Below are 51,417 nucleotides of genomic sequence, written 5' to 3' on the forward strand. Positions count from 1 at the left end.
GGGTGTTTGCGTTGCTCCCCGGCTCAGCTGAGGCTCCAGGCAGCGCTGCACCGCACAAGTGTTTGGCAGCGGTGTAATTGCTCAGGAGGGGAAGGCAGTGCTTTGTGGAGCAGGTGAACTCTCACTGATGCTTCATATTTGAAAGTACAAGGCCACACAATGTTTTATTAAACGAGCTTATTCATCACTTCATCAATCTGAAAATCTGCAATAGTTCTATAAGAAAGAATATTTTAAAAAACCCAAAACATCTGTTTTGACAAACCCAGAAGGAGCCAGGTGTAGTTACAGAAGTGTACTGTACTGCACAGCTCCTCTGATTCCCATTTCAGACTGGGCAGCTTGGAGTTACAGTAACAGCATGAGGAAATAGGGGTGTGAAGACTTGCTTTGCATGTATATCAGCATGTTTATTATGTGCTTTCCCACCAACAGTTATCTAAAAGTTAAAACTTAACTAATAGTTGTAACCATAAAAACTCACACAACTTTCCCATCCAGTAACCAAAGTGAGGTGAGCTCTGTAGTAGTGCTTACATGCCATGATTTGACGGAATCGTGATCCTCAGCTCTGTGTAAGCACAGAAGTATGGTATGGCTCTGGTATTGTTCAACTGGCGCGAGGCAATCGCTGCCATTGGGAAGCATGTGGACCTGCACTCAGAGCAGCAGAACAGGATCAGACAATCCAGCCCAGTTTCCTGTTTCTGACAGTCACCAGCAGTGGATATCTGCTGAGGGGACTTCCTGAGCCAGATGTGTGTTCTTTGTATTGAAGAACCTTCCACGGATTTTCTTCCATTATCTTGCCTGGTTGTTGTTTGAACCCATGCACATTTCAGGTAACTACAGCAAGGGATTTCACAGCTGAACTCTGTGCGGTGTGAAGAACCACTTGCTTTTCTTTTGAACCTGCCATTTCCTATCTTTGTGATGCCCGCTCACTTTTATAGTAGAAGAGATAGCAAACATATCATCCCCTATTCACTTTCTCTGTGTCACTAATGAATTTATACCACTCTGCCAGAGACCACCTTTCACTCCTACTCTAGTTAGTCATTCCTTGAAACTGATGACTTGTAACTTCAGCACCACACTGCTATCTGTAACTGTCATTTGTTTTGGAGTTCCATCATGCATTGTTTAACACCACATTTTGCTGAGCACTTTTATTACCTGTTTTCCATCCTGTAATCTTCTACCACCCATTTTCCATTGAAAGCTGTCCTGAGCTGCCCAGCTGTACTGAAGCTTGCCAGCCAAGTCGCAGTTGGCCTTGTAGAACTTCATTAAGACACAGATGATGCATGATTCCATCCATTTGTGTGTGTGTGTATGTTATTTGTCACACTAGTGGAAATGTGTAGAGCATTTCAGTTGTGGCTATGCAGCAGCATCCATCTTGTCTGTTCTTCATTCATGCCAATGAGATCTGGCTTCCAGCATCACTGCAATTTCTGTTTTTAATCCTGAACTATCATCTTTGCATATAATAACCATCATGAGCAAACTGGTCTAGTGGGAGGTGTCCCTGCCCATAGCAAGGGGGTTGGAACATTCAACATTCTCCTTGTTTAGGACAATGCCACTTGCCACAAGCTTAATTAGGAGACCCCATGACCCCCCAGTGGAAAAGTCATGTTCTGCCACTGGTAAGACCCCATTACTCCAACCAATGAATCAGTGAGGAATCACTGCTTTCAAGGCCTGCTGTGTAGAAGAGACCTTCTCCAAGCTTATCCAGGAGACCACAGGTAAGGAAAATTCAGGGAATCCAATTGGGGTAATATTCAGTTAATAATACTAGTATTTTAAATTTCAATTTCACAGCAAAGTTGTCATACAATATTTTTATTTAGTGCTTTTCTTGAAAAAAGTCCAGCTGAAGCAAGCAAAAAGGATTGTTTCTAATATTCCTGAACTTTCCAGCAATGGGGAGTCTATGGGCTTCCAGCAAAATTAAATTACTACTTTCATTTGATTGTCTGCAAAGCTTTTTAGGTCATTGCCAACTGGGTATGAAAGGGGTCATATTTTAAAAGTATCTGCATGATGGAGGGTCCAGCAAGAGGGAGAGGAATGAGAACTTCTGCACTGAGAATGAAGCAGAACCTTTGTCTCTTCAGCAAACAAAAAAAATACTTGTGGAAAAAAAACATCATCCAGCCAGTTGCCAGAAGTGATTTACATGCTAATCCAGAATACAGAAGACTACAAATTCAAGTAGCTGTTTAACCTGATGAAGCTGGAACTTGGCTTCATGTTCAAAGCTGACATAGTATCACAAGATACTCAGGTCAAGTAGCAGCTTGGAGTGAAACTTAAAAGGACAATTAGTCAGTTTGTGCCAGCTGTAATGTTAATTGTCAAAATCCTTCTAAAAATGTCCTAAATTTCTCATGGAAAAAAAATCAAGAAAATGCCACATAAATTAGATATCCTTTTGTAAATCCTACCGTGCATCTCTCTATTTCATGCCTTTAAATTCTGTTAGGTAGTCCTGAAAACTGGGCTTATGCTCCTAAGAACCATTGGTATTTCTTTACTTTTTAACCTGGAATCTAATTATTAGGCTCATATTCATGCCAAGCTGCTGTCTTTTGACAACTATTATATCTTCTGGAAGACAAAAAGTAATCTTACAATTTATAGTAATTTTTTTTGAAGTGCTTATTTTTTAAATGACAAATTATCCCTCAATGTGTTCTATAAATTTCCAGAAATGTGTCATTTTCCTATTACTTCAAAAATAGAAATTATTTGGTATCTCAGATGACTAAGAACCTGGCATGATATACTGTCATGACCCCTCTTTTACTTTTTACTGATTTGTGTGAAGAAACCTCACTAAACATCTCTGTGTAAAAGCATCCTTTTTTTTTATTATTTTTTTATTTTTTTAATAAGTTCTATGTCTCTCAGAAATTCAGGGTTGAACTTCTTTGCCTGGGTTACAGTCCTGTAACTAGACCTGAACTGGTCTAATTTTACATCTAGTCCGAAAACTAAGTTCTGACTTTTTTGACATTAAAGCTACTCTATCAGGGAATTACTGGTTCTGGGACAGATGCCAGAATAAGCCATGCTTGTGTTTGCAGCCTGTTCGTGCCTGTGACAGCAGTTACCTCTCTACCACCTTCACTGTATTCCTATGACATCGATAGTAAATAAAATAAAACCCAAGTCTGAAGTTTCAGAAGAAAAACAGGCTGGGATCTTAAAATGAGATTCTGTGTATGGAAATAAATTGCCAACTATTCACTGAGCCAGAAGTACACGTGTTTATAAATAATAAATTAGTGTGAAGCAGCTGTAATCAAATAATAACGTAGCACTATATTGAGATGTCTGCATCGCCCTGTCAAGATGTCTGTAACAACTTTTATGCAAAGCTCCTCTCACACTGCGGGCAGAATACAAATATTGTATCAGCAGTTATAACTTAAACATCAATTACCCACACGAACCTAAATGCATTGTGATCAGTAGGTCAAATAAAACTCCCAGGCAAACTTTGAAAACAGAAAGAATAAAATAACATCAAAGGGAACAATGGCTGGGGATGAAAGAAATCTTTGTTACAGTGAGACAATCAAGGACTGTTCTCTCATGTCAGCAGTCAGCTTTTGGAAAGTTGGTCAGAACAAATACATTTTGATATCACAGACTGCTGCATGTGACAGGAAGTCTAGCAGGTAATGATTAGTATCAATGTGTAATTTATACACAGGCATGACAAGCACCCAGGTTACAGCAAGGAAATGAGCAGAAATACAAATGCAAAGAGTGATTTGGGGAAGAGCCAAGACAAAGCATGAATAATATCTAAGTCACTACACGTGCAAAAACATTGGCAAAAATTTAATTTTAATTTGAGAACAGCAGATGAAGCTTGCAAGGATTTCAGTGCAATGTCACACAGTCTGTGTAGCCAGTGATATCTGTACTCCTGACTGTAAACATGTAAATAAAGTTGTGCTTTCCATAGTAAACAAGCGAGAACTATAATACTGTCCCTTTTGTGCCTGTTTGGAGAGCTTAATGCTTATTAAGCATATTGTGATCTCTTGCAAATGTGACTCCTTGGAAAATACTCTTTATGTGAAGTTACAGCATCTCACTTGGAGTAGATGACATTACAACCCATTGCCCCTGAGTCAGTTTCACTGGTTTGCATTACAGGCTGATGTCTGCTGATTTCCTGTTGCTTATTCTACCTTGCATCTCTAACACTGTTCTCACATTAAAAGAAAAAAAAATACAGTATCACATTAGCAGAATTTAGATTCTTCCTGGGTGATAAAGTTCTCCCTTAGCACCATCTGTAAGTGAGGCATTGCCTGGTAAGGCGCATGACAGTTATAGAAACTTTCTGCGTGCTCTGCCAAGGAACGTAGCTGGGCTTGCAGACATCAGTCCCAAGAAAAATGCAGCTGTGACTGAATGCTCCTGCCTATATCCCCAGCTGCATTAAAGCTGTATTGTAATATCAGTATTCCTTTCCAGGCTTAATGGTACCAGGTGAAGGTCCCAGTCTGTATGTAATGGACTGAGACAAGCCTACCTGAAAGATAACTTAAAGATTTTAGGTCAGGTTTGTGCAAAACATATGCACAGATATAGGCTAGAATGGTAACATAATATTTTTTTCCAAACATGGGAAAAAAATGGAAAAGATATTACTGAATATAATGAATGGATATGACACATCCTGTGCATTGAGTGAGCCTAGCATGTGTTAATGCTTGTTATAATTTTCTTTTTAGTTATATACTCTTAAATGTATTAATAATCTTTTTATAGCCCCCCACACATTTACACCTTAACATCATTATTGTCTGTGATGGCAAGTGAAAGTATATTTTACTTAATCAAAAGTCCATAAACAGAATTGTAAGATGGTTCAAAGGCCAAAATTCAGATTGGAAGCGTCTAGAGTTTTGACAATTTTCCGGTCCATTTTTGACAAAAGCTGTGCCATGTCTCAGATTATTAAATAGCAAATCTTTCCTCATATTTCACAAAACTGTTGGTTGCACTGTACCTTTTAGAGACTCTTTTCTTCTTGTAAGAAACATTGCACCAAGCATGGCAAAGCTGGATACTTAAGAAGCAGAAAGTGTTTTGCTTGGTATGTTTATTACCATCTTTTTATAATCTCAGCTGTGGTGTCTGTGGCCAAGTGGTGTAAAAAGATACATATAAGAGAAAAGATGTTACTAGAAGTTGTAACTTGGATCTACAGACAAAGTTCAAAAAATGGACACCATTTTGCACACATGAGCCCTTTTTCAGGTCTCAACTAGAGGGCAGCAGTAATTTGGAAAAACCCCAATCACTTTGTTCTGCTAGCTTTACACAGATTCTGACTTTTGCAGTTACTTGTTAAAGTCACAATTATCAATATAGGGTTTTCTATATTGTAGACCTTTTGGTGTCTGGAAATGTTAATCCAAAACTATAAAAAGATAATATTCTGGGCTACCTTGATTAAAGGGAAAACCCTCACATGGAATGCCTACTACCAACATTCATTCCGTTGTACCTACTGACACTAAACTGTGTTGCACCTCATGAATGGCACAGAGATTATAGGACGATAAATCACAGTTCTATAATTGTTTTTAGCCTCATGGCTATCCACCATTTTGGGTCCTCCAGCTACTCCTTGAGGCACATCCTTTCACAGAGCATCAGCAGAGGCAGGCAAAAGTGAACCTTTGTTTCCACTGAATCCCTGTTGAAATATATTTCCTCCACTTTGGATGCCTACATCAAAATTTACTTTCTCAATACCAAAACTAGCTCAGAAATTATCTGTATTCCAGGTATAATCAAGCTCCCATAAATAAAATTCCCTTGCCCCACATTTTCTAGCACTAAGCAGAATCACCAAGCAGATGGGTAAAATTTGAGTACTGCAAATTCAGTGCTTCAATGGACAGCTAAGGATTGTAAGTGCTTTTCTGTTGAAAGTCTTTTTATCCATCTCAGAAGTGCTTTAGCACACTAGTAAAGAAAGAGAAAAAAAAAAATATAAACTACATTTCAAATAATATACATTTATGCAAATCCTTAGAAGGGAGAAGGAACTGAAGCAGAGATAAATATTCATTGCCACTGCTCCTCCCCCTTCTTTTTTAAAATCAAGGAGCCATGGCTTTCTACTCCACTCCTCACAGTAAACAGTTTCAGATATACTGACATAATTTTCTCTGTTGTAAAAGCTATCAGAAAAAAATGTGACAACCTAAGTGAGAAATCTCACTCATTAGTGTCCTTTTCTGAATGCCTAAAATGGAAAAGATTTCTCTGAAGAAAGAGAGATATCAAATTCATTTGAACAACAAAATAAATAATTTCCACTCAATGTATCATCATAAAAGGATTTCCTGGCTATTTATAAGAAGGTTACAAATCCTTCCATAAGAATAAACTTTTTGTTCTACCTGCAAACTTCAAGCAGCTGGAAAAAGTTGACCTTTAATAAAAAATCCCTTCACCTGATTATAAAAGGAAGTACTTGATTGTCTTTAAATTACTTGTAATGCTATAAAAGGTGGGGGGTTTAGCCTGAGGATGGTAAAAAAAAGTGTTGTTTTTTTTAAAGTAGGTGTTCTATGGGAGTTTAAGTATAAATTGAATTGTATGTAGGCATTTTTTTTCCCTTCTAAAAGCTGAAGGTTTTTACAAGCATAGATTTATTGCTTCCATATCAATATGTGTTACCTAAATTCTTAAGGCTTGGTTGGCTGTCTTAGGGGTCTTATTTATTAAAGGGTTATTAATCCCAGTAGATAAGAGAAGATATAAGGAATTTAATTTCATTTTCAAAACAAAAACAGGGAAAGCTCATTCCCTATTCTGAAGTTTGTTAATACAAACTGTCAATGTTTTTGGTTTGGGGTCATTGATAGGTAAAAGCTTTCTGTGACATGTGTGACTCAGAAATCCCTAATTTGGGGATGTTATTAGCTGTGTGGGGCAGAAAGTAAATCCTGGTGACCTAGATAATAAAGAAAGGAAATTATTAATCTTCTAAGTGGTAAGTGCTAATTATATATTTTTTTTTTTTGAGCTGATTAAATTGTTTTAGGAGGTTTCTTTTTCTCTAATTTATTTTTTTTTTTTTTTTGAGCTGATGAAATTGTTTTAGGAGGTTTCTTTTTCTCTAATACTTGGAGCCCTATGGTCCATGTTGTGGCTGAACCAGAACAGGGAAGCCTGTCACAGCCTTCTTGCCTGCTGGGATTTGGATGTGAGCCCAAATCGTTTTCTTGGTAGGAGCACGTTGGCTTTTTGGTCCATGGCCAAAAATGTCCTCAAGTGAGTAACAGTGGCTCTTGGGAGCTGCTAAACTTAGGAGAAAGCTTTGTCAGGTGTGTACCGTGTTATGGCTTGTGCTGAGGAATAACAAGTTCAGTAACATCTATTATTAACATTTGGAAATTTTAAGTAAACTTAGCTGTTATTTAGTGAGTTGGGTGAATAGCTTAGGAACTGTTTAAGCAGTGTAACAGCTGGATGTTTTGACTCAGCATTTTCCTGCAGCCTAAAAGGCGACAGCATTTCCGTACAGTGTATTTTTCTTTTCATGTTTTCTGTTTTTCCTTTCTGAACCAGACTGTGGAGCTGGGGTTGTGGGTTTTTTTTGTTGGGTTTTTTTTTTTTTTTTTTTTTCAAGAGCTGGGGGAAGTAAAGCTATCTGGGTTCCAACCAGGCAGATGAAAAGCTGACAGGGCTCCATAAGAAAGCACTTTAACTCTTGAGCTAGCTCTATATGTAGTTACTGTAGAGAGATGACAGTGTGCTAATCAAAAGGAAACATATGGCTAAACCTAGTTCTGTGGAAGTTTTGTGTAAGCCTAGTGATGATATGATAATGCAACCAATATTCATGCATGTTGCTAATCCTGCTAAAATTAATATAATTATTTAGGTAAGTTTGCTAAGTAAACGGTTGTCCCTGTGAGTTCACACTTCAAGCTGAGTAAATTTCACATCTTGGTGCTCAGCTGGTATTTCTCTGTGAAGTTTGTAGTTCAGATTGCATTACACTGCATTTTTTTTTAAGGCGAGTATACTTTAACCACTGTATGAAACAGGAACCAATGGAGACTAATTCAATCAAGAAAGCAGACTCTTGGGTGATTTCAAATTTGTCATACCATCTGTAAATAGTGAAGAATGCTAATTAGAGCAAACCAAAGAGGACCCCTTTATGATAGGGTTCAACAAGTTTTCTAACATTTAGTGGACCTGAGATGAAAGAGATCAGACAGGAGTTTAGTAAAGCAGGTAGGAAGATCCCTTCTTGCATAAATCTGGTATTTGCTAATAGTTATCAGTAAATAGTCCAATGAGTTACATTTCAATGTGCTTACATGTTAAAGTTAGTCCCTTTGCCAGAGGACTGTTCCTTCACAGGTATGTCTCCAGCTGTGATGGAATAAGAGTTATACTGGAAGCTATAACTTGGCCTTGATATTAAAATGTGTTTTTCCTAAAACAAGCTGCTGTAGCGAAAAGTGGTCAGACAAACATGCAGCTGCAGAAGGGCAGACAAACAGGATGATGAAAAGCAATGCCAGAGAGAGACAATTAGAGGAAGTGTCTCATTTCAGCATGCAATGTCCTCCTCGGCCTCCCGGCAGCTTCTTTTAATAATCCTGAAAAGATCAGGGACAAGCCAGCATAAACAGGGCCATCAAGTCTTCATGCGATTTTAATAGTTAAAGAAGTATTCTCAAGCCTATTTTTTCACATAAGGAAACTTGAACAGACAGCACTATTTCTAGTGATTAAAATGTACAACAATGGATACAGTTACTAATATGGAAGCCACTCTGTGCTAACTTAGTGTTTTTCCTGTTTGCTGCAAGATATTGGTCTCTGGAGTTATTTCATGAGAACAGCTGTTCACATCTTCAATAAGGTTATTTGTTTATGTTTCTGTAATGCAGATTGGTACTGTTTTAATCAGACAACAGGAAGTCCAGGGCCAACTTTTGATGTTATTACCCCAGAGGTGAAAACTTTGTTTTCCTTGTTTCCACTTGCTTCTGCTACGTGTCAATAGACATCCCCAAGAATTGAAGTAGTGTGCGTGGTGTGATGAAATACACTTTGGAGTTTAACCATAGAGGACAGCTGAAGAAGCAGGTATTGAAAAGGGAGCTAAGGAGCCTGGAGTTCAGTTGTTGCTATTCTGTTACTTGTTTCCTTAAAGCAAGTTGCATATCTCCTAATTTCACTTCTCTAAAATAAAAATAGGTTGTATTTTTTGAGATTTTAGGGATGCACTAATGAGGGGTAGGTTCTACAATGACTGGGCCATAAAAACAGAGGATGGAAGATCAGTATTCATTGGGAAGAAGTTAGATTTGGCGTAGCTACTGCATAAATTAATCAAACCTGAAGTGGCATGCTTTGTGTACTGCATTATAGAATCATAGAATGTTTGGGTTGGAAGGGACCTTAAAGATCATCAAGTTCCAACCCCCCTGCCATGGGCAGGGACACCTCCCACTAGCCCAGGTTGCTCAAAGCCTCATCCAGCCTGGCCTTGAACACCTCCAGGGATGGGGCATCCACAGCTTCTCTGGGCAACCTGTTCCAGTGCCTCACCACCCTCACTGTAAAAAATTTCTTCCTAATGTCTAATCTATAGTGCAATATCAAATTAATTCCAGTGGGAGGAGAGCCCAGTGGGATGATTGGTTAGCTGTGATTTATACAACTGCTTGAATACCTTCCAACTTCATAATTTCTGGAAAGATGGAGAGTTCCCAAGCATACTGCAGGAACAGATTGGCTGATCAGTGTGAAGCAGTATTTATAATTCATGTTAATGTGGTGTGATGGGATGAAGTAAGGTAAGTGAGAGTATGTTTTGTAATTAATCCTTAGTGTATAAAGTCTAAAAAGACTTCTAAGTGCATGGTCCTTGAAACAGATTAGGAGTCATAACTAAGGTCTTGAAGGCATCTGAAGGGTCTTTTTTTTCTACTCCCCCTGGCAAGAACTGTGGGAGAGCAGCAGTGTTGTGTGGGACAACCCGTCACCTCAAACCACTTTTTCCAGGTGCTGCCCAGTTCAAAAGGCTCTCTCCGACTGTTTGATGTGTCTCGGGACAACACCCACCCTGCCAGCACACACATACAACTGGTCAACGGCCTGATATCTCAAATCTGTGATTTTGCCAACTAGGCATGTACGGTCTTTGGGTCAGACACTGTCTGTTTGTTCTGTTCTCTTGCAATGCCTGCTGCAATGCTGCCCGTACTGATGACATGAAGGGTACCTAGGTGCTCAGCTGTAAGAAGAGTAGCATAATCGTGACTAACTGTATGTGAAAGTTTCAGTATGTTAGGGAGAAAAAGAATACAAAAAAAAAATGTTTCAAAGTGTGGAGGACAAAGCAAGCAGGTTTGAAATAAGTTGGATTATTTTCAGTTTCTCTCATCCTTGCCTTTGTGGGTTGTTTAGGATGTGGCATCTGGATCAGTGATAAAGTCTTGTGACACAGAAGATATGCTTTGCATGTATTCCACAACAGACTTGCTTAACACATAAAACTGATATTTAATGGCTGCATAGTGCGTGATAGCTCTGCAAAACTCTACACTTCTGCAATCTAAAGCCAAGTGTATCAGAGTGAATTCGCTGTCAAACAATTCTTCATCAGGCTTTTTGTAGCTGGAATGATAGCAAGAAATCTAAGTCTGTGATCAAAAGCAAAAGGGAAACAAAGCCTGGTACTGAACAATGCTCACTTAGCACAATGGCCTGGATGTGTCCCATGGAGCCTTTTAACCACTAATACAAAATGCCAACATGAATTATTGCTTTGAAAAGGACTGTGTGAATGAACCTTCCAGCACACTCAATACATTTCTGCTTTGCATAATGAACTTTTTAGTAGCTCAACTCCATGCTCATGAATGTTTCTTTTTAAAAAAGGAAAAAGTTTTTGAATTAACAGTATAGGTTAATAGACAACTTTTTGTACTTGCCACATCCAAGCTGGGCTGTGCAATCAACAGGAAAGATAAGAAGGTCAAACAGGAAGAGCTGTGCTGGAGTCAGTTTTGAGCAGAGCTGAGGAAGGCACGAATCTGTCTGCTCTTTACCAGCATGTTATAGCAAATCAGACTTGGAAAAGGTAGGAGAATGCCTGTGCTCTGCATCTGCTTGTCCATCTTTTGCTATATTTTAGCTGCTCGTGGTATTTAGCTGCAGGTTTATTATCCATGTGTTAGAATTGCAGCCAAAGGGGCATAAATTCAGTAGTGGTGTGTCAAAATGAAACGAGTGGAAAACGTGTGCATGTGATCTGTCACGGTTATGAGAACATGCTGGGAGTTCCTGTGCTGCTCTCTGTTCCCTCTTCTAAGTAGCGTTGTGTGAGCTGAGTTGCTGTTCAGAAACAAAAGCATCCCTCCTACTTTATTCCTCTGCATTAGCTACCACAGGGTGATCTCTGTCAAATCTATCACTCAGAATGAAGTATTGAGATTCACAGATGCCTATTTTTTTAACAGTGGTCTTATTTATTTTTAAAGCACCCCTAAAGTTTATGCTTATTTTTAGTTGGCTATCACATTGTGGATTTTAGTCTACAATTTTCATTATCTAAACTTGGAAATTTTGGATTTATGCTGCTTTCAGAGCTGGATTGAGGGTGGAAAGTATATTTCAGTGCTACTGAGGTATGAAGAAAATGAATCATGAGAGGGTTAAAACTTCTACAGGATTCTATTGCATCTTTGAAGCTTGCCTAGGGATTTTTTTTGTAGACCAACCGTGAACAATGATACTGCTTGCAACACAGTTTACTAAGAATTGCTGACTAACCTAAAGTTACTTCAGTGATAAAAGGAGTCAATCTTCCGTTTTTGGAGAGTACTGAGATTCCGAAGTCTGTTTACCCTGATCACAGATTTGTGTTGCTTTTCTGTGTAATACATAGCAGCAGCAGAGGAAAAAGTGTTAGGTGTTGCCTATACAGTGCATAGTATGTATTTTTTTTAAAAAATTCATGCCTGTGACTTAATTTCATGGAGATCAAGGCTGTGATTTACTCTCTCTGAGGACAAAGCTTATAAAGATCTTGGCTATAAGATGTTTGTAGACTAATACAGAAGATGTGAAATGAATGTGAGTTGAAACTGGGGAGAAGGAATGATAAAATAACTACTCTAGCATCGGTTTGGGGGAAATGACCTAGATTAATTTATGGCAGTACAGGTGCAAAACTGAGGTCTGTATGATGTGGGATGTACAGGCAATAAAGCAGAGCAGAAGATCAAGGGTGTGCACACAGTTAAATGTCCTTTAAATGAAGGCAATGCAGACTTCACCAGCTGTAGTGCCTGGTTTGGAGCCCTGGAAGAATGTAGTGCACCACATGAGACAAGTAAAAATTTGGGGGCTACCAGAGTTCTGTTGTCTCAGGTGCAGCAGCAGTGGTTAGAAGGAGTCTGGAATCTTTAAACTTAGAAGATGTGCTCCTGATCCACCAAGGGCTCAGGTGAGATGAAATGAGGAGAGAGGCAGTAGCTGGTGCTCATTTTCTTTTTAGGAGAGAGGAACTGAGGCACAGAGGAGCAATGGCAGTAACCTTGAACCATCCAGGGGGTTTCAAATATGTATGAATAATCCTTTGGTGTACATCAATTCAACTTAATGTTCACCTCTGGACTCTTTAGCTGTTTCTCCAGTACTTCTATAGCACTTCTATATGACTGCAAATAATTGTTGTCTTGATTTCCACCTCTGTATGACTAGAATAATTATAGTTGCCACTGGTAACTTGAAGCTAGTCATTAGTAAGTTGTTCTGAGCCTTGTAGAGGCAACTAGTTCAAATATCCATTTCTATATACTGGGTCCTATTCTCAGAAATACACATTTAAAGAGAGACAGAACATGTTCAGTGGATGTTATTAGTTTTCTTCTTCAACACCCTTTAATGGGAAGGAGTTGGTGGGTGAGGAAGTGTTCCTGTCACCCACAACTCCTCCTAAAACAACAACAAAAGGTGTGTGTGGGGGGAAACCTCAACCTGCATAGTTAGGGGAATGGAAAATATCAAGCTATATTTTTTTTTCTTCTAGTTAGCTGTGTTTTGAAAACAGAGATACAAGCACTCAATGGAAAGGAAGCAGCAACAGAGGGGAAAAAGCATGATAATGGAATTGTTCTGTTTAACTTCCAGTAGGAAAAAAGTGTCTTATTTCCACCTTGTGTCAACAGCTGTTGAATACAGACCTTTCCAGCCTGCTGTGTCCTGTGAGAAGGCAAGGGGAAGGTGGAGTGACTTTCTGAGCCTCACAAGCCTGGACAGGTGCTACCAACGGTTCTGTGTGGGGCTGCATGTCCAAGGAGCTCAGGTCACAAGGAGGGATGACACCAGTGAACCCTGTAGCACTCCTGTAGGAATTCCTGAGCTGTTCAGCATCTGCCTCCCCTCTCTTGCTGCTCACCTCAATTGACAGTGCCTGCCTTAGCAAGTGAGGCTCCACCAGATCAGGGGGGAGTGCCACCTCTTGCCTGCATGGCTTGTGAATAGAGGTTGGCTCCTGGTATGGAAAAATGGGAAGACCATTAAGCTTTTTGGCCAACACCCTGCACCAAATATAAATTTCTTGGTTAAGCCCGAAAGAGCTTATTGCCTAAATTATAAACAAAATGCTTTGTCAGCGCACATAAAAGTAGGTTGTAAGAACTAGTTACAGGAGGTAAACTTACTTTAAAAGGTGAGTGTTAGAACAAATCTTTAATCCATTTCTTTGTTGCTTTCAACAAATGGCTAGTTGCTAGTAAATAAATAGTATAAGTTGGCATTATGTGTTTATATAAATTCTATAATGATGAGAGTGACTTAAGCACTGAAGCTTAATATTCACCAAATCTGTTTTAGATGGATGGATGTTTTTCTTTGGTTCAGTACCTCTGAATCTGTTTTAAATTGAACTGGAACTGTTTAATAATTGATGAGAAAGCATGAGCATAATAAATATGGTGATTATACTATAGCATTGCTTGTATGTTACAGTTTTGCTCCTTGGGGTACTTAACGATAGTCAAAGGTGAATAGTAAAAGGACAGAGATGCGATGCCAAGTTCTATGGAATCTTTGTCACTTGTGACCAAAGTAGCATCATTTAGGATACATTTGGATGCTAAATAAACATTTAAAATGGCCTAGGTAGACTAGGTGCCTAGCTACAAGAAAGCTATTTACTATCTTGTTCTCCATACTTATACAGAGACACATGGGTTGCCATTTGATAGTTAAGGCAAACATTTAAAATAGGAAAGGAATCTGTAGAGGGGAGCATGACTGTTCAATGTTTATGAAATTTTAATTTTCATTCTATGTATCTCAGAAGAGCCAAGAGAAAATATTGATACAAACGTACCATTTTTGCTTTTCTTTCAATTCTGTGTTGTTTTGGTTTTTTTTTCCCCCCCTTGGCTTTGTGTCCAAGATACTACAACTCAACTTCTTAAATCATATAAATTTTGATTCATTTAGATTTCTTGCTTGCTCTATAGGTTAATTCATAATCTTGTTTATATAAGTCACCCTTACCAACATGCACTGATGCAGAAGACAGGAAGAGTTAATATCTCTTCTCCAACTCAACTGAATTCTAAGAATTCAAGTCACAGTATATTTTTCCTAAACTTTGTTGATGAGCATATCTCTGTGGGTAGGAGCTGATGGAAAATATTAATATTATTGAACACTGAATTTCACTTCTGGGATTAAGGGTAATCCTGATCTAAAAATAACAATTGGCTTTGGAATTCATAGAACAATGTAATTTAAACAACTACCTTTGGAACTTAATTATCCTTAATATCACAATATTTACATCTTTGCCAACAGGAGATACCAGTATTTACAAAATATATACAGAGGAGTGTGTAATTCTTAAGTGTGAAAATTACAATGCATTGCTTATAATCCTGGTACACTACTGAAAAGAATGGTGCTAGCTGCTGTCATTACTTTAAGGAAAAGATCAGCTATATAAATGGAAAAACACATGCATAGCAAAGTGAGTTTGTCTCTGTCAACACAGAATTTTTAATCATTTATAACTAGGTCATCATGTCTAGGCAGTTTTCAGAGAAGTTAGCAAGAGAAACTCATGCTGACTACATGAGTCACCTCCTTTGCAGATGCACTGGCTGATGGTCTGGCTGCGCTTCTCTGAAGGTGAAGTAGCTTGTGCCCAAGAAATGGGATTGCAGGATGTCTCAAGTCAGTGACTCAGAGGGAGCAGTGAAGCTTGCAACTAGTGCTCTACTTCCATTTCTATTCCTTTTTCCTGATGTTCATGCCAATAACAGTCTTGCTGGCAGACTCAGCCTCTAGCTTCTGATAAATCACTCTGCTTTACTGCAAAGAGATCTTTGGATCCTTGCATGCCAGTCTTCCTGCACTGTAGGTTTCTGCTCAGGATTCATTTTCTATCTGGATTTATGAAATCTTCCTGCTTGTTTGAATTCAACATGCAGTAGCTGTTCTGTTCTCGTCACCTTTAGAAAATGTTTTTCCCCTGCATTGCCTCTGTTAATGTGAATGATGCTATCCCTTGGAGGCTCTGCATTAAAGCTGGCCAAGAATGAATAATTAACAGTGGGCAAAAGGACATCTCCCTCCAGGCCCTAGATTGTTACTATTAGTCAACTCTGTTGCTTTCTTGATAAAACAGTGATGCCACCTGATTGCTGGAGCCTTTTCTGGGATGAATTTAGGTGTTACAATTCCTCTCAAAGAAGTCTAAAGCAAATACTTTAACCTATATTGCAATTAAAACTAACGCCTGCAGGAGAGGGACAGTTCTTGAATATATGCATGTATTCTGAGATTTTTAAAAATAAATTATTGATTTTTTCCCCCCCTCAGATTGTTGATAATGTTAATTGCACTACTGTGAAGAATTGCAAATTATGGAGAGTTTGACAGTGGCAGGCAGCGCATCGGTTCTTGGTGCTAACCCCATCACCCTTAGCCTAGAGGGAAAGCAAGGCAGGAACTCGGAGAGGAAAGAAATGGAGGAGAGAAGGTGTGGATCCGGCTGGAAAGGTGCGGAGGCCAATGCTGCCATGAGCACTGTCACCGATGGAGTCCGGATGGATATGTTGCAAGAAGAAATGGGTAAGACCTTGATCAATCTATCCTGGTCACTCTGCTCTTGACGTTTCTTTGCATTTTAATTACTGTGTTCTTTAAACATTGCTTGCTGTGTGCAAGCAGTGAACTGTCGTGTGTTTTTCAGCTGATTTTTTTTTTTTAAATACATGTACAACTGTTAAATGCAACAAAACAAACCGCTGTATTTCCTCTGTGGCAATGCTGTGTAGATTGGACTATTAAATGGTCTATATTGAAATTCGCTTTGGGCAGACAAATGGATTACCTATTAGTTAATATAAACTGAGATTAAAATTATCAGAACCCAAGAGCCAGAATACTGAAACACAAGTACTCTGTCTAGCACTTTTTGCTATAATCTCTAAGATTCAGAAGCAAAGATAAGTTAGACTGCATGTTTCCATCTTAATAAAATATTTAGATTTCTGTTTTTCATTAAAGATGTAAAACTATCTTTATTTTTCTGCAAATGAAAACATGCTTAATTCAGTGAAAACATGCAAGTCAAACACTTTTTGGGTGGAAGGGTGGAGTGGCATAGGTGGCTGTCTCTCAAAACCAGTAGCCTAACTCTTACTTTATAGTAGGCCTGAGAGCTTTCTGAATATGAAAATGCTTCAAGCAATCATGGAAAAACTATTTCATTTTAAAACTACATGTCCAATGGCTTAGGCAATGTCATTTTGTTCACAACTGCAACTCTGCCGACATCAAAGAATACCAGGTACAAGCATCCCAGGGCAGTATAAAGTTTCTCTTTAGCTTGCCAAGAAGTATGCAAGTCATCCCACTAATTAGGAATGGGGCATGGAGTTCATGTTAAGCCTTTGAATCTAATTATAGCACTTTAAATATGTTTTAAACACTGGAACTGTTTATAGTAACTCTTACGCTTTTGCTCAATTTTGATAGCAAACTACTGAACTCCCATGAACAATAAAATGCTTGCTCATAGTTTTTGCTTTCTCCTAAAAGTGATAGAAATTAGGTTTAGTTCTTAAATAAAGTGTTACCCACTGGATATTCATGTCTGGATAAATACCTTTCAAGGAAAGTCCATATGTGGTAATATTGAAATAATAGTGAAGGCAAGATCATATACCAAAAATATATGCAAATTAATTGTCTTTATCAACTCTTAAATGATGATCAAATAATTTTATAACATGTTGTCAAAGTTGTGACAATTGCTGTATTTGTACTTCTGACTAAAACAAGAAAAAGCAGAACTACAACTAAGTATGGTCCCAGAAGTTGTGGGAAACTTAAGTTTTTAATTTTCCTTAAATACTCAGCCTACACTGTAGTGAGCTTACTATCAAATTTCTATTTAAAAACAAATAATTGAATCCAGATTTAAAAAAAAAAAATCAAACAAACACTGTCAAACACGCAACCAAAACCCAATAAAAAACCAGCTGCTTGGGAACTGAAATTTCTAATTCTGCTATACGCTAATAATTGGCCTTGAAGATGATGTTTTTACTGCTTACTGCCTTTTTTCTGAAGTAGGAAAATTCTGTGTTTATGTATCCTTATTTATTTGTATGACTTTGTTCATGTAACACCAACAGATGTACTCCAGGGAAGATGCAGAAGACTTAGAAATTACCACGTCCTAGTATATTGCAAATTTTTTTCTTAAGAACAGAGCTGCAGAGGAAAATATCTTAGGATACATGAAAATTGCCTCAGGAGTTTTCTTTCACAAATTAAAGATCTATTTCTCCCACTTTTATTCTTAGAAATATTAAGCCTTGTCTTCACTGATTTTTTTTTTTATTTTTTTTTTGCCAAGGGAACCTTGAGAAAATGGAATTGGTTGGAGTGGGTGTTTCTTCAGCATGAAAATGTATCATTTCCAAAAGGACTGTAAGAAATTGGGCTGAAAATAAAAAAAAAAGCAGATTTTTATGAAGTATACTTATTTTGTGTTATTTTTCTAAAACTTCAAATCACTTCTTTTTACAAGTATTAAGCTTGTAAGAAATAGAGAAGGATTATTTCTCTCCATGTATTAAATTGGTACAAGGCACTCATATCATTGCCAATTTATACCACTGAAGCTTAAATGGAGGCCATTTTTCAGTATAGGTGCAAAGGAAGAGAAAATGAAGTCTGCCCCTTGCTCCCTCCCAAACAGGACTTCAGCCTCCTGAGAGGCTCCTCCCACCAGTTCATCATCTTGAAGCTTCCAACCAAAATGATAAAATCAAGATTTGACTTCCTCCCCAGTAGGAGAGGAATGATGTTCAGATACTTTTTGTGGTTTTGGGAATTATATAGCAGGAAGGGGAGAAATACAGTTATTTTGCTTTATTAGATATAAAATGCATCAAACACTTTTCAAGTGTGGAGTTTTGTCTGTGGTTTTTTTAGTGTGATTTATATGGACTTAAAAACTGCACTTAACCATTCCTTTCACTTATCATAATAGAGTGTTCTCAAAGTGAAAAATGCACGAATGTCAGTTCAAGGACCCTTCCCAGTCAAGCAGGGAATTTTCCAACTGGTAAGACATTTTCTTCCATCGTATCTTATACATACAATACTTTTCTTACTGCTTATTTTTTTTAATTGACACAGCTATGTCAACAACATTTGCAGTTGTCACTCCTGTGACTTTATAATATACTTTATGGCACCTGTGAAGTGTCCAACAGTTGAGAATTTCTCACAAAAAGAGGGAAGTAACTTACTAATTGGTATAAAAGCCAGAAACAATTTATGGATGATATTGTAATGGCTAATCAAAAAAAAGCAAATAAACATTTCATTGCTTATTTTACATATGGGTTTCAGTTCTTCAAATGTTTTATTTTTTAAGTTTGTGGCCCTTCCAAGTCTCATTTTTTTTTTTTTAATGCTGTATTTTAAATGAAATGGCAATTGAGTGCAATTCTTCAGTAAGCAGGTACAGCAGGATTCCCTTCTGGAGGACTCATGGCCTGCTCTGTGAATTGGGAGTGCAGTCACACTTCCTTTCTCTTACTTGTGGACGAAGAGAAACAACCATTGAAAAACCACCCAGGGATGTGCTCTGTTTTCTGGCTTGACTGATAAGTCACATCAGCAGTAGACAGTCTCCCCCAGGCATATGGTTATTTGTAGTGAAATTATTTGTGCTTACGTACCTGTTAGCCTCATTCCATACAGAATCTGAGTTGTTCTTGACTGAGGGTGTGAATCAGATCTCACAGGAGCAGACAGGAAGATTACCATAGGTGCAATGGGATTTTGGCCCATGTTTCATTTCCATAAGGCATTATTAATAGTCCTTTTGGCAGAAACAGCCATATTACAGTTTTAATTAAATGTAATTATTATTTCAGTAATATTAACTGTATATAAGATTTAAATATGTAGCTTTAGAAACAGAATTTAACTTGAAGTAAATCTGATTATGTAAAACAAAAATTGAAACTTTTAAGTAAATCTTTTGCTCCAATATCTTTTATGGCTTCAGACAAAATGAAAAGGTCAACAATACTGTTACCTAACAGTGGTCTGAGAAACATCCAAAGACTTAGTTTGTGTTCTTTGTACTAACAATTGACTATATGGCCACATCTTAAACAGAGAAGTTTGTAGTTCAGTAACACTGCTTTGTATCTATCTCTGAGCCACCCTTCTTCCTGACATTAAAGTAATGGGTAATTTGGACTTAATCATAAGAATTCTCGAGACATATATATAGAAGGTCCTCCAAAAAGAGATTAAGGTGCAGCATTTTAGACTCTGATGTGAAAAATATCTTTTACCTGATGAAAAGGTGAAACTTGTAGAAGCTGGAATATTAGGATGTACAACGATCCCATGTATTGCTGGAAGCATGACCTATTTACACAATTGCAACTGGAATTCTGAGTGGGTATTATTGGCTTATAAGTGCCCATCTGGCCATCTGAAGGCTTATGAATATGATTTACTGTTATTGAGTTAAATTAACAGACATGTAGAAGGAAAGCAGCTTTACTGAAGATCCTCTTTGAGAGGAGCTAGCTGTAACTATACCCTTAGTTGTTGTACGAGCTTCTCATTTGCAAATGTCAAGATCTGAGTACAGGCATCTAACTTTTCAGATACTCTGGTACTGCTCAACCAGCTCAGCTGAGAAACAGCTTTTTCAATATTCAATGTATAGAAGCCCTCTGAAGTCTTGGAGTGACATGTCGGATAACCATGAACTTCAGATTAGTATAAAGCGTTATAACATGCTGAACTATCTGTCGGGTGGTTTTTTTTATTCTAGTATATGTTTGCCTCAATTTTCCATGGGAGATTTGGAAATCTGGGCATATTCTCAATGTCAGTAGAACTGTCTAATTTGACAGATTACCAATCTGCTTGCTTCTTTCCTCTTCCCTCTTTTCCATCCCCAGTTGTCAGTTGTCTCCCACAATTTTTACAGACTTTCACATTACCCTCCTTTGTATAGCTGAAGCCTTCGTTATGCAACTGAAAAAAATCTTGTATTTCACGTTAGGCTTCCATCTATACTGGATAATAAAAATGAAAAAAAAAAAACAAAACCAAACCAAAAACCAAAGCCAACATGCAGTAGCTCAATTTTTTGTGTGGCTCTCTCTGAAGCTGTAAAAATAGTTCTTAATGTGGCTTCTATGATTTTGAAGGATTTTCTGGTTCCCCAAAGCTGATTCACAAAACTTCTAGGAATGTAAATGGATCTCCTTCTCCAGATATCTCCTTGAAGTTAACGATGGTAAAACGAAAGAGTGGATGTCCTGATCCCAAACTCCAAAGACAGCTCAGAGGGCAGCTCCGTCTTCTGGAAAATGACAGCAGGGAGGTGATGGCAGTTTTCAGTGTAAGTCAATTGCGTTGGAATGGTTTTATTTATTCAGAGAATACACCATGTGCTGCTGAAACAATCTGTGAGATACTTGGGAGCATACACACTCTATGCTTGAGTTTAAGTGAACACTTTCTCATGGCACAAAATTATCTGGAGACATTAGAAATATTGAATCAGGGAAAAAGACTAAAACACCAAAGTGGGATGCAAAATAAACAACTCTAGCTAAATAAGATATTGAAGGCTTTTATTTTAGATACATTCTGCTCTGATTCACATAAAAGTAAATAATGGTTTTTCTGATTTCTTTTAATATGCTCTCATATTGACTCTTCACTTCAGTTTCCAGTCACTTGGAGTCATTTGTGGCATGCAGTTTACCCAGGAAGCCCACTGCTAAGCCAAAGAGGAAGTCTGAAGGAGAACAGCATAAATATGGGACCAGTAGGGCCAGATGGCCATAGCTTTAAATAGCAAATAGGGTTGGCCAATTTTTATTTACTGATTTTAACTTGTTTGCATATAGGAAACCTGTCCTCTACAACCAATGAGGTTTTCTACAAATACATATTAAAGTCTCCATTTTCCTCTTGATGAAAAAGCAGGATGATACCATTTGACCTTTGGTGTCCCTTTTTTGTCTGAGCCACTGGTTCCAGCCTCCTTCGCTAGCAAGCCAAACACTGAAATCTTAATTAGTTATGGCTTTGACTGTCTCGGCTGCATGTGTTTCTACATGGTTTTCCTTTCATGTGTTGTGAACTCTCCATCACCAGGCTATTGATTCTGTGGCTGTGACAACAGTCTGTACTCCTGATGCTCTGCTCTGGCTTTTGTTTAGGGGGAGATGGAGAAAGGAAGAAGGGATCAGAAGGAGAAGGAAAACAGTGTACAAATAGACGAGATTTGTGGCCTTATTAGAAACAGGCTGGGAAAAGGACTTTGAAGGAAGCAAGATTTATAATGATAAGTTTCCTTAGAATGTTGTTTTGATATTCAGCAGTGCATAAAGCCCTTGAGGCTGAGATATTTTCACATGTGTTGGCAATTTATTAATAGATTTCAGGCTCTTGTTAATATTTAATCTAGTGTAGAAAGGGGCATGCAGAAGATCAAAGCGGTGATGAAATATGCCTGTTGAAAAGATTTAAATTGGGCTTCTGTTTTCAAAAAGGAATGACTATTTTAATCTGTTCGTGTTGTGTCAATTGAAAATATGGAAATTAAACAGAATTAATTCAGAGATCTTTTAAAATCATGACATAGCAGTCATAAAAACAGTGGATCAACTCCATCTGAAAAAAATGTTTGAGAGAACTTTTTTCCCAGAGCTAGAATCAGTTTCTTGATCAGTCCTGAAACTGTTTTACGATGTATTTCAAATTTGATGTGATGGGAGCAACGGTATAATACTGGGAAATGATACAGTAGCATTATACCTGTTAGCTTTGCATATGATTTATTTTCTGACATCCTGGTTCAGATACTTGTCTCATAAATTGCCACAGTTCTTTGTATGTCCCTGAAGGATGGTAGCCAGCATCATTGGAGTGCTCTTTTTTTTTTAAGCTATTAACTTCAGTGAAACCAGACTGTGTAGTACCACTTTTTGGAGTCAAATGTATATTTCTTTCACTTATTTGAAGGTTTATGTAGTTCTCCCTTTTAGCATTTCTGAAGTTCCTTATAAAATCCATCATTATTGTTTACAGCAATCATTGTTCATCTTTGTTAAAAGCACAATTTAATGCTACTCTAGCAACTCGAACCAGTACAAATGAGGAGAAAAGGATCTCAGTGCATATTAAAAAAAAAAAAAAAAAACCCCAATATATTTGTTTTAACCATGTGAGAGAAGGAGAAGGTATGAGCCACCAGTGAAAGAGTGAACTAGGGAATGACTATTTGATGTCTTCTCTGGAAAAAGACTGAAAGGTAGCAGGTTCAAGGGTGCATCAAAGGAGCAGTATTTTCACATGTGTACAGAGCTCTGAGGCTAACCTACACCAGGATGTTGGGGATCCTAAAAATTTAGTGCTTCAAGTGACATAGAGAACTCTTAAGTAAAAAAAAAACACAAATGAACAAACAAAGAAACCCTTTCCACTACTTAATATTAATGCCCACATGCCTGGCAAAGGCAGTTCCTAAGCTGTTAATTGCTATGTGCTAGGAGAATATTCTTGGAAGGTACCACTAGATGCTTACCTGGCTTTCACACTCTAAATGGAGAATACTGGCCACTATACACAGACGTGTCTGAACCAGACAGGCCTTTAGCCTCACTGTGGTCATTCCTGAGGTCTTAATTCCTCTGTAAATTAACCTCACTGTAACTGTTGGTATAATTGCTAAGAAAAAAAAAAAATCAGATTAAAGCTTGGCTCACTGTATGTTGTAGCTGTGTGTTAAAGAACAGTGATCTCATATAGGTAAAATCCTGGATTTTTTTTTTTACCTTTATTAATACATAGCATTTTAGCAAGAGTGTTACTTAGTGAGAAATTCTGCTCTTATCTGGTATAATTGTAATTAAAATATTGATTTTGCTTTCTTTTAGGAGCTCTCTGCTAGACTTCTCTCTATTCATAGTGATCAAGATCTAATAGTGGTGACATTTAAAACTTTTGAAGAAATATGGAAGTTTCTAACCTACCACTCACTGGGTAAAGCTGTTTCACCATACATCAGTTCAATGTGCTTTTTTTTCTTTCTCTGCACATAATTTGTGATTGACTGGGCACTTGTTGAAAAGAATTTTGAGTTTCTTTGTGTTAACTTCTTATAGCAGTAAATAGTGTTCCTGAAGTTGTACTGGTGATAGGGCTGGGGAGATGCCCCAGTCCAAGAAGACCCTCCCTGCCTTTGTCCCAAAGTAGAGAACATTTATTGTTCCTGGCAGATGTCTCATCTGAGTTAAATACCCCCGAATCAGATCATATTTTCTTTCTAAGTCTATTTCAATCCAGGTGTTTTTGTCCTAAGTCTAACTTGTGCTGCAACTTAAATGCTTTTATAGCTTTTTCTGCTCACTGCAAATGTAGAGAGCTTATTTCTCTTCCTTTGCACCAAACTCACACCTATTTGAAGACTTCTAACCCTCACTTCCCCTCAGTGTTGTTCTTCTTTAGGAAAATCAACCCTAATTCCTTTAATCCTTATTTACAGAGTGCATTTTCTAGTCCTCTGATCATGCTTCCCACTGGACTCTTCTAGTTGTTCCACATCTTTCCTGAATAGCAGTGAGCAAACTGGACAGAGTTGTAAGGCTTCAGAGGAAATATCAAGTAAAACAAAGAATGCTTCATGTGTTCTGCATGCTTCAGTCCTCTTTCTAAATGTGAGAGTGCCTTTTGTAACAATATGATGCCATTGTTCTGAGTTCCATTTTTAATATTCTATAACTTCAGAGGTCCTTTCTGAAGAATAACATTTGAATCAGGTCATTTTCCTCACCTGATTTTTTTTATCTTCTGTGTATGGACAATTTTGTGTGCATTGCTACTGAATTGTTCTGTTTCCATCAGACCAATTTAAAAGAATGACCTTTAATTTCATGTTTGTTATTTACTCGCTATTTTGTACTTTTAAATGCTCATTAGAGAACTAGAAGAAATACTGGTTTAATCCAATTTTGCAGAGAAAGCACAAGAAGATGGTTTCTTCTTAGTTAAGGCTGTGGCTAAGAGGGAGTTGATTCAGTGTCTTCCAAATAGCAGAATAGCACCCTAATCACTGACCTGCCCACCTTTTTGGCTTCACTGTAACTCTTGGCGTAAAGGGTTAGCTAATGTATCAGTGTTGGCTATTTAAGTAATAATCTGCTGTCTATACCATGCTGATTATGATACACCAATCCAGATTGCGCTGTAACTGTCAAATAGCTTTGAAAGCTCTAAATCCTAACGTAAGGAGTCGCAGTTTCCAAGATCAAGCACCACCTTCTTCCGATTTGCATAATTCTAGTATGCAGTATCATCTCTGTCCCAAAGAAATTCCAGGAATCCGATAACCAGGCACAGTTTCTGCTTACATTGGCACAGATGAATCGGGCAACAGAAATTTATGAAGATATTGTTTAAGATTATTTCCAGTAATCTGTCATTAAGTGGTGCTAAGAGCCTGCTGCTCAGAGCTTGCTGGTGATTCCCTCTTTCAGACTCCAAAAGTTTCTAGTGTAGCGAAACTATGGGGAACCCTCATAAGGGGAGGACATGGACTGTTTTAGCAGGACAAGGCACAGAAAAGTTGTGCACCTTCTAGGTGTAGTTTGTGAGAGCTAAACATCAGAAGTAGCTGTTAATAGATGTAATTTTGCCAATATTGCCAGTACTATGTAGTAAAGTTGGTTATATATTATGAGTTAAGCAATAATAGTTATCAGAATACCTACCCCAGTCTCTAACTTTCTGAAAGGTTGTTTTACTGCACAATACTGTAAAACTGCAAAGAAAATAGATTTTATTTTTTTTCTAGGTTTTATAAATCACTGCATGGAGAATTTATTTCTAGATCAATCTTTCTGGCTCTATTCTCAAGAAGAGGAAGAAACAGGCATTGAAGTCTACATAAATGAAAAATCATTAAACTTGATGTACAGAAGCCTCCTACTACAGGAAGGTAAGGAAGACTGTACACTCAAAACTTAAATTTTGAGTAGTGCCTTTCTTTAAAATCCTAAAAGCAAATATTAAAACCTTATCAAATAGTTAATGAAGTTGAAATTTAAATCCAGTCATTCAGTGTACCAGAAAGAGAAGAGAAGTAAACAGGCTTGAGGTCAGTAGGATCACAGGGAGATCAGACAAATTCATGTGCAACTGGTCCATAAATGGATGCCAAAGGGATTAGGCAGGGATATACATTCCAACTAGCTTAATATTATTCCAGATCCTGGAGTTGTACAGAAGAGAGATTACAGATAGCTGCCAATCTCATATGCTTCTCCTAACTAGCATCACCTGCTGCCTCTGTTAGACAGAACAATGGGCTAGATGGATTGTTGATCAACGTAATAGGAACATCTTGTGTTCTTTGGGGAATACAGATACACATATGTCTAGGAAATTTGCGGCAAAATGTTGCAGCAGGAGAAGGTTTGACACTTCATCGAACATATCAGCTCTTCTTTTTTTTTTTTAACTGAAAGAGAAGCTAGACAGAAATGTAAGAATATCTATTAGAAAATTCTTGTGACATCTCAGATTTCCTATCTTTAATTGAATATTACTGATGCTTTTGAAGCCAGTTTTAAATCTTATATGACACTAAAACATTACACAAAATGACATCTGCTCCACTACTTGCTTTCTAGGGGCATTTTTTGTTTTAGGTCCTGACAATCTGGTAACAAAGATAACAGCTATTGACAAAGAAATGAACACTTATTCTGAGCCTGGGACTTTTATTGAAGATGTAACAGGTGGATCAGTGGATGGTGACACGACCATGATGTCTAATGCTTCTCCAGTGCCATTGATCCCTTTTCATCAGTAGGTACCTAATTCTAGCTAACTATTTCATATGCATCTGTTTCATACATTCACGTCTGCTTAGACACAGGTGTCTCTAAATGGTAGCTTGTTATGGAACTTCATCTTGCATTAACACTGAGAACAAATGCTCTATTTCCTTCCATACCACACAACTGAAATTACTAAAGATGCCTGCAGAGCAGCATTTAAATATCATTTACCTTGTGAGTTAGATATCGCTTTTTTTTTCTCCTTGAGTGTGAAATAAAACATTTCTAAAATAACACTAAGTGAGAATATTCCTTTTTCAGGATGCTTGGAAATATGAGTAGTAATGGGTGGGATGCTTGGAAATGTGAATAACAGGCTACCAGTGTTTTGACTCAATGTTATTGACAGGATCCATACACCTCAATGCAGTCAAGCTCACATCCAAGCACAAAATTGCTATAAAACCAAAATTATATCCATGGACTCACTTCAGCAATCACCACAAAATAATTCATTCTTAGTGCTCTTAGTAGTTAAAAAGCTGGAATTTTCCTATTGAGATTGGGCAAGAAGAAATAGTATGACTTCCTCTGCTGGGTTTGACTGAGTGAAACAATGCTTCTTTCACTACTAATATTTCTCAAAACACAGCTGTGTCTGAAGTGTATGGACAGTTCTGAAATGGAAAGATAATTGTGGGAGGGGTGCATCTGTTTCCAAATGGATTTAAAATATCACTGTTATTGTCACAACACTTAGTAGAGTATTTCATATGCTAACTTCAATTTCTTTTTCTGCTTTCAGATGGTTTCTTAGAATGTATTCTAATCCTATTGATACTGCATACAAAACTGAATCAAAATCCACCAAGAATGTTGGTAAGAAACTCCATTTGAGCATCAGCAATAAAAATATAAAATTAACTTATTCTGTGTTTTCATTAGGATAGACTCTGAAAGGTTCAGTATTTTTTCCCCACTGTGTTAGGATGGGAAAACAGCATTCAAAATTATATTTCAGTAGAATTAGCAAGAACATAAAAGCAATGACAAAAGAGTTCTACAAAACATATGGCTAGACATGTCTAATTTGAGGTAAAATCTGAACTCTATCTCCCCTTTTTCTCCTAAATAATGTATTAATTAGGTGCACAAAGCAGCACAGAGTAATTCTGAGGATGCCTCTGTAGATTTTTATCAAACTTGAAGAAATAAGAAAATGCACCAATGGAATTATTGTGGATTTTTTTACACATGTACTGCTTTATCTAATATTGCTAGAGAAATAAAACTCACAGAGATAGTCTGAGGTTAGAGAGTAAATATTGCTTATTTTCTACCATACCTGTTGGTTTTAATACTGTACTGAGTGGTCTATAGCCATATTTCATAGAATCAGAGTGGTTTGGGTTGGAAGGGACCTTAAAGATCATCAAGTTCCAACCCCCCTGCCATGGGCAGGGACACCCTCCACTAGCCCAGGTTGCTCAAAGCCTCATCCAGCCTGGCCTTGAACACCTCCAGGGATGGGGCATCCACAGCTTCTCTGGGCAACCTGTGTCATGCCTCACCACCCTCACAGTACAAAATTCTTCCTAATATCTAATCTAAATCTACCCTCTTTCAGTTTAAAACCATTACCCCTCATCCTATCCCTACACTCCCCGATCAAGAGTCCCTCCCCATCTACTCCCCATACACTCCCTCTCCATCTCTCCTGTAGCCCCCTTTCAGCACTGGAAGCTGCTGTAAGGTCTCCCTGGAGCCTTCTCTTCTCCAGGCTGAACAACCCCAACTCTCTCAGCCTGTCCTCATATGGGAGGTGCTCCAGCCCTCTGATCATCTTCATGGCCCTCCTCCAGACTCGCTCCAACAGGTTCATGTTCTTCCTGTGCTGAGGACTCCAGAGCTGGATGCAGTACTCCAGGTGTGGTCTCAGGAGAGCAGAGTAGAGGGGAAGAATCATGTCTCTTGCTTCCCATGAGGACCAGGGCTTGTGAGCATGAGGCTGCTCCAGTCTGTCTATAGAGGGCCTCATCTGCTTGCTCTTCCCACTCAGGTGGCCTTTAGCAGACCCCCACTATAATGTCCACTTATTTATATGATAAGGTTTTTGTTTGTTGGTTCAAACGTTTTCACTCTGGCCCAAGTTCAGAGCCCTTAATTAAGAGAGAAAAGTAGGGACCCAAACACTTCTTTTTGTTACTTCATGATGGAATTTGATAAAATTTTGAAAACAGTTCAGATTTTCCTTTCTGATGGCTGGGAAAGTAGGTGTTTTATGCTGTTATTTAGAATTCTAATTGCTCAAAGTAAACCAATTGGGTTTAGATGCTTTGAATCTTGCCACATAAGATGTGCACCTGGCAAGTTCCAGGAACGTCTTTTGCTAAATATGTTTTTCTGCTGAGCTGTAATTCTATTATTTGTATTGTTATATTACTTGATCTGCAGATATTATTTATCTCTTTATTACACAGCAATGGGATCCTGTATAGCTGTGATGAATTATGAAAGTGTTGTGTTGGAAGAGATTAGTTTCCAGGAAGGGGACAAAATTGAGATCCTCGGCTACTTCACTGAATGCATGGAGTGGTTTCTTGGAAGACATGTGTTTACTGGCCAAATAGGTTTTGTAAAGACAACTTATGTTAAACTAGACTTACCTAGAAATAAGTAAGTGATACGAATTTAACTCATAAACAAAGGGAGACTTAGTCTCCTGAGCTTTAAAATACTGAATATTAAACTCACGTTTGTGGTTTTTTGTTTGTGTTTTTTTAATGAGAATTGTCATAGTGTGTATCAGTCAAAACAAATGCAAAGAAATTGGAATATGAAGTTTGCTTAAATGTTTGAAATTCTTATCAGCCTGTACCCAATTTTCTTAACGGGAAAAGGGGTTGCTGTATATCTGTTGCAGTTAGTTGTAGTTGTTATATCTGGCATAGCCTCTATTCTTTGGATCATGAAATCCAAGAAGCTTTACTCTTCTGGAAGATTCAATTTTTGCTGGTCTCTCAAGATTTATGTTCAAGCATCCAAGTTCTGTTTTTGCTAGTACCCTCGATTAAAGGCCTTCACTTGCTTCAAATGGGCTGCCTCTTAAAAATAATTGCTCATCATGCAGACAGAAACCTGTAAAAACTGCATTTCAGCATGCATTGGCACAATGTAAAGAGGCTGCTCTTACTAATATGTCTGGACTGTTTGCATGCTGAAACAAGGAGTTCTTAAATGTTGTTTGCAGGTCCATTTGATGTGTACCTTTAAGATTATATTAGAAAATCAATACCATAATGTCCTTAAAGATTGGTGCTTTTAATAAATTCTGTCATAAAATGCTACACTGTGACACAGACATAAAACTTGCTTTGATATGGCAGAAACTGTTAGCTGCAAGCATAGCTATCACCAGTTTGTATGTATATTTATAAATATGGCTCTTACTAATTTTGGACACAGCAGGACCTATAATGTAAAGATTGTATTAGTTTCTCTAACAAGCTCAAATTTGGCTCATGCAGTGAGCTCCTTGTGACAAATCTACTTTCAGACACCTTCAAAGTTGCTTCTTTCTTTGTTAGACCACAAGACCTGGATTTTCTTGAAGCTGAAGAGCTATCTTTTTTTTCAAAAGAAAAAAATTTGGAAGAAGTGATACATTTGTTGAAGCAAACATCTATTACAGATGTTTGCTCTGTGTATCGAATAGGTAGGTATGAGCTTTACTCCTTTTTACTGAAAGTGATATGTATGCAGTTCCTATATCCCTCCTATAACTGATTTTTTGCTATTTCAGTGAGATTCCAGCCTTTACACCTCCTTTTAAATATGCTGATATTCAGTTTGATCACAGATATGGAATGTAAAAATTCTTTTGATCATCTCTGCTGCTTTCAATGCAAGACTTTTCTCAGTAGAGCATTTAGATATCTTTTGTCTATTTCTGAGTGAATTAAACAGTAGGATTTTAAAAACTGTTACTGAGTTGACAGATCTTCAAGTTCTCATCTGTCAGAGTGCTGCATTATAAAAGGCAGTATGTTCACCCAGACACTGCTGGCTCTTCATTCATCTTAGGAAAGATGGCATAATAACTATTGACAGCTAATGCAAACATACACCTCTTCATGCTTGATTTAACTTCCAAAGGTATACAAAACCAGCAAAATCTATTCATACAAAGGAAAAAGTAGACTTTTAGCTGCATCATCTGTGATACAGCTGTTATTTCTCTAGGTGCTCCTGCTTTGCATAAACTAATTTGGGTAACTGTGGCTTCACCTTTGCAAACTCAGTGGAAGGTAGTGTAATGTAGTTGTCTTGCTGAACTGAACAGGGGCAGCAATTTCCTATCCCACCACAGGATGCTCTGTCGCAGTGCGTACACTTGTCAAGTATCTAACTATCCAAAGAGGCTGGCCTGTAGGTTTGACACAGGTGCAGTGGTTTAATTCTTCAAATCAGCACATGTGTGAACAGTAACTCGGGCATGTCAGACATGAGTTGCAAAATGCAAGTCACATCAATGTGCAAAACTATGTTCCACATCTCACCTTCCTCTCTCCAATGAAAGCCTGGGAAGAAAAGGTCAGACCTCTATTTGGTACTAAAACAATCTCATGGGCTTACTGGACATACTGCTACTTTTACCTGTTGCAGGTTTTTCACCATGTCTCATCTCTTCCCTAATCTTTGCAAGTGCCAACTCCTTTTCACGTTTTCCCCAGCTAATAGTATCATCTTCACCACTGTTTCTCTTAAATTGCACAGTAGATCAATGTAACTTACCTAGAGCATGTGTTCTTAATATTCACCTCATGTTTTGTTGTGAGATCTGAGTAAATGGGGTTTCAATTCCTTCCATCTATATCAGTCTAATGAGATGTATTTACTTATGAGCACTTCCCCAATTAGATATCCAGAGCATTAAGTTACATCTATTGTAAACCTCTGTGGCATTTGTCCACCAAAGTCAGGAAAGCATTTAAAGCAAGGAGACCCAGAAGTAAACAGTCAATGAGAGGCCATTCTTAAAGGCTAGTAAAATAGCTTTCCATCAGCTTAGATGTAGTTCTGTCAGCCTCTGCTTTTAGATATAGCCCTCATATACTTATATTGTATCTACTGTGCAAAAGGCAGTGAATATAATCCTGAAACGTAGCATGACAACTGAAATACCTTGAGAAATATCTTCTACACAAAATAGTAATTCTTAAATGTTCTACACATGTGCTATGTTAAACATTTAAAACTAGATCTATAGTAGTAATGTCTACAGAATTTAAAGATATATTTTGTAAAAGAATAGATACAGGTATTTTGGATCTGCATGCTGTTGGAGTGGCTACAAAAGTCTGACACTCTTACGTACACAAACTACCCCAAATAATTAAATCCCTCCCCAATGTGTGCAAGTGATGCTAAAACCTACTTCAGTAATATTAAGGGCTTCTTGTTACCTCATTTTAAGGGCAGGTTGTGGGGAATGATTGTATCTCCACTGCCCACTTGTATTTTAATGCCGCAGTGATGCATCACTTGTGCAGAGTAGGTTGGCTTTAATTCGAAGCGCTGTATGCGGATGTCCCTCCGTCTTACTGAGCATTGGTAGGTGCATGATAATTCCCTGCTTTCTGCATGGTTGTATCAGCAGGAGGGTAAGTCCCTAGTATCTGTTACCTTTGGACTAAGAAGTTTCTTCTCTTCTTATTTCCAGGACACATCCAATTCTTTTAACAAAGACTTCTAAAATAAAAAAATAGCCTTATTTTAGGATATTTAAAACTGAAAAAGAGCTAAGATACCATAAGTAACATGTATTTTTTCTTTCTTACAGACCAGTTAGAAGAACCAGAATTTCAGAAAGCTCATGAATGTGGTAATACTTCATATGCACACAGTTTTTACATGGAATTAATGTGACTTCTGATATTTTTGGTATCTTTGCCAGCTTTTCTCTTTTTAATGTCTCTTCACATTCTAACTTTCTTCTCTCATTGTTTGCTTTCCTAGGTTTGCTTTAACCCCTTCTCACTAGGTTTTGTTGTAAGACATTGTGGGTTTTCATGGATATCAGATGTCTTTCTCAGATCTTGCTACCCAATTGCAAATTGTATGATTTATTTTTATTGCTGTGACATGCGCACATGCACCACCCCCTGACTTCCCCATGTTGCTTAACAGGACAAAATACTGTTTACGGGGCACCTGGCAAATGCTGACTTTGAATTCCAGCAGATTTTCTGTCTGCTAGGAAACTTCATCCCATAAATAATTTCCCAAAGGAGATATTTTGATGAGGATGCAGAATTATTTCCCTCTGGCATTTAGTTGCAAAGCTGTCACTATCATTATTTGTATTGTGATACATTTTCCTAAATACCAATTTCTATATTTATGATTCTGCTGAACAGTTTCAGAAATGAGATTCTAAGGAAACTGAGTTCTAAATCTGTAACTTCAATATGCTCCTGTTGATATGCAGCTGTAAGCTTTGCCCTGACTATGACTTCAGACTGCATCCCTGGCTTATTACCTTGGCTGGATAACAGTGGGAGGACTAAAGAAATTATGGCACATCTGTCTTTTCTATATTTGTAAAATATTCAACAATGTCACTTCTAGGAGAACTTAAATCAATGACCAAAACTTGGTAACTTTGAGAAAGTTAATATGTGCCAGCAGAGAACAAGGGTTGGTATTTGATTGAAAGAAGAGATCTTATTGCACATTAAACAGGCATGGCTGACCACACAGAGATAAGGTGGACAGGAGAACAAGACTTTTACGGATACCCTCATGGCATCCACGTGAGACTTGAACAATTCAAATAGCTCAGTCTTATGCACCCTTGCTGGCTAACCTGCCTTAGTTTTCTATCAGGATATAGGTCTACTCTTACTCAACTTACGTGCATGCTCAATTTCCCAGTTCCCTCAGACATTAAGTCCACCCAGTATCCATGCCCTGACCTTGGGCCCTTTTTCCAGCCTCCAGTTCAGACCTCGTGTCTTTCCAGATTCTGGTCTCCTGCTTACCAATTAGTCTGAATTGTAGTTCACTGTCACATCTCTCTCATATACACACAGAGAGAATGGAGAGTATACACTCGGTGTACACTTTTTGAATATACACCCAGACACAAACCTATTTGATTGATGTTGGACATCAGTGGGAATAGTGTTGGATCAGGCACAGGGCCTGGTTAGACAAGCATACTGATCAGCAACCTGATTACACGTGGCGGGTCCTGCTCCTCCGGTGTCCCACGCTTGTTCCTCCCTGATCCTTCTTGATCTCTCTTTTTCCCCATCTTTGTCTTGTCTCCTAGACATACTACTAAGAAAGTGCAATATGTCTACAGAATGTTTTATCTTCTACTGATAAATGTTTTTGTTGGTCTATCAAAGACCTCTGTGTGCATGCACACATGAATTGTGATTTGTAATTTATTTTTGAATTTCAGAAATTCCATGTTCACATTCTAGCACAGGATCCACTAGCAAGAATGGCAAGATAGAAGAACTCCTGAAGAACTTCAAGAATTTGGAGGCCACCCAGGCAGAAGAGCCAACTACTGAAGGAAAGGATTCTGCTAGCTCTCCAAATACAGAAATCTTTCCTCCACCTGAAGGACCTTGCTTCCACATAGGTCAAGATGATGTTCAAGCATCTGACACCTTTGAGTCATTGTTACTCTTCTTAAATAGAAAAGAGTATGTAAGAAACTTCAAAAACCTGTATGACTTCTCTTATCCATTTATCAATAGCATGTTTTATGGGTTTTCAGAAGAAGAAGAACTGGTTAGTTTCTTTAGATTAGCAAGGGAAGCAGCAAAGAAAAGAATGTCCTGGGCACTAGCAAGGCTATGCTTTCTCTTAGGCAGGCTCAGTGTTAAAAAGCTGAAGTTTTCCCAAGCTCGAGTGTATTTTGAGGAAGCGTTGGGAGCAGTAGCTGGAGAGTTTAGTGATTTGTACTTTGTAATTGCCCTTTACACAAACCTAACAGTCATCTACTTGACACAGAAGAACAAGGAAAAATGTGCTCATGTTTTTGACAAGGCTACATCTCTTCTCATGGGAATTCCCAACTACATTTCCAGTGCTGACCTGGAGTCAGATATTCTAAAATATGCTTTGAAGAGGACAATTTTGAGTCAGAACAAACACGCAGAGGCAAGGGCGTGCTTTCTACTGGCGAAACACTACGGTGCACGCAAACAGCATGAGGAGGCACTGCCCTTCTTGGAAAGGCTTCAAATGTTGCTTAATGATTTGGGTTTACAAAACAACTTATCAAACAACTGTTATTTCAAACTAGCAGAGTCCTACAATGAAAAATGTTTGCCGCATATTGTATTGAGTTGCATAAAGGTCGCCTCTTCCCAGAGCTCCAGTACTTCAATGGATTCCTTGAAAAGGATTGATTTAGTCATCAAAAATGCTCCCAAGCTCTATGGCCTGAGAAAAGTCAGGCAAATACTCCCATCCCAAATTGTACCTTACCTCATACAAGCACTTTCCTCTGTGTTTACTTATGAGCAGCAAGGACTACGCAGCACTATCTGTCTTAGCTTAGCAAAACTGTACAGCCACCACAGAAGATATGGAAAAGCCATTGTTTACATGATGAAAGCACTGCACTCTGATGTTTCTGCTAAGCCAGAGGAAACTATTAACTATTTGGTTTCACTTGCTTGGTTATACATTCTTTACAGGCAATATGATGTGGCTTTAGCCATTTTAAATGCTGTTGTAGACTCTTCATGGAGCAATCCTCAACAACTAGGCATTGCTTATAATATGCTTGCTATTGCTTTGAAAAGAACAAACAATACAAAAGAAGCTGCTGAGAGCTACTACAAAGCACTGCGTCTTTCAGAAGAGACCAATATGACCCATAATCAAGCTATAGCCCTGGCTAATTTTGGGGCACTTTGCCTGCATGCAGCAGCCAGCAAGCTGGCAGAACATTATTATATCAGGGCAGTGAAGCTATTCTCCAAACTTCCATGCATGGACTGCGGCCAAGACTTTATCCAAGTCCTTCTTCAGTTGGGATGTTACTATGTTGGTGGAACTCAAAGAGAAAAAGGAAGGTTTTATTACGAATGGGCTTTTTTAGTTGCAATAGAGACGAATCATCTGGAAAGTAAGCACATTTTTTTTTCTCTCAAATTTACAAAATGTACCCTGTTTGGGAATGTTTGTTATATAGCTATGTTATAGTTCCTTAAAACTTTTTATGTCCACTTATGTGATAGCTGTCCAAGTGATTGAAATCTTTGCTCTGTCTCATAATGGTAGAGAAATATGTGTTGACTTGCTCTTCTGGTGGTATTTAGGATTGTCAGAAATGACAGAGAAAATGAAATGTTAAGAAAGAAATAAATAATAAAAAGTAAAGAGATTTTTATGCTCAATAACATTTCCAAGTCATGATATCTTTGTCAGTACAAACAGCACCAGTCTTGAGTTTAAAGGTATGAAAACAATCAGTAACCTGGAATACTTTAGCATAAATAGTTTTATTTAGAAGACTCATGCTTTTTGCTGCCATAGTTATGGCAGCTTATACAGGTAAGATTACTGTTTTATTTTGGAGATAGTTTGAAGTAACCTCTTTGTTAACTTCAGGGGTGGAAAAACTGGTAGTGGAATCTTCTTATTATGACTTTTATATTGCTATTCACTGACTGTGCTGAATTTGTGAAACAGTAAGAATGAATTATTTTAAAATTAATTTAATTTTCATTCTAAAAGAGAGATTCGTGTTAGTATTTCCAATCTATTTTCCTAGGTCAACTACAAGCAATTAAACTGCTGTGTCAGTTCTACAGTGCAGTTGTTCCCAACGAGGCTCAGTGTGTCATCTACAATGAATATCAACTATCTTTAGCAAGAAAGATGTCCAACAAAGTTCTGGAGGGACAAATTTTGGAAACCATTAGTCAGCTCTATTTGTCATTAGGAACAGAAAGGTGAGACATGCTGAATGACCTTGCTTTTTTTTTTTTTCTGATTGTAACTTTTCTGTTATCCTAAAGATATCAATTTTTCCAACAGCTGAATGTGACTAATCTTATTTTACTCTGCTTTCCTAATACACTTTATTATAATTGAAGGGTCCAGTGCTAGTGGAAATTTCTCTTGTGTTTTTTTTTTTAAGTAACTGTCATCTCTTAAGGGAGACAAGATGTTCATTTCAAGAGCCAAATTATTTTTAAAACCTGTGTAAATGCATTAAAAGATATGTTACACAACTCTTGATGACTGCTACAGATCTAGGATTATTGCTGGCACGTGACTTGTTTGTGATGCTAGACTTTTACAAGACTGTTTTTCCATTAGAAACTAAATGGCATAGTCCAAACAGGTCAGACATCAATTTGTGTCTATGCAAGTGTTTCTCTTTAAGGAAATGTCTGGGTTTTTCCCAAAACTTACATAAATGTGAAGACTGTGCAAAACTGCATAGTGTCAGTCTCCAGCAGTTTCTATTCTTATTTTCAAAATACCATTTTTCTTTTGCTGTATTGAAAAAACTGACTTCTCTTTAGACAATTTTTAAAGTGGTTTTTAAGGCAGCTTTTATTTTTCTGAATGTATCCAACTTCAGGGGATCTCTTTAGATTCAGGTATTTTCAAGCATGCCTTAGTAAGGATGAAAAAGTATCCTCAGCTGTGGAAAGACCAGATGCTTATTTTAGCTTTAAGTGGCTGCTGTCTAAGCATCTAACTTTCCTAATGTGTCACGTACTTTACTTTGCATTGTTCAGTGTTGTTTAATGGTATAGTTTGCAAAACTCCTTTGGAAAGGCTCTTCAAAGGAGTTGGTTAATATTTCAAACTACATGGAATTTGCAGATGGATTTAACTCTCTGGAGAAGCTGCTGCTTTGTGTGCATGTAGTACATGGAATTTATGTATCCTAGTGGCCTGGCTCCCAAATAAAGTTAGCTGTGTAACCTTAGCAGGCTACCAGATAATAGCACGGACTCAATATGATATTGGACCATAGTATCACAGTATTCTTTAACAGTCATGAGTAACAAGGATATGTGTCTATGATAAAGAAATGAAAAGAGTGATGTCCTTGGTGTCACCACCTTCATTGTAAATTACTGTGGCCACACCAGGGGACACAGTCTGACCAGTTCCAAGTTACGGACTGGTATATGCTTCTGTCTGGTGTAAAAGCAAAAATCCTGAAGGAGGGCTGGAAGTGGCATTCAGTAATTGGGCTGAGTTAGACTGCTTTACCTTCTTGCCTTTCCTCATGTTAGCAGCCTGTTAGGAAAGAAGAGAAGACTGAAATGTCAGGCTTGTTCAGTGGATCTTGACTTGCTCTCATGAGTATAAAAAGAGTGAGAGGTCTCTCTCTTCAATTTCTCTAAGAACCAGGAAGTGGTAAATTTATTTTATTTTTTTCCCCTCAACTGAGATACCTTGTTGACACAGAACTGGAATCTTGATAGCGTGAAATACTAGGGAGCATATCACTTTTAGATTCATTTTGGATCTCTTTGGAGGTCTAAGTAGGCTGTTCTAAAGATGCAGTGTGTAAGGGTTCACTGTAACTGTGCAGTTCATGTTGTATTTTCATATATTTGTGTCTTGTGCTTGGAGGAAAATGCACCAGGTCAAGGAGATGGGAGTCTATCACAGGAAAGGGAAGAATTTAATAAGGGAGTCTGGGGCTTCTACGTCTGGTATAAAGCACTGTAAGTTCAATCACTCTGACAGGTCTTTTCAATGAAGAGTATAAAACTACTCTTCTGAGAGCACAGTGCCCTTACACTTAAAGAAAATTGCACTGCCCAATGATTTGATAATTTAGGTGCTTGTAGAACTAGTCATGTAGTGTCCCATTCTCTCCCTGCCTTCCCCTCCACCCCTCCGAATTTTTCTACAATTGATGATTAGTCTGAATTGTGTTTAAGTTAGATGCCTAGGTGATATTTAGAAAAAAATATTTACAGACACAATTCCTTTCTGAGGTTTGTAGGAAAAAATTCATAAATTATAGAAGACCTAAAGATGAGGAAATATTTTCCACCTGTCACTAGTCTGAGGGAGGGGAAGGACACATCTAAACTAAACTATCCTGAAATTACATAATGTGATAACAATCTAACAGGAAACATGGAACAAAAAAAAAAAAAAAAAAAGGAAGAAGACTGAGTTTGCTAGTTACTAGTGTAATATAGCTGAGAAATTATAATTGTGCATTGAATAGAGGAAACAAATTGTTTTTTACGTTAACATAAAGCTTTTTTCATTATGAAGAACATTCACAATTCTGAAGAAGAACCCCGCAGTGATTAGCAGTCTTCTCCGGTTTCAGGGCTTACAGGTCAGCTCTGGAATGTACCAAAAGAAGCCTTGGAATATTTATAGATCTCCAGAAAAAAGAGAAAGAAGCATATGCTTGGCTACGGGCAGGAAAGATATATTACATTCTGAGGCAGAATGAGCTTGTGGATCTTTATATTCAGGTATGTTGTCAACCCTTAAAGGCATGTACGTGTTAACATGGTGCAGGTGGCATAATAAGAGTTAATTCAGTATGATGATCCCAGAGATTTTGCAAACTGATGTTCTGAACATATAGAAACACCATTTACGTAATGTTTAACAGCTGAAAGCCTCAGCATTTTCCAGTGGTGCTTCATTTTAATCTGTTGCTTGACTCTGGAATGATTTTGGGCAGTGACCTTTCTTAGTGCCTGCTCTGTTGTAAATTCTGTTCATTTCTTTGTCATCATCTACCAGCTCTACAGCACCACAGCAATCAAACCATGTATGCATGCTACTTGCTGGTGGATAACAGATAATAATCACCTTAGCATGCTGGCTTGTGGGCCAGATCCCCAGGAAAACAGAGTAGCTTTTATGGGAATTATTTCCAAAGCATCTAAAGCTTTCCTCCTGTGCCTGTGCGTAGCCTGGCACACAGCCAGCTGGAGCTGCTGCTGCCTTTGCAACAGTGAGACCAGAGGCACCTGGCTGGCACACCTCGGACCCCCTGCAACCAACTGGGACCTGCTTCTGCTTCTACTGCTGTGCTAACATAGACTGAAAGACGACCTGGAACTGGGATCTAGCCCTCGTGGTGGCTGCAACTGGATGATTCAGAGCCTTTCTCAGAGCTGCACTGCAGCCCAGATCTGACTCTGTTGTCTATATGGCTCCTAGCCATTCACTGAACTATTTGGGGAATTAGTTTCTTGCTTTTGTAAAGGGGTTAAAAATACTTCTGTCCTGTTGTAAGGGAGAGTGCTGCCTTGTAGTGCAGTATGTATACAGTAAGATCTGAGTTTTGGCTGTATGAGTGGTATCAAAATATGATTTCTAAATAAAATAATCAGGCAACTGTTGTTAAGATGTTTTGAAAAAAACTTCACAAAGCAGAAAAACATACGAAACAAGTTCATGTTTAACATGTACTGAGACGTAATATGTGGGGCTACTTTAATTATTTTTTTGCTTTCAATTAAGTTACACTTTTGAATACTTACCATGAAAACTGAATAAATGTGTTTAGAAGAAGAGATTGTGCTACGAGCCTATTATTTCTTGTTCTAAATTATTTTAGCTGATAGCCCCAAAGTCAGTCACATGGTGGTACAAAAGCCAAATCAGCATGTGGTATAATTTTATCAATCCTCTGTATTTCCTCCAAGAGGAGGAGTGGGCCAGGGACATGCATGTGTATTCCATACTGTGCATGTATGGTATTTAGAACAGAGTCAGTGTCTGCCCATGAGGAAAGACTCAAAGCAAGAATCCACCCACTAAAAGGTAGACTACTGTTTTAGTAATTTGTGCAAGTCATCCCATCTTAACATGTGTATAAAACACAGCTTCCAAAACTGTGATGCCACAGAATCCATAAGTGCCTGAAGCCCAGATAGCCTGAAAAGGATTGCTGCCTTTGTGCTTAAGTAGAGACCTGAACTTGTATTAACTGAATGCAATTTGAAAACTAAAGATCACAACATCAAAGCAAGATTCTTCATCTTCCTTTGTGTGCAAGCCACCTTGATCAATACTACTTATTCTATCAATAACAGAGTATCCTGGCATTCTTGCTTTGGGGAAGATGCATGTTGCCTGTCACTAAATCTTCTTTGCTAGCACGGCGTATCTTTATTTCAGAAGAACAGGATAGAAGAGCTGCATTTATTTACACAATTAACTTCACAGGCTTTTAAATCTGCAATGTTAGCAATATCTAACTTGTAATTAGATTTATTTCTATCATAGGTTTGATTTAATTTAAATTTAATATGTTGCAGCTATCGAATGCACTACTGTTTTTAGAGTGCTCACAAAGGTAGCAGGATGCTATCGCCAGAAAAAGGAAGATGGTAACACTGTATGTGCCCAGGTCCTTACGTTCCTTCTTCAGCATCTGCTGCTGGCCTGCTCAAAACCAGGGTACCAAAAAGACAGCGCATGGTCTCATGAAATATAGTCTTTCCTATCTTATCTTGAGAGGCCTTAACAAGATCTTCTTTCAGTTGCTAATATTTATGATGTTTTTACCAAGAATTAACCAGGATTTTTTTTCTTTCCCCATTGTTTTCAGGTTGCCCAGGATGCAGCTCTTTACACAGGAGATCCAAATTTAGGAATGGAATTGTTTGAAGCTGCTGGAGACATATTTTTCAATGGTACTTGGGAAAAGGAGAAAGCAGTGACTTTCTACAGGGTTTGTGCATTTTTTCCACTGCGTTGATAGTTATGTACCCTTCCATCACAGCAGGTGTTCTATAAATGTTGAACCAAAAACTGATCCTCTCAGCAAATGATTTATAACCTATTGCAGCCGAGTATTCTGGTGTTAATAGATTTCACCTGTTGCAGCTCCCCTTCTGGTGACAGATGCTTTATGCAAAGAGCAAAATGAAACCAGACGTTGCTTGACATGACATAAATGGAAGCCTGTCACTGCATGTTTTGGGTTTCAGCAGTACCTAAGCTGTTCTTATCTGTTTCAGGACAAGGCTCTTCCACTTGCTGTGAAGACTGGCAACAAAAACACTGAACTCAGATTATGCAATAAACTGGTGGAATTGCTGGTGAATCTAAAGGCTTACGAGGAAAGTCTGGAATATGCAAGAGCATCTCTTATGCTCAGTGTCAGTTTAGGTAAGACCAGTTTCTATCACAACTGAATATTACCGATACTTCCAAATTAAGGCAGAATTCTAAAAAGCCTTATTCCTTTGAATTCAGTTAGATTTCTTGCCAGGATTTCATAATTATACTATCACTACTATTTTTGCTTCCATTCAAGAATGAACAACTCTACTGCTGTCTCTTCTAACTCTAAGCTCATATGGAGAACCTTTGGTAGAACATAGAATTAAACCTGGGATTCCAAGTTCAAATTTAGTGTTCTTCTCACAGTTAAGCTGTAATACTAATGAATAATATTGTCACAAGTGACTTCTGAGTGTCATATACTTCTTTCAGCTTTGTTCATAGCCCTGCTGGTGAACTGACCCATGAAAAAGTAATAAAAAACAGTAAAGGGTAGTTTCCAAACTGACTATTCTTCAAATTTGAGAGCTGTTCAACTGATGAAGATCCCTCTTACTCCTGCATGCATGCACAGACAGGTTATTTTGATCAGTCTGAAAACCATCTCTTTATCATAACTTTTGATGTAAAGTATGTACTGGGAGGGGCAAGGGAGTCTTTAATCCCATTAGCTACTATACTTTCAAAATAATCTATCTGTATTATTTTTAAGCATGTGCCAGGTGTGTATATCTATACATGAGAGACGTGAATGTAGTTATTTCTCAAGAAAATCCCAGACACTGTCAAATCCTACACTGGGAAATTCAGGAATTCTGTGGGATTTTTCTTTAAGGGCAGGTTTTGGCAATGTATCTCTTGAGAAAAATTAGTTTTATTCACTAAAAGATCAGCAAATACCATATAGAAGTAAAAACAAAAAACAGCATAGATGTATTCTGGTTTGAGATTATTTGACTACTTTGTCTCTTTGGTTTTATCCTGACTCACACATTATCTCATTAGGAAATCAGCTAAATGAACGAATAGCTTACCATCGGCTGGCTGCCATCCATCATCATTTGGGTCACTGTGAACTAGCTGAACACTTTTATTTAAAGGCCTTGTCCCTCTGTTCCTCTCCTCTGGAGTTTGAGGAGGAAACACTGTATTACGTCAAGGTGTACTTGATCTTGGGAGACATTATATTCTATGACCTTAAGGTAAGAAATACTAAAAACTGCTGCAGAAAATAGTTACATTGAGTAATGTTTCACAACATCAGGTTTTACCACATTCTGGTTTTATGCATTTAGAATGTAAATAATAAAGTGGGAGAACCTGCTGAAGTTCAGAATCTATATTATTCTTGTTTGATACCTAATAAACTGAGCTTGCATGTCCTCTTACACCAGTTGTGCTACAGAGGGTACTATCTTTGTCTCTTATTTCAGGATCCCTTCGACGCAGCAGGCTATTATCATCTGGCACTTGCTGCTGCCATGGACCTGGGCAATAAAAAAGCTCAACTGAAGATTTACACAAGACTTGCAATCATCTACCATAACTTCCTTGTGGATCGGGAAATGTCTCTCTTCTTCTATCAAAAGGCAAGAACCTTTGCCACAGACCTGAACGTTAGGAGAATAAATCTAGCTCCTGATCAGCGTTGTAAGAGTTTGTAAGCATTTTGGAAAATGCAGTCTAACAACTACAGAACTACATAGAGAAATATTGTGCTGGCTTTGTAGGAGGATGCAGAATGCATTCAGTGCCTCATTATACATGTGTTGTAAGCCAGAGCTCAGCAACCCAGGCCAAATTACCAGCTTATGTGACAGTGAACTACATTTCATTGTCTCCAAGGTATACAGTCTTGTACTTGTTGTTTAAGGATCAGCCTGTGAACTAAAACCAAAACTCAACAGTCATTTTTAAACTAAATTTTTCTTTGCTACCTATTTATGCCTAGCTGGATACCAGAAAACGATCAATGCACAGATGGAATGAAAAAATATTTAATAAAAGGTTACAGAGAAAAAAACACTCCATACGAATTGTCTTTCTATGCATGACCTAGTTCTTGTATGATCTAGTGCTATGGTATTTCCTTGATATCATAAAAATATGTGCACAAGCATGTCAGGGTATTTGAGAATTGGTTTGGTCCTGTTCCCTAGACATCACCCCTCATTTCACATCAAATTCATCTACTGCAGTACTTATAGACACTGGTTAACATTTATCTAATGCTTGAAAACACTTACGTACATGTTGGAATAACTGGTTTCCAGAATTGAAGTCTTTACTAATATGTACATTGTGGATTTCAGGGGTCAGGTGTAGGCTGTCCTTCACTCTTTTCAAAGTCAAAATTATCTGTTCTGGTTTTTTTGACTGACCCTTTTCAGAACTGCCACTATTGTCTGCAATGACCTGTTACAGTACTTCCTACCTTTTTACATATAACTACATTATGTTCAGAAATATACCGTTTCACTTTAGTTGCAAAAATTGTAGATTGTTAATTTTGATGGTTCTAAATCTTTATGCCTCAAAATGTTTTTGTACCAAAGCTATGGTGGAAATGACATGTTGGATCGTGCTGTATATTTTGAGAAAGAATCTCAATGTCTTGAAAAAAGTCTGATAATCTTGCAATTAAATATTCAGATACATTTTGAAATTGTCTTTTCTCTGTAACAACTTAATACAGAAAGTGCTAGTTTATTTTTAAGAGACATTACAAAGAAGGGAAGTATGGAAGTGTCTTTGGAAGATGCACACACAGCCTCAGAAACCAGTTGGGGGTTGTTGGCTACGTATTATATTTTATTTGCTTATACTGTCAAACCTGGGGAAAGGTGAAAAAAATCAACTTTTTTTTTTTTTCCTAGTCTGTGTAGCTATGTGCTCTCATTACTTTGGTTCTTTGTCTAAGAATCTTTCTTTCCTAAAATCTATCTTTCACAGTGCACTCTGAATGCCTTGCATAGATACATTCGGGTATCTGACTTTTGTAATCTTTTTGACCTTGTGAATTCTTCCTTAGTTTTTTTGCCACCTTCCCTACAGGAAAACAGGATAATTGTATATAATCTAGATAGACTGACACTTAGGATTCTCTCCAGGGAGGTGAGCAGTGCATCTTCTTCCTTGGTGAGTGCTGTAAGAACTAGTTTATATAACAGACAGTTGCCCCTATCATGGTAATTGTGATCTGTCAATTACCTTGAAAAGATTTTACTTCTTAGGTAGACAAGGTAACTCTCTGCACTCGGCTCAAAGGTCTAGAAAGTGAAGTGGGGCTTTAGCTCTACATCCTTGAGCTTAAACATCTTGCATTTCCTATTTCTAGAAGGCTCCTTCCCCAGTAAGCTTTGTTTGGTTGGTTGGTTTTTTTCTCTTTTGACACTGTAAAGAGAACTTAAGTGCTCCTGTGTTTTCAGTTTCATGCTGAGGACTGGATGGCTAAAAATAATAAACACGATAGTGCATTGCTTGTAAATATGCAGCATCCAGCATCATTAAATATATCTCAGCACTGCTTTTAAAAAATAAAGTTTATGTTTGGTAGTGAATCAGACCTCTAATGTCTTGATTGTAGAAATGTGTTTACTGCTCAAAGCTTGAAAGTTGAAGACTCAGATTCCAACTAGTGTCATATTCTCCCACTAAACATGGGAAATTAATTGTCCCATGCACTCTTCCTTGTCTTGACCTGAAAACTCAACAGAAGTCCTGTATGATCTCTGCAGAGCTGGGAAAATTGTGAATGTTACCCTCTGTTAATTAACTTTTCAGTGCTTGGCAGTCTATTTTCCATTTCATTTGGCTTTCAGTTTAGATAAATTTATAACCTCTCTCTGGTTCTGACTGCTGTAAACACAGGCACTCTCTTTGTATTCTGGGAAGGGAAGCTGCACTTCCTAATCTGGAATTAAATTCTGTTGATAAGACCTATCTTCTTTCTTGCATTCCTACTTGATCTTATTGCCCTGATTCCACAGAATTTTTGTGTTCATAGCAATCCAGTCCTTTATTATTAATTCACCCTTTAATGTTAAATTGTGCTTGGGCAGTGTATAGCACACTGAATTGCTTGGGCATTCCTTTCAAGCCAGTTGAACAGCATACAAACATGGATCTAGCTTTTGAAAAGGCAGTACCTGAATTCTCTCTACCTGTTCTGATGACAAAGGAATTCTGTGCTTTCCTACTCAGTGTGGTTGAAGTGAGTCATAGACATGGGATTTCAAAGAACTGTATTCCTATTAGATATATAAATGGCATTTTAGGTTTTTAAAAACTGCTTCAAAAGCTGTTAGACCTTTAAATATCTTCTTGTCCAAGAAGCACATCATCATTTTATGATTCTGCAATAACAAACGCAATGCACTTGGACAGAAAACTTGGAATTTACAAATTCTAGGAGGAACTGAACCTGGGCTAAAGGATTTTACTGTTAAGTTCTGTTCCCTTTGATCAGGAGTGGTAGGATTCATCTTCCCTTCAGAAGCCACCTGTCAGATGGCCCTACTCTTTTTAGCATCTGAGAATGGTCAACTGTCTACACTGTAGAATTCCATAGATGGGTGAGATGAATCTTACCTGGTGTGCTTCCTGGTGCAAGTCTTTATAAATGAAAGTCTGAGTATTTGACATGTAATAAAACTCTGTTTTCCCATAGTGGTTATGTAAATGATCAATTTTGTCTAGAAAACTGGTAGAACATTTTTCTAGTTTAATGAAGCAAAAAAGGCAGAACAGCATCGAGTCTAGATGCTTCCTAGATAGGGTATAAAATGTGTACCTCTGCAGAGTCTGTTTGTTAGAAAAGACAATGAGGGATGGGATGTTTGAATGATAAATGAAAAAAAAAAAAGACATCAGAATCAGAGAGAGATTCAGAGGGCTTCTCCACAAAACTAATTATATAGCTAGTCAGTAGCAAAAGTTTGACATTCTTCATGAGACAAAAAAGCCCTGCTGAGCTGTTAAAAGGCTTATACTGACACACTGTAGGTATTTCTGCTTAATTTGAAATAACAAGATTCTGCTTCCAGGAAGGCGTGACTTGGTGCCTGTGAGCAGCTACATATCTAGAACCTTGTCAGATACAGACACAGATACTTCTTGTAGTTTCTCATCCAGGAATGACATATTTTGCCAAGTGTCACCACTTCATTTTAAAAATGGGATTACAGAGAAGGGAATGCTGGTGATGCTATCATGGTACAGAATACTTAATACTGGAAAATTTCCCCTGTGCTTTTCTCAGCCTGTAGAAGCTCACATTTCCAAAGAGGAACATAAAGAGTATCCTACTCAGTAGGCTAAGAGTCTGACCTCTCCTGGTCAGATAGAGGCATGCCAAATGCTGCATGTTCACTGGGTGTGTGTAAAAGGGGTGCAGCCCTGTCCTCTTGTGGCTAAGGCATTCACCTGGGAGTAAAGGAAGGCTAGGTTCCATCACCCACGCTCTGAAAGATTTGCATTAAGCACCTTTGCATAAAATAGTGTCTCTGGAGTGGAAACTGGCACACGGAATTCCTGGTCCTTGGGTGTTCATTCATCCCTTTTTACTAGAGCAAGATCTTCAATGTTTTCTCAAGTCCCTGTTTTTTGGTTGTTTTTTTTTTTTTTTTACAACTTTGGCCTCCGCAGAGAAGTTAAGCCTGCTGCACGTTGTTTTTTTCAGGGCCTAATCCATTCAATTTAACACTCCATTTTTTGCAGGACCAAGCTATAGCGTTTGCCAGCTGAGCGAGCTTCTAGCCACGCGGTGGCACTCTCTATCTTTGCATCAGTGCCCTTCAGGCCAGAAGGTTAAGAAAGGCATTCAGAAACCTGGAAAAGTAGCACGCTGTTCCTCCATTACCCTTTCTTTCCAACTAAAATCGAATACCAATAAAATAAAATAAACCAAAACCCATTCAAAAAAACCTTTCAAAAACAATCACCTAGAACCTAGCTAGGTCTTCAAGCCCCTTTACCAGGACAAGAGAAACATAGATCTTCCCAAGATAAACATCTGTGTGCTCTATCGCGAAGGAAATATGCTCCAGGAAAGCAACAGAGCACTTGCAGGGAGCAAAAAGTGTCCAACATAATAACTTTAAGCTACTTTGAAATGCTTGAAGTTCTGATAACTGACTTGTCCACAGACAACCTAAAGTTAGCTGTTCTGAGGTAGTACACAACTTTATTTGGTAATAGGAAAAGTGGAGTGCAAATACAGAATACCATGGTAGAAAAGAAACCTAATAAATTATGTTAGAGGCAGGCACATTTTGAAAACTGTTAGTGTTAGTTTAAAATGGTCAACTTTTGACAGCTACCTGTTTTGTCAAGAGAAATGCCATATGAATTGCTCTGTATGAGCCTGGTGCTATAGTATTCTAGGCAGTGACATTGAAAATACTTAACCTATGGAGTAAACCACTTTTTCTGAAAATGTACAAAAGATATTAGCAGAGTTAGGAGCCATTTTCCCACTTAACATAAATTGCCTGCCTGGTGTTATTGTCTGCTGGTGCACCAAGAAGATGTTCCCCTAAATATTTTGCTTCTAATGCTTTGTTGACTTCATTTTGCCGTTTCAGCTAAACATTACCTTTTTTCCCTTCATTAGTTTCCCAAAATATTTATCTGGTACTTCGAGTAACTGCGTGGCAGGTTAAGTTGCCTTTGCATTGCGTTGACCTACTGAATGGATTGTATCTTTCCATGAAAAGGCAAACTAAACGAGATTGCTTTGACTTAAAATATCATAAAACTTGTATGCCATTTCTTTAGAGAGTTATGTGCTGGGAAACTTGAAAATTTTCAGCAGGTGTTTTTCCTGATGTAGCAGATGTACAAAATCTGTTAAAAGTACCCTTTCTTTGCCAAGTCAACAGAAGGAAATTTCACCATTGCATGGAAAATATTTAATTTTCTTGGAAGTTAGAATGAGAATGATAAATGGAGCATTTTTTGCTTTTCTAAAAATAATGTGGATTCTTTCTGAATGTTTCCTGAAGTATGTCTAACACTACTGGCTGGTGTTAGATACTTGTGTTCTATCAGTCAGCTTAAAAACTGGGGGAGAAAGAAACTTCCCAGGAGCCAATCCATTCCCAAACTGGGGAAAGACTTTACCAAGAATTACAGCCCATCATTCACCTGCTCATATTTCACTTGAAGTGCGGATACATTTCTATGTGCCTGCTTTTTCTAATATACGCCATAGTTATGTGTTTGAGACACAACACACCTGTTTCCTTCTCTGCCTTGAGAAGGAGCTTTAACACAGTACCAGTGTAACTGAGCACTTTTTGTAATATCAGAAAGCAACAGCATATCGGGACATACAAGGAAGCATGTCACACCTAAGGAGTGACACAAGTATTGCCTTATTTTCCAGAGTTCTTGTACATTTTGTCCTTTAGTCATTAATAATTTGGGGAGGGAATGTTTTTAGGAGAATTAGGGGGTTAGGTCTATTAATGTAATGAACATCCAAGTTAATTTCTGCATTTTTCCATAATTTCTCTTTAACAATTCATATCCATTTAACCACATACAAAAATTTCCAACTACAGCTACACTGTTGTTGTTCAGTGGCAATGCGGCCAAGTATCCACATTTGCTTAAATTTCTCATGTAAATTAATTACCTTTAGTCTACTTCCTTTAAAATAGTATCTTCAGCATTGAACAACGTATTGGTTATTGAGGCCACTTTATTCTCAATTCAGAATTGAATTACTGAGCATCATTGTCAAATATGGTCAAGGTGTTTTGTTTCATGTTTTCAAATTGATGTTAGTACTAACTGTGCAGAAGCATCCAAATTATAAAGAAACAGGATAGTAAAATAAATATATCCACCCTGTCTATAAAACTATTCCCTAAAAACTATTACTTTTTGAATTTTTAGTTCTTGGCATAATTTTATACTTATTTCTGTGGTAGATGAAAGTGATATGCACTGCAACTTTGTTTAAATCCTGAAGCTTTGCCTCATAATGGTCAAGATTCATATGGTATAAAGACTTAGTTAAAATTCATGCATTCTTGTACCGATGAATTGAACTCAAGAGAAAACACTTGTAAACTGCTTACTAAGTAACCTGAAAAGTGTTTTTCTTTTATGCTCTGCTGTAGGTCTGTCAATTATACACTGGATAAAAGTTCTTTTTTCTATTCTTCCTGCATACCAGAGATAACAATAGTCTCACATGCAAACATACAGCTGAGTAAATATGTTGTTCATAATGAAGTAATGATAATTACATGCGTATAATATTATTCCTCCTTTATTATCTGAGACTACAGTAATTCTTTAAGTTTCCCACTCTATTTTACTTATCGATAACTACAGGTTTCTTGAAATTTGCAAAGCCTTGTGACTACAAGAACTTTCAAGAAAATTGTGGTGTGTATCAGCAAATATCTTAGCCTAAAAAAATCTGTCCTTTACTAACTAAGTTTAATTAATTTGTTTCTGACATATTTTTTCTTCTTTCACAGATAAATGGAGTTTTTGGGTAGAATCACTTTGTTAGATTGTCTGTTTTGTTTTTCTGCTTACCAGTTGATCAATGTGTCTAAGTTTGTATCTCGGATTTTCTGGGTCATTGAACAGATGACTACACTTTCTTATTAAACCACAGAAAAGTTGTCCTTATTGCACCTTTTGCCAATTATGTTTGTTCTATTGCTTTCCATTTTCAGGCACCATTTTTACTTGGGTTTAGGTCTGCCAGGCTTTTCATCACCCTTGCTGGATCCTGGGTGTCTGCCACATACCAGTTACTGTTGGAAAAAAATCAATCCTATTTCTAAGAACGAGTCTAGAGAAAAGTGCACTAATTGGTCAATGTTTATTTTAAACCAAATTAAGTGTGTTTGCCTGTTCTCTATAAAGCTTTAATGACCAGGAGTACTGATTTACCAGCAAAGTGGTGTTGCTTTAAGAATGGACTTTCTCCTATCAAAAAGTATTCCTGTCATAAGTTTTTAAAAAATTGCAACTTACATAGGAAAGATGTTTTGACACATGTCACCAAAATTGTATGCCCACTGAGTAAACTTGAGCTACTTGCATCTTGTGGGGGTGAGCAGGCTCTGTCATGCGTATGCTTCATGCTGTTACAAGGATGGAGCAAATAAACCTATGAGACTTCCAACAGAAAATAGGAGAATAGCTTTGAGAAGTACAAACAAAGCTTATCCTCTGCTCAAAAAGAGGGAATATGGGAAGGGAGCAACTTTTGTAGATGCTGCTGCATCACATCCAGTCTCCCGTACTCACAGCAATGATATACTCTCTGTTGCTTTTTGCTGAACAGCCCAAAACATATCCTTTTTAACTGGCAAGAGGTAAAACTTAAAGCAGTGCACTGATATGTTTCTCTATGGTTTTGGTCTTTGTAATGTGCAAATATCTACAATTTTGCAAGCTGATTCTTTAGTGCTTCTGAGCTTTACTTTAAAATCTATACCTGGATTACCCAAATGTATTTGTTGATCTTTTCTGAACTCTCTTCTATTTTTAAATGGCTTTTGATAAGCCAATCCTGTATTAAATATGCTGGATACAGTTTATAACAAGTTAAATCTAATATAAACTTAGATCGAACATTTTGAAATATTTAGATTGCTGCCTTTGGACCTCCGTGTTCACAAGTTAAGATTTTTTTTTACTCAGTTGCTGAGACAGGGAATTCTGATTTGGACAATATGCCATATTCTCAGTTCACATAAATCAGCTAAACTCCATTAAAATAAAGCCCCAGATCTGGGTCAAATTAAGAGTTTGAGACTTGGCTAAAGGTCTACATCTAACATGACATTCCCTTGCCACAGGAGATTAAAGCTAAGTGCTGAGGTTCTACATAAAGGCACAAGTTTACTGACATAGAATCATAGAATCATAGAAT

General features: G+C 37.7%; 1 protein-coding gene across 1 annotated transcript; it reads left to right on the plus strand.

The window, feature by feature from the left end:
- The first annotated feature begins 15,968 nt into the window (after positions 1-15,968).
- SH3TC1 (SH3 domain and tetratricopeptide repeats 1) lies at positions 15,969-43,399 on the plus strand. Its single transcript, XM_010084249.1, has 17 exons — positions 15,969-16,176; positions 18,611-18,685; positions 20,874-21,001; positions 23,550-23,655; positions 25,466-25,609; positions 26,304-26,481; positions 27,259-27,332; positions 28,934-29,129; positions 30,041-30,168; positions 32,296-32,337; positions 33,925-35,610; positions 36,259-36,439; positions 38,806-38,956; positions 41,053-41,175; positions 41,465-41,615; positions 42,516-42,712; positions 42,944-43,399. Exons 1-17 carry the CDS (start codon positions 15,969-15,971, stop codon positions 43,172-43,174), a joined length of 3,999 nt encoding a protein of 1,332 aa, XP_010082551.1. The 3' UTR covers positions 43,175-43,399.
- Positions 43,400-51,417: the final 8,018 nt, after the last annotated feature.

The sequence above is a fragment of the Pterocles gutturalis genome, unplaced genomic scaffold (genome assembly GCF_000699245.1).
Source record: "Pterocles gutturalis isolate BGI_N339 unplaced genomic scaffold, ASM69924v1 scaffold36490, whole genome shotgun sequence".
NCBI lineage: Eukaryota > Metazoa > Chordata > Aves > Pterocliformes > Pteroclidae > Pterocles > Pterocles gutturalis.

Bases quoted from the DNA above. Each gene is read 5' to 3' on its own strand.
- SH3TC1 (XM_010084249.1), top strand. From the start codon at position 15,969: ATGGAGAGTTTGACAGTGGCAGGCAGCGCATCGGTTCTTGGTGCTAAC. The intron at 26,482-27,258 runs GTAGGTACCTAA...TTCTGCTTTCAG, and splicing joins CCATTGATCCCTTTTCATCA to ATGGTTTCTTAGAATGTATT. The intron at 38,957-41,052 runs GTATGTTGTCAA...CATTGTTTTCAG, and splicing joins TTGTGGATCTTTATATTCAG to GTTGCCCAGGATGCAGCTCT.